Genomic DNA, 72,089 nt, shown 5'->3' on the forward strand with positions numbered 1-72,089 from the left:
GTAGAGTACTTTTGGTGTTATTGATAATCTCCATAGAATTCCCTGCTAGAATAATGTCATCTACATACACAAGCAAAGCAGTGAAAGTGCTAGAAGTTTTATGTATAAAAAGAGAGTAGTCAGAATTAGATTGAGCAAAACCAAGGTTTAAGAGGAAAGAGGAGAGTTTAGCAAACCACTGACGGCTGGCCTATTTGAGGCCATATAGAGACTTAGTTAGACGACAAACTTGTCCTTGTTTGGGAAGTTTCAGCTCTAGTGGAGGTGTCATGTAGACTTCTTCATTCAAATCTCCATGTAAAAAGGCGTTATCAACATCAAGTTGATATATGCACCAGTCCTTAGCAGCTGCTAAGGCTAGAATAATCCTTACAGTTGTGAGTTTAGCCACAAGAGAGAAAGTATCAAAGTAGTCTATTCCCTCTTGTTGGGAATATCCCTTCGTAACCAATCTAGCTTTATGCCTTTCAATACTCCCATCAGAATTATACTTGGTTTTGAAAACCCATTTGCAACCTATGGGCTTCTTTCCATTTGGGAGATTGGTGAGATACCAGGTTTTGTTGTTTTCTAGAGCTTGTATTTCCCTGTTCATAGCATCCCTCCATTCTTTAGTTTTGCTAGCTTCAGTATATGATTGTGGTTCATGGTTGGCAGTGATGGTGAGAGTGTAGTGAAGATGCTCCTTTGATAAACCATCATAAGAAACAACAGAATCAATAGGATAAATAGTTTTATAGTTGGCCTTAATTTGATTAGTAGGTTTAAGCTGACAGGAGTTATTGATAGTTAAGGAACCATTAACCTGGTAGTCCTTTAGATAGTGAGGAAGCTTTCTGTCTCTTCTGGATCTTCTCAAATCCTGAATGTTGTCTTCTGTGTCACTCTGTTCATATGCCGCATTGTCTTGGTTGTCCTGATCTTGGGCAGGTTGGTTCATAATCTATTCAGGTTCAATCTGCTGTAAATTGGAGCTGTCAGTTGTCCTGTCTTCTTCATCATCGTAGTACTGTCATTTTCTTGAATTTCTCCTGTAGAATTATCAAGAGCAATATGGTCCTCCCTGATATTGATATGGGAGTCATTCAAGAAACTAAAATCCTGATTTATGTGATTATTTTCCTCAACAATTGTGGTTTCCGTAGAGCTGCAGGGAAAAATGGTTTCATAGAACAAGGCATTTCTACTTATAAAAATTTCTCTAGATTTTAAGTCAAGCAGGATGTATCCCTTTATTCTATTTTTGAACCCAATAAAAACACATTTTCTTGCCCTAAGATCAAGTTTATTTCTATTTATACCAGGGGTAGAGGCAAAACTTAAACATCCAAAGGTTTTCAAATCAAGATAAGTAGGAGATTTTGAATACAGCATTTCATAGGGGGATTTATTTTTCAAAACAGCAGATGGTATTCTGTTTATTATATGAACAACATGATTAACAGCATAAGACCAATAGCATTTAGGTATATTAGACTGGAAAAGCAAGCTTCTAGTAACATTTAAAATATGTTGATGTTTTCTTTCAACAACAGAGTTCTGCTGAGGAGTATGAACACAACTCCTTTGGTGAATAATACCATATTTATTATAAAGATCATCATACTCAAATTCAGGACCATTGTCAGATCTGATAGTCTTAATATCCTTCTTAAACTGATTTTTAATGTAGATGACAAAATTTAACAGAAGGTTTCTGGTTTCTCCCTTACAATGCATGAGAAAAACCCAAGTATGTCTAGATAAGTCATCTACAACAATAAGAAAATATTTATGCCCATGTATGGAAGGAATAGAGATAGGACCCCATATATCAACATGAATCAAGTCAAAACAATTATCAGAAGTAGTAGTACTATGAGGAAAAGGCAATCTATGTTGCTTTGAATAATGACATATGTCACATATGTTTTTACAAGAATCATGAACATAAGGAAAAGCTCTACAAATTTGTCTTAGAACATTATTACATGGGTGTCCAAGTTTGTAATGCCATACATTTATGTCTTTCTTAGTGTAATTCATAGTAGTATTAAAAAAAATGATCTTATGAAGTAGAGGTGTTTTCATCAAGGTAGTACAGCCCCCTTATCATGCTAGCATGCCCAATCATCTTGTATGAATGATTGTCCTGTATCTGACATTGCTCACAAGAGAAAATTAGTTTACAATTTGAGTCCTTTATGAGAGTTTGAACAGATATTATATTGAAAGAAAATTCAGGAATGTATAGCACATTGAAAATGATGAAACATTCTGAAAAATTCTTAGTTCCAGCAAATTCAGCAATAATAGTAGAATTGTTAGGCAGTTTTACAGTAATAGGTTTAATTTTGTAAAAACTAGAAAATTGACTTATGTCATGGGTCACATGATTTGTGGCCCATGTATCAAGGATCCAGGTTTTACCTTGCTGATTCTTGTGGGTTGAGACATTGTTGCTGAAGGTCTGGATGTGGCTGACCGAGTGCTTTGGCTCATCTTTGTCATCTAAAAGCTTTAGCAGTCTCTGAATCTGTTCAACGCTCAAGGTTGCATTAGCAGCACCTTCCTCTAGAGTGTGATCAGAGGGCTTTTGAGTTTCAGGATTGACATTGAGGTTGCACATCTGTTGAGCATTAGAGTTCTTATTACTATAGGTCCCTTTATCTTGTTCTGTCCTTTGTTTGTACCATGGAGGATATCCATGTTTTGAATAACACTCCTCTGCAGTGTGGTTCATTTTGTGGCAGTAGGTGCATTGCTTTCCTTGGTTAGGATTTCTGCCTCTGCCTCTTCCTTGTGTTCGTGACCCATTGCCTCTTCCTTGTCCTCTCCAAGAAGCTTGTTCTTGGTTTCTATATCCTTTGTCAGCTGCATTCATGAGAACTTTGTTTTCATTAGCCAGATTTCCAGAACCATTGCCCTCTCTTTCTTGCTGCATGACAAGAGAAAAAACTTTGTTTATGCTAGGTAGAGGCTCCATGAGCAATATCTGAGTTCTGACATTGTTGTAGTTGTCATTTAATCCCTTTAGAAAACAGATGGCATGTTCAGTCTCCCTCTGTTTCAAGAAAACTCTGGACAGATCACATTCACAGGGCTTTCCACAGGTACAGTTGGGTATGGGTCTCAAGAACTCCAGTTCTTCCCATAATTTCTTTAATTCTGTAAAAAATTAACTTATGCTTCTATCTCCCTGTCTGATAGAGTGAACTTCTTGTAACAAATCAGAGATTTGAAAGTAGTCCCCTTGAGAGAATCTTTCCCTTAATTCTTCCCATAGTTCTTTAGCAGAATCTATGTACATTACACTCTCTGCAATGTCTGGTGCGAGAGTCCTCATAATCCATGAAAGAATCATCATGTTACATCTTTCCCAGGAATCATAGTTTGGATCAATGGGCAGAGGTGTTTTAATGCTGCCATTAACGAACTTTAGCTTATTCTTGGAGAGCAAGGCACGTTGCATGTTCCTGCTCCAAGAAACGTAGTTATTATCATTTAAAACATTAGAAACTAGGACCAAACCTGGATTTCCTCCAAGGTGCAAGTAGTAGGGACTGGTGGGTATGAGGGATTGATCAAGATCAAAGTTGTTGGCCTTCTGGCTGGTGTATTCTGGCTTTGTTTCAGGATTCCCATCCATGATTCTTCAAAAGGATGCCAAGAATAACGTTCTTGGCAGAAAGAAAGTGAAAAGCGGAAGCACAGCAGATTAGAAACCTAGTCTGGTACCATATAGAAGTACCACAACCACTCCTTTTATTATATCCGCGAGAGAGAAGATAGTGGCCATGGCTGAGAGCGCGAAAGGAGAGGGAATGGAAGAGAATATGGTGGGTGACGAAAGAGAAAGTGGATCTACAGCGAGATGCAGATCCAATGCTCGTGAGAGAAGCAAGAGTAAGGTAAGCAAAGCTTTCTATTACAGTTTTTTGTATTTGTTACATTGAAGCGAAAAACCCAAGCGGGTTTTTATAGAAAAGGGGAAAAGGGGTTTTTTACAAAGGAAACCCTAGATTACTGATTAAATCAGTAATCAGCTATAGAAAAGGGAAAACGAGAAACCCTAAGGGGGTTTAGGGTTTCAATAAAAACATCCACATCGAATGGGTTTAATAAAAATGTTATGATGGGTGAGCATAAAGAAATGGAAGGTGCGAAGGTGCCCCAGTATGTGTTACTGCCTCCTTAGTTTATCCCCTATAGTGAACTAACATGAGTAACTCCCGACGTCCCTCATGTCGATCCCCAAGTCGGTGTATATCCCAGCGTCTCTCTCGGTCCTCGTTTCATGTTCTATTGTCGCAGAATGATTTGATCGTGACGAGGTGGGGCTCTCTATACTGACGCCATATATATGGAAAAAGGGTATATAGGGCCTTAAAATGATCTCGTACTCCCTTGTACTTACGTACAAGGTATAAAATGCAACTTGTTAAGCTTAAATAAAATTAAGTATACTTCAAAGGAAGTTATATAACTTTACGTACAATATTATAACTTTAAATTATACTTTTGTACAAAATTTTATATAGTAATTTTTTTAATATTTGAAGGGTGCATTTTCTATAATGCAAGTGCTTAATTTTTTTCACATGAGTTTTAGATTGAGAGATGAACATTTCGTTAAAGGTAAAACTTAAGGTGTCCATCAATACTCTTGTGCAGAGAGACTTGAAAAAAACTCAACAATTGAGAGAAAACATCCACATCGAATGGGTTTAATAAAAATGTTAATGATGGGTGAGCACAAAGGAATGGAAGGTTGGAAGGTGTCCCAGTATGTGTTATTGTCTCCTTAGTTTATCCCCAATAGTGAACTAACACGAGTAACTCCCGACGTCCCTCATGTCGATCCCCATGTCGTTGTTTGTCCCAGCGTCTCTCCCGGTCCTCGTCTCATGTTCTATTCTCGCAGAATGATTTGATCTGACGAGGTGGGGCTCTCTATACCGACGCCATATATGTGGAAAAAGGGTATATAGGGCCTTGAAATGATCTCGTACTCCCTTGTACTTACGTACAAGGTATAAAATGCAACTTGTTAAGCTTAAATTAAGTATACTTCAGGTGAAGTGATATAACTTTAGGTACAATATTATAACTTTACGTACAATATTATAACATTAAATTATACTTTTGTACAAAATATTATATAGTAATTTTTTTAATATTTGAAGGGTGCATTTTCTATAATACAAATGCATAATTTTTTTAACATGAGTTTTAGATTGAGAGATGAACATTTCGTTAAAGGTAAAACTTAAGGTGTCGATCAATACTCTTGTACGGAGATATTTGAACAAAACTCAATAATTGAGAGAAAACATCCAATAAAAATGTTATGATGGGTGAGGACAAAGGAATGGAAGGTGGGAAGGTGTCCCAGTATGTGTTATTGCCCCCTTAGTTTATCCCTTACAGTGAACTAACACGAGTAGTTCCTGACGTCCCTCATGTCGGTCCCGGTATCGATGTTTGTCCCGACGTCTCTACCGATCCCCGCCTCCTGTTTCGTCGCTACCGAATGATCTGATCGCGACGAGGTGTGAGCTTTCTATACTGACGCCATATATGTGGAAGGATGGTACATAGGTATATAGGCCTTGAAATGATCTCGTACTCCCTTGTACTTATGTACAAAGTATAAAATGCAACTTGGTAAGATTAGATAAAATTAAGTATACTTCAAATGAAGTTATATATTAAAATTTACTTAGCATTATATACTACTTACCCTATGTAGAGGGTTGTCTGGATCAATCAACTTGAACGTTCCCTCATCCAGGTCTCATTAAATAATTCTGAAATTTGCATAAAGAAACTTCTAATCTGAAAAAAAAAATAAAAATGTTAATGCTTATCTATAAAATAAAAAATGTATAAAATTAACAAAACAATTAATTATAATTGTACTACTTTTTTACTTACGTGCACTACCGTCAGGGTGATGGTATGTTGTTCTCTCAAAGTAGTCTCACACTCTGCTAACGAGTACAGGGTGATGGTATGTTATTCTCTCAAAGTAGTAGAGAACGCCTCACACTTTGCTAACGAGTACTGGGATGAGACAATCCCTGATATAGTATTTGTACGTGATGGTTAAATTTACCACCATATCTAGCAAAACACGATAATTTTGAATGAGGGAATTCATCCTTTGTTGAATGAGGGAATTCATCCTTTGGAGGTGGAGGAGGTGGGTTCTGCACATCCATAGCATCATTACCATTAACTTTTGCCATTGTATCCCTCTCTCATGATGGTAAACAACTAAACTCATACTAGGCAAAGGACATGGTAAAAAATTATTTGTTCAGTTGCATCCTACTTCTTGAATATGTCATTCTCAAATGCTTTCAAAGAAAAAAAATCTATTTGCATTGTTTTCTTTGATGTGGATTTTCAAGTGTGTGACACTTAGATCAAATGTTGCTCCACGAAAGAGGAGTTACTGTAGGGAATTGATTTTTCAAGCCCGATGAGAATTTTGTACTAGTCAAGTGCATTGCATCTGAATATAAACTGTGTTGTTTTGTGTCAACACCCAATTTTGTCCAGATAAATGCATTTGTTTTGTTAAAAAAAAATAATAAAATAATATATAAAATAATAATAATAAATAAAAAAATAAAATAAAAAAATATGTTTTTATTGACGGTAGGTTTTTTTAACTATAATTCTACCATGGGAAAAACGAAAAAAAAAAAAGAAAAGAGGAAAAAACCAAGAGAAGGAGAATCTAATTTATTTTATCACATGCTTTTCATGAGCCTAAATGTGTTGTACATATTTTCACCCCACTGTGTGCTATTTACACTTTTCACATAATATGTCAAAAAAGGGCGTTTCATAATTTTTGTTTTTAGAGAAGGGTATAATATCAGGAACAATATTTTTTTATAATAATTTGAATAAATATCTTGCATTTACAGTTATATGATGTGTCTCCTTGCATTGTCAGTCTGGGAAAGTATTATCTTAATTAGAAGCAAATATTCCCGATAATAATGCTTTTAGAGAATGGTACGATTTTAACAGTTTGAAGAAAATATTTCTAGTAATAATTAGAATCAATTATATGACTAATATATTATGATTTGATCACGATCTTTATGTGATGGAAAATATGATTCTAGTAATTACAAGTCATATTTCGTTAATAATTATAATCAATACCGTGCATATTATTCAACGATTTAATTGCTATAATATGTTTCATCAGGACCAATATAATCATATATTTTATTATAATTAAAGATTAAAAGATTAAAGACTAGGATCTTAGTGGTACTCCAATAGATACACAAAACAAAATTCGAAAAACCCCTCTCCTTATTTAATGTGCTCAACCTTTCTCTTTCCCTTTATTTTTATCTTGATAAGTAAAAATGTTTCTTTCGTAGGCTTTAATTCTCTCTAAAAATAAAGGATAATAATAAATAAATAATTATATTTTTCTCTATATTGAATGTCATGTCAAGTCTCGGACTTCCTATATGCTTTGAATTCTTTTTTTTTAAATTAGTAATAATAAAAAGTAAAAATTATAAAATCATCTTAAATATCATGTCAAATCTCATATTTGCTTGATAACTAAATCTTTATCATGTAGAATCTCGGGTTCTCTTGATATTAATAAAATATACACATACATAAAAATATAGAAAAATTAAAAAAACAAATTAATAATATCAAACAACAATTTTTTTACAAAGAAGTACGTTATCCTTGATTTTTCAAATGGAAATACATAGGAGCAAGGTGCAATTCTCGTCAGGCCAAAAAAAAAGATAATTTTGTTTTTAATCTTTATTATTTTATGTGTGCTTTTATTTTTTTTGATTTTTTGGAACAACAAATATTTTAAACATCAAATTTTATTTTGCACACTTAATTAAACAAGGAACCGTCTTAAGACGGGGTCATGGGATGCTAATACCTTCCCCACACGTAACCGACTCTCGAATCCAAATTTGGTTTCGAAGACCATTCTTTTTAAGTTTTTTCTATAGTTTCTCATAAACTATGGTAACTGCTCCTCTATTTTTTTTAAATTGTATTCGCCGTCTCGTCTCGATCTCGATTGGGACAATTTGCTTTCGAAAATTTGATCCAAAATCTGTTCAGGTATCTTCATGCATAAGACTGATTATGAACATGAATCCTGAAGTTTTATAATGGTGTTGCAGTTTTAAGAGTATGCATAGCTGCATGTTTTTGGGTTGGTGCTGTCACAATTAGATTAATTCTCTGCTGTCATATCCTAGAATTCAATGCTGCCACATAAGTTTCTGGGTCTGCATAACATTCTGTTTGGGTGTGACGCTGCTGAAATGCATTAGTTTACTGATGTCATGCACGGCTTTAAAGTGATTTTCTATTCTAAATGTATGTGGTTTGGTTTTAATGTACTAACTGACTTTTGTCATGAACCCAAATTGATCCATATATTAGTTTTACATTGACCCACTCTGCCACTTAGGTTTCATGCTATACTGGTTTGAATTCATGTTGCATAATTCTGGAGCAGCATTCAATTTTCCTTTCCATTTCTCCACTGGGACTTGATTTTCAGCTCTGTATGTGCATCTGCATTTCTGCAATTGTTCATTCTAGTTTCATATTATAATAGAGCTGTCACAATCTAGGTTCTGCTGTCATACTGCCATAGTCATATTCGTTTTTCTGCTGTCACAGACCCAATTCTGCTGCCATAGGGTCTCATGTGCACTGTCATCTAATTTCATGCAGCATTCATTGTGCACATACATGATTCTTCACTCTAAAGTACTTACTCTAGATCACCTCAACACTCATGCATACAGACTGTCCATGCTTACTAAGTTGCATTCCCGTTCTACGCTCAAAATCTGCATTCCATTATGTAGAAATTCATTGCTGTCACAGATTTGTTAAATGCTGCCATTTAGGTTTCATGCAAGTTTTCTGGTTTAAAGCTTATTTTGCATTAAGTTTTAGTATGGTTCATGGCCTATAATCATTCCTGGTTTAAAGCTTATTTTGCATTAAGTTTTAGTATGGTTCATGGCCTATAATCATTCCTAACGTGTGCATTTCATCATTTTTGAATCTGTTCACGCATGCTTCATTCACCTAGTTACCTCTTCATTCCATTTAAAGTTCATTTTACCATTCCCATTAGATTCCCTCTAATATTCTGCATTTAGCATTGCATTCATGCATCTCTTAACAGTAGCTTGAAGAGAATGTTGACATTGGAATAGCAGTATAGGACAAGTCTCTTGACTGTCCAACTCCTCACTGTATATGCTCTTAATCAGTATAAATAAGATGAACATGAGAAGGATCCAAAAAGCCTTCTGAAGATATATTTATCTGGAATTTGGATTTTCTGTTTTTAATCTTAAGTTGGTATAAGCCTTCCAAAAAGTCTTATTCGGTGGCACTGGTCACTGTTGTCCGCATCTGTCTAGCCTTGTTTGCTACTATTCACATCTGTTTGGAGCTATCCAACATGTTAACCACTCTTTTCTGCCAATTCGCCGTCGTCTGCCACCGTCAGCTGCTGTCTGCCGTCGGCCACCTCAGTTTTCGTCGGTGACCACTGAATCTGGAGCATCTCTCCGAGCAACAGCCACCCCGGTGTCGGACCCAGACTCCCAAAACACCACTGGCGGACCATTCAAGGGACATAGGGGTCATGGCACCCCGAAAATTTTTATATTTATATAATTTATTTAATATATAATTTTAAATATATATTTAAAATATAATATTTTTAATATATTTTATAAATTTGATATTTTAAAATTTTTTTATACATCTATATTTATATAAAAAGAAAATTTTCTTTTTTTTTTGTTTTTCACATTTTCAAATTTATCTTTTAAATATTTTTAGAAATAAAAATAATTTTATTAACATTTGTTTGTCACTTGTTTAATTTTATTATTTTTTTATTTAAAACTTAATCATTATAAATAAAAAATAATTATAGTGTAATATTATAAAAAATTATTTGTATTTATTTTATAATTATAATGATAACAATAATTCTAATTTTATTTTTTTTTATTATCATAAAAAAGTAAATACAATGTTTTTATTAGTTTATATAAAAATTTTGAAATTACTCTTTTAATTTCTATTTTTGTTAAAAAATATGAAGTTAGTCCTTCCATTTTTTTGTCCCAATTTGATCTAGGTTTTGAAAAAATAATGCAATTTGGTTCTTTTTTGTTAAATTTTTTGAATTAGATCAATGTTTTTTAATCAAAATTGAATTTGTTAAGAAAGATGATCTGCTTTGTTAATGTTTGTAACTGACATAATTCTAATGTCAGTCTTGATAAAAATTTTTTGCTCCAGTTCAAGAAATTTAACGAAAATGACCAAATTTCATCAATTTTAAAAAAAAATCGGACTAAATTGAGACTAAGAAAATTATAAAACCAACTTGACATTTTTTACGAAAAATGGACCAAAAAGTAATTCAACCAAAATTTTGATACTCCAATATATTAGTATATTAGTCGAAGCTCTCGTTATTCACTCCCTAAAGCCCCTATAACAGAGACACCCTCCCAATTACATTTCTGAACAACTATGCAAACACAACCCTATCAGAATTTCTGTGTCACACTTAGTTACATGGATAAAAATTGGAAGACGAAGATAAAGATTGCAAGTCGAAGCTTTGAACCATGAAGCAGTGTGAGTACTAGTTACCAAATGAAAAAATAAAAGCGACAAAAAAAAAGAAATAACAAGATGATCACCTTCAGGATTTTAGTCACCAGGAAAGATTCACAGCAGCAGTTCGATTCGGAATAACAGAGAAAGCAGGCCGATCAGAAGAACGCGGTGGGAAGAACAAGAGAGAATGATTTTCACACTCTTTAAAACAAACAATGTTGATTCCACTCGCTTTCAAATGATGTTTAAAATCAATAATTTTATTATTAAAGGACTTAATTAAGTTTTCATAAATTTAATTTTTTTAATTGAATTTTTAATAATTGTTTTTTATTTTATTGTGTATTTGAAATTTTTATATTATTTTATTATTTTTATGTCATTTAATTGTTATTTTTACTAGATCATATTGATATAGTTGTTGTTTTAATTACTTACTTGTCTTATATCAATATATATTTAATGAAAAATATATTGCGATTAATATAAAAAAATATACCAATTCTGTCTATCTAACAATTTTCATCAAAGTAATAAAAAAGACTTGTCATTTTATCATAATTACTATTTTATTTCACATTAATCATAAAACTTCATGGATATAGGTAATGGTAATATATCAATCACTTATGATTCATGATTAAGATTTGGTGAAATAACATTGATTACTGATCATGATTACTTAAATGGCATATTGTTTACAATATTTAACAAAATAACATTGTTTATTGCTTATGATTAAAATTTAGTTAGGAACTCAATTATAACCTTCATTCTAATATAGGTTTACTTCATACTTTGATTTCTATATTGAAAATAATATTTAATTATTTTTTTAATATTTGTTTTTTACTTAATTGTGTCTTAGTTTTATTTAAAATTGTGATGTGTCTTAGTTTTATTTAAAATTGTGATCTTTCCGTTAAAATTAAACTTGATGTCATATTTTGTGTATAAGGGAGGAGGAGAAAGAAGATTGCGGGGTGGTTTGGAAGAGTAGGAGGTGGAAAAAAAATCAATTTAAGAAAAAAAATGTTATTAATAAAATTTTATAACGTACATTTTTATTTTTATTATCAAATAAATGTTATTAATTTTAAATAACAAAAATTTATTATACAAGAAAGTAATATTTTTAAAAAATAAAAATTAATTGTTACATGTTATTTTATTACCAACAACATCAGAATTTAATTTAAATAGTATTTCATATGTCATATAATTAACTTAATAAATTTGTTAAATTATTACAATATTTAATAAATTTGTAAAATTTTACGACGAACTATACTAGTCTGATTTATTTTTACCAAACTCTAAGTATAATAATTTATCTGAATAAATATTGTGAATACATGTTATCTAAAATAAATTTATTGAAAAACGAGCAACTTTGAATAAAAGTTTAACTATTATGTCATTTTGGTAATAAAATCAAATCCCTGTTTATTTATTAGTTTTGAATATATGATTATCTTAGAAGGATATCTATTGAAAAAAAAAAAAGACCGAACATAGGATAATCAATATTTTTTAAGCATGTCAAGAGGTAGATGCAACGTGATTGATGTGGGAACTTGGGCAAATCTTACCATAATAAGTTGCTTATTGGGTCAAATTAATCTTAAATATTTTCGTTTTGTTCATTAGTTTTCGATTATTGTGGCAGAAGTTTCGGGGCTGAAGAGGATAAAGAAAAACAACAAACTGAAATCTGCAGCATTAGGTAACATTTGTTCATTCATTGCCACTGTATCGATATCTTTCATGTATGACTCTCGATTAAATTTTGGTATCTTTTGATTTGTTTGTAAGAGCTTCGGATTATGCTTCTGAGATTGTGAAAATATGGTAAAGCAAGTGAGGTTTATGATGAATCTAGTTAGAATGAAATTAGTTTCATATGGCTGGCTGCACATTTTGGTATAAATAGCAGTTTGAATATGTAGATTGATACATTGTATGCATTTTCTTAAACCCTTGTGTTAGAAAAATTAGTTTTGGAGATGAAAAGCTTAGTGAGCTGGCTAAAAATGTTACTTTTATGCTGTCCATATTCTTCCAATTTATCTATATGGAAAAAGTAGTTTATTCTTTAGTCGCATGATGTTTTTCTAGTGTGGTAAACATAAATTATGGACCGTTACCAGAATCCAGAAATTTAAATGGTGTTAATTATGAAAAAAGTAAAACCACATTGCTATATAAAAATTTGAAAAAAAAATAATAAATATATATTTTTTAAATTCATTTTTTTCTTGTTGCAAGAATCCAAGCCTATACATAAAATAAGGTTAAATATATTTTTAATCTCTCAAGGTGAATTTTAGAATTAGTCTCTCATCAAAACTTTATACCAATTTAGTCCTTCATCTTTCAAAATGTGTGAATTTAATCATTTTAACTAAATTTTGTTAAGTTTATCTAATGTTTCAAGCGCATCTGATGATAGTATTTAAATTAACATTAAAGCAAAAATGTGTCAAAGAGTGTAAATAATTTAAATACTATCATGAAATGCGTTTAAAACGTCAAATAAACTTAACAAAATTTAGTATAAAAGATTGAATTCACGCATTTTAAAAAATGAAAGACTAAATTGATCAAAAGTTTTGATAAGGAACTAATTTCAAATTTCGCTGAAACTTGAAGGACAAAAACATATTTAACCTCATACCGTGTTTGTTACATAATAACTCTATGTTTGGTACCTAAAAATTTGAAAAAAATATAATAAATATATATTGTTTAAATTCATTTTTTTTCCAATTCCAGGAGTCCAAGCCTCTACATATTGTAAATATCATTCAATTGTGAACTTACAAAATTCTTCATAACTAATATTGGTAATTAACCACTCATTTATTATAATTTTGAAAAACATATCACATTTGCCACTTTATGTTTGATACTTAATACTTTGAAAAAAATAGTAAACATATATTTTTTTAAATTATTTTTCCCAATTGCGAGAAACCATGCATATCTATTTTGTAACCACTCATTTATTATAATTATGAAAAACGTACCACCTTTGCCACATAATTATATCAAAATAAATATTATTGAAATGAAAATTGATCTCAAGAAAAAATTCAATTATTTTATCCATACAAGAAATTGAAATATAAGATATTTTAGTTACTACTATCCAAACATATTATTTAAAAAATGAAGAGAATTCAATTATAAGAATTTCAAATGCATTTCAATTTTTTAGAATTATTGAAATGCTCCATCCAAACACAAGGTTAGGCAACTATATATCGAAAACAATTAAGGGAGGTTTGTTAGTCAAGTAGGCTACAATAGTAGTAGCTTCAACCCAAATCACCTTTGAAATTCTAGCACTCAACAACAAACATCTAACTCTTTCTAAAATGATCTTATTAAACCTCTCTGCTAGGTCATTCCATTGAGGAATCCCAACTATTGTCTAATGATTTAGTATGTTATTTTTGCATAAAAGAATTGTTGAACAATTTTGAACAAAATGTAAAACCAATATTCATTAAAACCTCTTCATCTTACCAATTCTCCACCTTATGCTTCTAGCTTACAAAGTTCTCAAATGTTTCACCTTTTGGTATGTTGCAATAGACACATAGCTTCCTCAAATAGTCATCTACTATCAACAAAAAGTACTTCACACCAGAGTACAAGGAAGTAGCACACGATACCCACATATCAACATGATATCATTACTGTGTTGTACAACATTGAATTTGACATAACAAACTTTTTCATATAAGTACATTACATTTCAACTTATCAACTTTGTAACTCTAAAACAATCCTTACTTCTACAACTCAACAAAGTCATTCTCACTTACATGACCTAACATAAGTACGCCTAGAACTAGATGGTCTACTCAATAGTAGACATTGAACTACAAACTACAACAGCTTTCAAAGCATACAAGTCATTCCTCCTCACACCGTTTATAAGGACCATGGATCCCCTAGTTACTTTTAACTTCATATAGCAATTTTTCGATTTCATCATTCAACTTGAATTTTAAGGTTCCAAGGAGAACAAATCCTCCTTCAAGTTCTATAAACTCTTGGTACCCCATACCATTAGTAGTCATGAACAATGAACACCAAGTTCAATATCAAATCTACATCATCAATATTACTTACTAAACATCATTAGAAGTACTGATGATTCGTAACTGTCTTCAACCAAAGTTACTTCACCCAAACCTAGATGGTTTATCTAGGTGGTTAACCTTCTTCTACCTATTAGAGGACAAAATCTTCTTAGGTGACCTTCTTTCTACAATGGTAGCACTTAATTTTTGAAACATTATCTCCACCATTCCTCTATCTAGACTAGGACTTTCCCTTGTTCCCATTTTCATCCTTTGATGTTCTTCCACTTGCTAGCAAACCATCTCCATTTTTTCTAGACGACTACACTTCAAACATCCCATTAAATTCTTTTGAATTAAGATAGCCCAAAGTTCTTCAAGAGAGAACATATCTCTTCCATACGACAGTTTTCTTGAAATGATCACGCACCTTAGGTAATTAATAGCACTTGATCCTCATCATTGATATGTACATCAATATTCTCCGAATAAACAATTAACATGTTGAATTCACCCAGATTTTCACTACTCATCTTGTATGAGTACGACGACTACTTTAAATATAGAAAATTCAGCAAAGAATTCATCGAGAACAAGCTTTAAAGCTTCATTCATCCATGGTTCCACAAGAGTCTTTTTCTTTGATACCTACCTCAAAACCTTATCTCCAAGGCTAAGGACAATAACACTGTGAGTACTCTCCAACAGTGTTTCCCTATATTTCTCAATCATGGTGGAAGCAAGCTTGGATTTACTTTCCAAGGCTTTTTATCTAGTGAATTTCACAACTTCATAGTTTGCAAAGAACAGTTGAATTTGAATTTCACACTCACCACACCAGTTTGTTGTAGACTTCCTAAAGGTTTACCAAACACAAAAATGCCACAAACAACAAGCAGCAAATGTACTGGAAAACAATAATAAGGAACTAAGAAGGAAATAATAGATGTAACCATGAGTTAAGGTAGTTTGACTAGAGTATTAAAGAACTCTAATCTACATCCATATGAAATTCACTATTAAACAAGTTCTTGCTCAAAGAGTTACAATCTACATCCACATGAAATTCACTATTAAACAAGTTCTTTCTCAAAGAGTTGCAGAGAGAACTTTAGATATTACATTACAACTCTCAAGAGTTTCTCTCTTTCTCAAATGAACGCTCGTACCCCAATGTTTTTGACAAGGTGCCTATATATGTAAACTGGTTATTAAGAACTCCATGAATCACATCACGTCACTAATACATAACATGAGGCACATGTGTTTCACACTTAAAATAAGTAGTGAACACAAAGATGATGTACAAACAATAGACACTTATTATTCGTACAAGACAGTCTCAGATAGACGCATCAAATGATATTCACCAAGCAATCCATAAGAGCAGAAACTAGGTAAACTCTACATGAATACGAATAAAAGTTGCAAACTTCGCACCATCATGAAATAACAAGGAAAAGACTTGCTAATTAAAATTTATTACAAGCTAGAACAATAGAAATTGCAAGAGCTCTTGAATCAAATAGATTCAAAAGCAAAAATCATAAAGGAGACAACAAATGGCCAAAATCTTTATACAGCGGAACTGCACAGATATATATTTACATAGAAAAAAAAAAAAGAGACAAGATGAAAGCAAAGACTTGCAGAGAAAAAATAAAAGAGAACAAATGAAAAATAAGATGAAAACCTGGATACTGATAATGCTTGCAGTTGCAGATAAGCAATAGGGGCTTGGATGTAACATCTTCAGGATGGTAATTGGAAGAATGGTTGCATTGGAGTAATTTCACTCACCGTAGACTTTTCATCTTCAAAATTTTCCACAGAAAACAGGAATAACATTTTATATATTTTCTGATTTGGACTTAATATAGAAAAAAAAAATGAGATTATTTTCCTAAAATTCAACCAAACATGTTTACATTCATGCTTTCTACTTTTATTGAAAAAGAAAACATAAACAGGCCCTAATATTTGGAGTATAATTTTAAAGATTGGGTTACAACAGTCAATGAAGTAGCTTTGTAAGTTTCCAAGAATCAGATGGATTTTATGAATACATAGTGCTCTTGGATTGCAGTAATTGAACAAGCGGCCACAAGATATCCAATCTGTGTAAGTTTCTGTTGTTTTGGCCCTGTGACAGACAATTCACTTTGCATCAATCACTTGGTAGTTTAACAATGATAAAAAAAGAAAACTGTACTTAAGAACTCTCGAACTCTCACAGACTTGTATTCCATCAACGTTCACATGTAACAACCCAACTATTTACAATTCAGCACAATACTCTTTTACTTCAGAAACATGCATGATCTATGCATGTCTATTCATACAAAACTTCCATGTTACAACAACTTTAATTACCACAATTCTTACATAAAGATTATTATAAATTGGGTGACTTCATATGTATGGTCGTTCCATGTCAGTATCTACGCAGGAAATAATCACTAAGTTTTCATGCATGACTCATCACGATGTGCAATAGTTAAACATTTTAAACAGGAATAGAACATCCATGCTACTTCTTCAGTTCAGTCCTAGATAGTATAAAAATAACGCATTGAGTTTCTTTAATTGAATAACAAATAAAGCTTACTTCTGATCCTGCCTCAACCACAAAACATATACATGTCTTCTCGCCATGAGCTTCTGTTGCACCATTCAATATTGTCAGGCCCATGCTTCTGATGGCTTCTGCTATCTCAAGAAAATGGCTACACTCCTCACACAACATCTGCAGCATAAGTCATAATTAAAATACAAGGGCACGAAGTACAATCTTAGAAGGGCTTCTAGCCACATTTCTCTAAAGGAGATTTTTTTTCTTGTTTATTCTAGAAAAATATATCAAGGTTATAATTTTCAACTCCTAACACACCTCAACAAGCATCTGGCCATTCTTATTAAGATTCTCCACTAATATGGAACGAACTTTCAGATGGCCTCCGACTTCCATTGCCCAACTTGAACCTTGTTGATGACTTGATGATCCGTTAATATCTTTTTCCATGTGATGCAACTGTGCAATTGCAATAGCGTTAAACAATATTGATAGTATAATAAAAATGAAATCACACATTCATAAATTGTTCAAATGAAGCAAACCAAACTTTTGAAATGGGTCATTCAACACTCAACACTGCAAAAACTTGCTCTTTACTAGCAATTGAACAAATACATAAAATTTAAGGGTCCGGCTAAATGTTCTGAAGGGAAAATGCTGAGAATTAATGTCATCATTTTCAGTAAAATTTGTCATTTAAATAATGCCGAGTAAGAAACAAGTGTACTCATTAACTATTTGACTAAAGTATAATCTGTAAACTTCTTTTCAGCCTATGAATCAGAGGTAGACAACTAAAACTCTATCAAACTGTACCTTAGTCTTTGAGTCCGCAAATTTATTTAGCTTGTCAGCATGCATGGTTACATTCTTGAGAAAGAGCATGTGTTTTATGGTGCACTCCAGTAGCGAATCAATACTGCACTGTTGACATGACCATATGAAATATTTAGCTCTGTAAATTGAAACAACCATCAAGAAATCACAACTTATTGAGACCGAATTAGAAAATGGATGTTAAGGATACCTTTGCTCCATTTGGTACCAGTTCCCTCAACTCCTTAATACGATCTTGGATAAGTTGTCTGTCCCTTGGTCTAGGCCTACAACTTTCACCAGGCCTAGCCCTCTTCTTGCTGTTCTTAGTTGGTTCAGAAGACCTCTCAAACTGTTCACTACAGGAACTAGGACATGTAGAAGAAAAACCCTTTGGGGACATTATACCACATATCCCAGATGAACCCAAATTATAATGTTTTTCCTCTCTACCAAGGTGAGGCTGATCTGTTGAACAGCTTTCAGAATTTATGGTGTGGATAGTGTGAGTGGAACCCTCGAGATTGTTTCCTGATGCTATTGCAGCCTGCATTGTTGTAGAAAATGATAACTCGCTATTGACATTATTATTCCTATGGCAGATGTTAGCCACCATAGCTTCTAAGAGATGCTCTGATTCAGAAGTCAATTGGCTACAGCTTAGCTCATCTGACATCTCAGTGGCTTTAACATCTTGATTTGCCTTTACTGCCCAATCAAAATATTTGCTCCCTTTTAGAAAACTTGGACCAAGTGCTTCATGTAACTCATAACCAGCAGGAAACTTCAAAGTGTATGAGGTATCCTTGGAACAAGGTTCAGTCTGAAACTTTGACTTCCCAATATCTTTTCGGGAGTATGCATCTGAAGGTCTGGGCCAGTTCAACACTCCTTTTTGGTTGATATCCACATAATGAAACTTTTCACTCTCAAAGACAGCTGTATCAACAAAGTCTGAAGAGAAGGATACAGAATCAACGCCAACATTTCTAGATGGACATACTAAATCATTTACACCATTATTACCCGTAACCAAATTATGTAAAAAAGATGACAATTTTTTTCCTGATTCCACACTTGTATCATCACAGCCACCACTGTTCCCTTCAAACTTTCTCTCATTTACAGGTCTCATCCCTAAAAATTTCTGCTGCTCCACATTCATCATATTAGACATTGACTGAAGCAAAATGAAATTTCCATCACTGTATAATTCTGGTCCCTCATGCTTGGCCACATCAACAGTCATCTTCTGATTCACAGTATGAGGTAAATAATTGTTCCCAGGACCTTGAAAGGGCATTAAATTATCCAGTGATTCATGCTTCATGGTTTTCTCTGTATTGTGCAAGTAAGCAGGCACACTTTCTGAAGTTTTTGAATCCAGCTGAAAGAGAAAAATGAAACAAATCTTATGATTATGCTCAATGCACAGTGTGTGAAAAGATGTACATGTCAACGGCACACAACCTGTACCCTACTCACACAAGCACATTCATGCAGACTGATGACACATACACAAAAAATGGAGAAAAATTACCACAGGCGAAGAATTCTTCATACTATTTTGTCCTTGATTAGGAGCATGGCAAATTGTGTAATCTTGATTAGACAAAAAGAGACTTCGGATACAGGTTATAAACCCCATATCTTCAGCAACCTGGTATCAGGGATGACATAAAAAGGGCAGATTATTTAATATTTCAATGATAAACGGACTTCTGCATAAATATATATCCCAAAATATTCTAAATTTATCAATAATATCCATCAAAATTTTAATCAAAACATTAAGCACGAGGCCTACAAATTTACTGAACACGGCCTTATCAACGTGTTAGAATAGATCATAGAAGTAATTTCAGGAGTAAAAGGAACAACAACTAAGCACAAGTCTGTGATAAAAAAGCTAGAAAGCTTTCTCTTGATTAAGCAATCAACTTTTCAGCCAATTACCAATTTACATAACAAAGAAAACAGAGACATGCCAAAAGCAAGGGGTTTCATTACCATTTAAACATGCAAGCATGTGATTTTCATAGTAGTAGCATCAGTATTATTATATATGTAGAATTGTATCCATAGAATCAGCACTAAAAAATCCATTTACATATTATGGCCAACATCAACTACTAAAAGTTTACACATATGCAATTAGTGAAAAGGATTACCACTACTCAATCAATGTCCCAATAACCACTCAAGCAGTTACCAAAATTAGATGGAGAAGAAATAAGAGGCAAATCATATTACTTGAATAGTTATATTATGATGGAAAATTACAAAAAAGTGCAAACAAACTTTAGAAGAATAGTATATGTCAACCACATTCACCAACAGCGTGGGATTTAAGCACAAAAATAAAAGAAAGAAGAATATAGTCATCTTACTTTATTCAAGGAACCAAGTTGAACAACTCCAATGGGGACTACGGCTATAACAACAATGGTCTACAATACAAAATAAAGGTATGTCAATGAAAAATCATATTGCAAAAAATGTCATTCTCCAAAAGCGAACCACAGGTTTGCTAACAGAGTACACTAGAAGTCCAGATTCCAGAAACTTAATTTCTCCTCACTTCATTACTATGCAACTACAAACAATCCATCTATCATAACACAAAAATCTCCCATCTCCATTATGTAAAAATAAATATAACTTTAACAAATGAAGAGTCCCATTTAGGATCACGTGAAGAACTTTTAGGCAAACAAATGTTATAAATTCATTGGCACAGTGCAATAAATGTGAATAATCAACATTTGATATAATTCTGAAATATGAATCAGCAAAGCAGACTTCAATGCTCAATAAGGTAAAATGATAACGTGCAGATGTCATTTGTTGATCTGAATCTACTCACTTTTGCAAATGAAGCACTCTAAATAAAAATGTACGGATGGATATGATTGCGGCGAGTGAAATAGGAGCCAGGGTCCTTCTATGGCTAGACAATTTGTCATATCATCAACTCCATTATCTTACTAACTACATTTTTCCAAATTTATAGTTCAAACTAAAATTATGCATTAACCATCATCCTTAGAAACGATAGGCAATTCCAATTTCTGGGTAAATATAGAAATTTCTCTATAGCTGTTTTCATTGAGACTGATTTCTTCACCGTGAGGATTATCTTACCCTAATTCCAGCAGAAAATTGAGATTGCCATCCATCAGCAAACTGAAAACAAATCAAAGAAGAGGAATGGAGAATGATTGGACGATTAGTCATGTACACTAAGCATCTTTGGTGTCAAGTTTCAATTATAGAATTTCAAATCCTACAAGGCTAAGAGAACACTAGTGACTAGCTAGTGACAACATTTAAGAAGAAGATTCCTCACCTCCAAAGATGGGCCAGAGCTTGTAACTTGATTATCTACACATATCCACCGATGTTTTCCTGTAACAGCTACCTGTCCAACAATTCTGTAAAAAAGAAGACATCAAACTAGGAGCTGGAGCTACATAAGAATTACATTAATCTTAAGTATCCAACACATTCATTAGTTAAGTCATACCCTTCCCCTAACGAATATACATGATATGACATCTTTGCCACAGCTAACTCTAGAGGATCATGCGAAAAATCTGCACTGCCATTCCGCTCCCATGTATTCTGGCAGCTCTTATTTCCAGAAGAGTCACAAATATTGGGATTGTCATAGTAAGCGTCCTCCCAAGTCAGGATCCTGAAAGCAAACATCACACCCAGCAAATAATTAAAATAAATACGTCGAGTTTGAATATTTAGCCTTGAGTACGCAAGACCAACAAATCAATAATAAAAACAATAAATGCAAATCCGGTCCAAATGCAGACACACTACACCAACACTAACACATACTTCTGAATAGACAGAATGGTACCAAACTATGAAATGAGGTGCTTTCAGGACACACTAGTGTTAGACTTATCATCAATCCAAAGGACCAAAACAGAGGGCATCCAAGAATAAACCCCTCCCGTTTGCTCCTTCCAAAAATATTATGCATACATGGATTCTGCATACTCAAGGTAGATCATTCCAGCAAGTATCATACATATGCTCATACAAGAACAACCAAACTAGAATGAAGAAGACAGACTAGGCAGGAACTAACATTTTCATACTAAAAAGAAGCAGCGACTAAATAAAACTAAAAAACAAGGCCAAGTTAAACTGAGAACATAAACCATACATCCGAGCCCGGTGTTTGAGCTTCCAAAAGATGGCATACTTCCAATCAGTACCCAAACAGAAGCTTCTGAGCAGTCGGTGCAAGTTGCTACCCATGTTCTCCTCCTTCGAAAAATCAAAACTTTTTGACACCCGAAAGAGGGGTTGTTAATCACACCTCCAAAAAACAAAAACCACCACCACAAAACCAAAACCAACAACAAATAACAACAAAACCCCTCCAAATCCCACTACACCACCCTTGCCTTAGCTTCCTCTATAAGACCCTCTTCCAGCCTGTTTCCTCCGCAGCCTTGCTCGCCGTTTTAATGGCGGTCCAATCGTCCCGGATAGCAGCCGATCCCTACCCATTACTACTCAGTCCACCAAGCTTCTAACTTTGCTGCTTTAGAAGCTTCTAGAAGGACTCACACTGTCACTTGTTGCCGCAAGAAATTCAACCAAACCCAACACACACACACCAGCATTGCAAGCTTCCATGGCTGAATGCAGATTCCAAAGAGGTGAATGAAGAATCAAACTTAGCTTATATCCGAAGACATGGATGAAGCCAAAAAGAGAGAGAGAGAGAGAGAGAGAGAGAAAGCGTGAACTGAAGCCAGAAAATGTCAACTTAGAAAAGAAGGTTGTGGTGAGGATGGAAAAGAAACCATAAAGTTCAAGGCTTTATGGAAACTCAAAACATGAACTTCTACACTTTGAGCTTCAATCTTGGAAACAAGAATGCTGATTGTTTTACTTTCTTTCTCTAAAGAGATAAACGGTTTCCCTCGTAGCTAGAAATGCAGGAATGGAAGTGGTGGAAGAGAGTTTTTATATTGGAGTTAACATGCGCACTTTGTTTCTTTCTAGCTTCTCAGTGGGGGGAACGTGAGCACGCGGTGCATTTTAGCAAAGAGCAGAGGCATAATGGGCAACACATGCTTAACGAGCAACGCTACTGCTAATGAAGGGTTACATTAGAGGCTATAAAAACTTGAGGAGTAACACTGTAACTATGAGGCAAAAGGTGAAGGAAAGAGAGAAAATAATGAAGAGGTGGAAAAACCCAATTGGGTTATGAGTACGGCTTATGGTGTCAATTGATGTGGCCAACAACATCATACCAAATTGAGGAAATGCATCCTTATCTTTTTCCATCAAATTTTCCAATCCATTTTTTTAAACCCTCATGAAGTTACTCCCTCTTGAGCCTTAACGTCCTTTTCAACAACGATCTTATAGCAGCAATGATCTTATTGGCCTAAAGTTGACACATTTTTCATCACTTGTTGTAACCTTTTCCCACTTTATGCCTCATTATAATTTATATTCCTTAAGGATTCCGGGTCTTAATAATTCATTTTTATCCCTTGAGGGTTCTCTTTGGGCCTACCCACATTCCATTTGTAGCGCTAGCAGCCATGCCTTGTGATCATGTCATGCACAGGTTTAACCGGGCAACCTCAATTTGATCCCGGTTCAAATGGGATAAGTCAAGCATGTTCGTGATTTCATTGAACAGCCTTTATTATAACATGTTTTTCTCCTACCACCACCTTAAAATATGTACGTTTCCTTGCCCCTCACCAACTCAACATCATTTCTGGAATCCCATTATTTGTTTTAACACTGCTTATTCAAGAGGGATTATGGCATTGATCTTCAATCATTACATTTTTTTTATCACGTTGATATTATAGAATTTGTATGTGTTTTGAATGTATTATGTATGTAATGTTTATATGTATTTATATTACTGAATATAATCAATTACAATAAAGACATATAATAATTAGAAATCAAGAATCCTAATTTTTTATATTATATAAAAGTTAATTTTGTAGAAATTGATAATAGCTGATTTTATTCTAACACTTTCCCTCAAGGTGGAACACATATGTCATGTACATCAAGCTTTGCAACCAGGCCCTCCTTGGCTGGTTTTCCTCTACCCTTTCATATTCAAGCCAAAACTAAAATAGCCAAAAATAAAGTTTAATTTGGAGGCTTGAACCCATAACCACACCCATGCCACATCAATGCTAAACCATCATGCCAATTCATGTTTCTTGCTAACTAATATAATTCACGTATTATATCATTTCAACATGCTCAAACATATTATTAAAACAATAATAATCAAATTCAAGTCCTTTCACACAATAAAGTACTCTCAACCACTTGAGCTAATACTTTTTCACATCATACTAATCAGAATTTAATGTCATAAATGCTCTCTCTGTACCCGCATTTATTAATTAATTAATTAATTATTTAATTAATTAAATTCTACGGGTCTTACAACACTTGGAAGAAGAGGAATGAAAGGAGAAGATTGAATGATCAACCTCACACCTCATCATGCCAAACTGTATGAAGATAGAATTGAAACGACCAACCTAAGCTAAAAGAGATTGTTTCAAACCATAGAGAGACCATTGAAGCTTACAAACAATATGAGAATTGCCAAAAGCAAAAGAACTAAGAGGTTGATCCATGTAAACTTCTTCTTGCAATTCACCATGTAAGAATGCATTTTTATTATCTAATTGGTGAAGAGGCCAATGACGAATAACAGCCATAGCTAGAAAGAAATAAATATAAGTAATTTTGGCCATGGGGGAAAGGTGTCCCCATAATCTAGACAAAAAATCTATATGTATCATTTGGAAACCAAGCGAGCTTTTAATCGGTCTATATGACCATCAGGTCCAATTTTTACTGTATAAACTCAACAACAACAGATAGTTTTCTTGCCATGAGGTAAAGTAACAAGTTCCCAGGTGCCATTGGAATGTAAGGTTGTCATCTCCTCTACCATTGCCTGACGTCAGTCGAGATTAGCCATGGCTTCACTTGTAGTCTTAGGAATAGACAAAAAAATTCAAAGAAGAAATAAAAGAGAAATAGGATGGAAACAAACACGATCATAATTAATGGTAAAAGTATAGAGAGGGTTAGGATTACGAGAGGAACAAATACCTTTCCATATTGCAATAGGAGGTTTAGGTGTAGGATGTTTGGGTAAAAGGGCGGTTGGAGCAAAAGATTATGCTTGAGGATTAGTAGAGTGAGTCAAAATTGGAGTTTGAACCCATTTGAGGTATTGAAGCAAAGGAAATTAAGGAGAAGCAATTACCTAAGTCGGAATAGGCGAGACTTTTAAAGATTCTACTGTAAGATTGACATCCAATATAGTGGAAGTGTAGAATGGGGTAGTCTTGAAAAAGGTGACATCGGCATAAACTATATAACATTGAAGTTAAGGACAGAAACAACGATGAACCTTTTAAAGACGTTAATAATAAAGGGAAATACATTAGAAAGACTTGGCAGAAAGTTTATCTTTACCTGGAGTAAGGTCATGGACAAAGCATGTGCAACAAAAAACACGAAGAGTAATGAATTAAAGATTTTGTTTTGGATATAAGAGAGAGTGAGGAACGAAGGAAGCATGCGTTTGATCAAATAACATGTTGTTAGAATGGCATCTCCCCATAATCGAAGAGGAATATTATGGTGAAGAAGAAGGGTACTAGCAACTTCAACCAAGTGTCAATTCTTTCTTTTAGCGACACCATTTTGTTGAGGTATGTGAGAACAAGATGTTTGACGGAGGATATCCTAAGAACTAAGAAAAGACTAAAATTGGGAAGACATATATTCACAAACATTGTTAGTGCGTAAAATTTTAATAGAAGTGCCAAATTGGTTTTGAATTTCAATCAAGAAACCTTAGAATATAGAAAAAACATCAGAACGATTTTTCATTAAGAATAACCAACTACATCAAGAAAAATCGCCAATAAAAGTAACGAAGTAATAAAAACTAAAAGTAGAATAAACACGACTAGGACCCCCAAATATCATAGTGAACTAAAGCAAAAGGTGACTAAACATTTTTATTAACTTGAGTACCATAAGTATGACGAGTGTGTTTTCCTAACTGAAAAGACTCACAGAGAAAAGACAGAGTGTAAGAAAGATTGGGAAGCATGAGACGCATTTTGGTAGGAGTAGGATGACCTAAGCGTTGATGCTCAAAAGCTTGAAACATAGTGGAGATATAAGCAACCAATTGTGATAGATAGTATAATCCTCGAAACTCATTTCCTGCTCCAATTGTCTGTTTGGTATGTTGGTCTTGATTATGAATATAATTATTAACAAAAAGACATAGTAATTTTGGGTGCGAGTGAGCATGTTTATGGAGATTAAATTAAAGGGACACCCAGCAATATAAAGCACAAAATATAGGGTAAGATTAGAAGAAGGTTGTGTTTGACCAATACCATGAACTTTTATTTGAGAGCTATTTGTCATGGTAACAAAAGGTAAAGAATCCAAATAAGTCGGTTGAGAGAAAAGGGACTTGTTGTCAAACATATGGCTAGAGGCACTAGAGTCAAGAATCCAAGGTCTAAGGGAGGAGGACTGAGAAATATAGGCTACAAGATTACCAGATTGAGCAATAATGGTGACAAGTTATGTAAGCTTCATGGCTGCCTTGTATTGGAGAAACTCACTATAGGCCTCAATGGAAATTGAAACATTATCTAATTATTTTAGAGAGATGACATGGGCAATATTAATTGTCTTGTGTTGTTGTGGTGCCTTTGTACGAAATTATGCTTTAGTATGACCATTGTAAGACCCAAGAAATTAAATAATTAAATAAAAATTATTTAATACATGCGAGTAGCGAAAGCCCTTATGGCCTTTAATGTTGGCTTTTATGACATGAAAAAATATTAGCTTAAGTGGTTGAGAGTACTTGGTTATGTTGAAAGGACTTGAGTTCAAGTCTTATGTATGCCAATTACGTGTTAGTTTAATTGTTATCACGAAACATGAATTGGTTGTGCACTTGCATTGATATTGGAGGGTTATGGGTTCGAACCTTGGCTTACCTTAAATAAGTTCCTTTTTGGCCAAATTTCTTTTTGGCATGACTGTCAAGGAGCATAAACCCTAGCCGTCTTAAGAGGGCAAATTTCTTTTTGGCATGATTGTGAAAGAGCATAAACCCTAGTCGTCTTAAGAGGCAGATGTAAGGGTTGGAAAAACCATCTAGTAATGGTTTTGTATGTCAATTAAAACCATTTTCAATGCAGTCCCGTTTTCTAGTCATTAAGCCTAATTAAAGTGTAGTTAAGATCAATTTTGTTGAAGGATAGTAGGTTTTTTAGACTACCATATCGTGAGGGTTGTGGAGAGTGAGTTCTAGACACTAATTAGACAAAGTATCAAGAGCTTAAAGCAATTTTAGAGAGGAGACAAAGGCTAGATAAATTGTGGTGCAAGAAGGACTATAACAACTACAAATTTGAGCAACGATTATTTAGGATAAATTGTTTTATGATGTTTGCGTAGTATAATGTGTGCTTGTGGTGCCTTGGTATGATCAAAACCTTCTCTGTTTTCACGTTTTTGGAATTTTTCCAGAAACCGTCTGGTGGCATTGAAGGTCCGCCAGACGATGCATGAATTATGTGTTGTTTTCTAGGTTTTTGTGATGAACCGCCTGGCAGCAAGGGTGACTCTGCCAGGCAACGCGAACACTGTGCAAAAACGTTACTTTTCGTACTTTTCACGTAGTAGGAACCACCAGATGCTAATTTTATATCACCAGGCGTCACCGATTTTTCTAGTCTACGTAGTTTTTGTAAAACATTGTTTCTCGGTTTGTTAACCATCCAATTTATGTTAAATTTTGACAGGTGATCCATAACATGTTGTTCTTTACTTTGAACGGTGAAGATTTGAATTAGAGGTCTGTAGCTAGAGATATATGTTACTCATGATTGTTGGTTTGAATTTCCTAAGAGTATGTTTTTGGTAGTATGCAATTGTATCAATTTGAATATATGTGAGTTAAATGACTAAGTGTTGATATTAATCTTAATTTGACATAAGGAATTGATAAAAAAGGAGTTCCTATAGTTACTAATTGAGGTAAGTATAACATCTCGTCCGGATATTACGAATTTAGTTAATAAAATAGAATATTAATATTAAAACCTCATTTATTAAGCTCCATTTTCCAAAACACGAGAAATATAACAACTTTCATAACAAAAACCAACTCATAGCCGATTACTATAAAATTCAATATATTATCAAAAATCATCTCATAATAAAATTGCTTTCTATAATTCAATTGATTACAAAAGAAACTTTAAAATTCATAAAATAAACTCTTTGTAGAAATGTTCCCATGATAGCCCACACTTTGGTTCTATGCCTCACCAGATCCACCTGCAATAACATCTGCTCCCGTGTACCGTGTAAGACTCGTAGAATTTAATTAATTAAATAATTAATTAATTAATAAATATGGGAGGAGAAATAATTATAACATTTAATTATGGTTGGTATGATGTGGAAAAGTGCTAGCTCATGTGGCTGAGAGCACTTTGATTGTGCAAGAGGACTTGGGTTCGAGTCCTATGTATGCTAACTTTTGATGTTATGGTTTTATTATTTAAATCTATGAAAACAGACTCTTCTATATTATGATAATTGAATTGTGATTTCTAGCATGAAATATGAATTGGCATGATGGTTTGATATTGATTTGGCAATTGCATGGTTATGGGCTCAAGCCTTGGAGAGCTCACATTAATTTTATATTTTTTTGGGCATTTTGGATTTGACTTGAATATGAAAGGGTTGGGAAGAAAACCCTAGTGGTAAGGCAGCCGAGAGGTGGTTGGAAAGGAGCCTTAATGGGTTGGTAAATGATAATAAACTCCATTCAATAAGTAATTTTCGTTTTAAAGCATTGGCATAGTTTTAGGACACCTTTAAAAGACTATAGTGAGGTAGAGAGAAGGGTTTGGCAATCTGGAAATTTGACTTACAGAGAGAGCACGAAAATTCTGGTATTTGGTGAGGTTTGGGAGAGGTTGAGAGACTAAAAAGAGAGGAACAAAGGAGGACTAGTGTGCAAAGGGGAACTATCCAAAGTTTCAAGGGTTAAAGCTTAAAAGGATCCAGGTTAGGGGAGCTTTCTACGTTACTTCTGTTGTTTGGTATGAATTGTGTGATAATACTATGTAATTTAAGCATGTTCTGTGTCTGTATCATTGTTTTGCTGAATTCTGGAATTCTTCCAGAAACCGCCTGGCGGGCTATACTTAGCCACCAGGCGGCTCATCCATTTGAACGTGTTTTGTGGGGTTTCTGGGTGCAGCGCCTGGCGATGAATCCCTGTACCGCTAGACGGCTCAAGGTTCGTGAGCATTCTGGGTTTTTACTGATAAACTGCCTGGCAGTGATGAATTTCCGCCAAGCGACGCGGGTCTGAGTTTTGGTTTTTGTCGTTCTGGGAGTTCTAACGTGATTCTGATCGGAGGGAAATCATGGGGTGGTGAGTTAGGGATGATGTAACGTCGTATTTTATTGAGATTCAGTATAATTAGTAGATGATATTGATGAAACAGAGTGAATATGATTTTAGGGTTATGGTTGAGAACTTTTAGATGAATCAGTGTTGATAGCGAATTGGTGTAACCACATTGTGAATTATTAGAGTTAAGGTTAGAGGGCGGTGTTACGATTAAGTATTCGAGGGTGGAGGTAATTCTAGAATACAGAGAGCGGTGATGGAGAATGAAAGATGGATCGCATAGCTGTTGTGAAATTCTGGGAATCAGCCACATTTTCTTGGACCGCTTGGCGTCACGGGCTTTGTCGCCAGGCGCCATCTCAGAAGTTGGTGTTTTTACATGTCGTGGGTGTTACTGACTATAATGGGTGGAGGGAGCCATTTTCATACTACTGAAACAGTGGAAAGGGGTAATAGGATGTACGAAAGAATGATAATAAACAAGAGATAGTGTTGATAATTAAGTGTGGAGAGAGAAAGAGAATTTTGGTAGTTGAGGGAGGATTCTAACGTGAGGGTGGAACCTGTGTTCTAGACCAATACAGAGGTAATGGATGTATACGATGATGAGAGACAAGTTATATTTTATGAATTTCAGGAATTGCCAAATAGTAGAAAGTGTGTGAATCCTAAATAAGGAGGTTGTATAGTAATGTTGTAAGTAGGGGGAAATCGGGACTTGAAAGGAAGTAAATGATAGAGTTCTTAGATGGTAGTAGCTGCAGAGGCACATTGAGTAATGGGTTAGTTGAACTTGCGTATGCCTAATTCGATAAACCAGTTAACGCTTGTACACACGATGTGAGGGGGCTTCATCTGTATGAGAACGTAATTGCGCAAAACCTTTATGGAACTTGAACTAAAAATCACGAAAAAACCAGTAAAGTTATATTACTGGTACGGCGCCTGGCGGTGGGGTTGCAACCGCTAGGCGATAGTGAGGAAACAGTGGGGTAATGGTGCAGGAGGCGCCCGGCGATAGGAAGTTTATGCCAGGCGACACCGAGAAAGTACGTGACATATGAATCAGCGTCCGCCCGGCGGCAAAAGGAGTCCCGCCGGGCGGTAGTGGCAAAAGTTGATGGTTCTTGAGGCACTTAGCGCCTGGCGGCACGTGTCCCCCGCCAGGCGGTCTGGAAGCTGGCAGCGCCTGGCGGTACGTGTCCCCCGCCAGGCGATTTATACTGCTGCAACTTTGGGTTTTGATTATGAATTTGTGATCTACAGTGCGTCTAGTGATGCTTTAAGGGTGAGATTGCTGGTGTTCCTTGAGTTGTGGCTCGGAACGTATCCCTTGAGTTGTGGCTCGGGATAAGGGTTAAGCACGTGGTATTCCTTGAGTTGTGGCTCGGAATAACATCTCTTGAGTTGTGGCTCGGGATGGCGGATGAACACGAGGAGCCCTTGAGTTGTGGCTCGGGTTGGCGAGTGTTGCCGGTGTGAGTGTGCTGGTTGTGGCCAGTACGGATGGGTCCAGATGGATTGCCCTCCTCAGTTATTGGCTGACGAGTTTGGTAGTCTTGGGACGATACGGACTTTGTTCGTATATGGGAACTCTACCTGGCGTTGCGGTGTATGATCCGTAGCATGTTTCCCGCACGTGTTCTATCGGTTGCTGTCGATAGGTATGGCAGCAAGTCACCTTGAAGTAATCCTTAGACGTTGTAGAACACAAATAATCTGATTGGGGGTCAGATGGTAGGAATTAAAGAACTGGGCAATGTGATATGTTTATGTTATGTACGATATCTTGTGTTTATATGCTTATGTTTCTGTAACTCTATACATGTGATTTAATTGTTAAGCTCACCCTATCTATGTGTGTGTGGCGATGATCGTGTACGCGGTACACGGGAGCAAATTTTGTTGATGCAGGTGGCTCAGGTGACGCTTAGCAGTGGAGAGGGGTTAGATGTGGGGAAAATGCTTATGTTTCTTTATTGCCTTTGAAAACAGTTGTAAACTCTGATGGGTATTTTTATGACATTATTGTTTTGGTATTTATAGACTTTATTTGATGGTTTAATAAAGTTTTTAAATTTCCCCGCCGTTTTGGGAAAATGAGGTATTATTAAAAGCTCGTCGTTTTAATTTATTTCTTTTATTTATTTACAAATCAGTAATATCCTGGCGGGATGTTACATACCGCGTACACGATCATCGCCAAAACACAAGCACATAGGGTGAACTAACAGTTTAAACCATGCACATAATATGAAACAATTATAGAACCACAAACACATCAAAGGAATTTCCATCCTTGGATTCCATAACACATGGCCACTACCATGTTACCCGTGCTTTACCTCTTCTAATGAATACCTCAAGATGTCTTACTGCCACACCTACCAACCATAACTAGCAAAACACATGCAGAAAACCATGCTATGGACCACACTCCGTAACGCCAGGTGGAGTTCCCAATACGAATATCATTCGTAACGTCCCAAGACTACTAAACCCGTTGGTCTCACACCAAGAAGGGCAATCTATCTGAACCCACCGTACAAGCCACAACTCGCACACTCACACCGACAATACTCGCCAACCCGAGCCACAACTTATGAGTTCCTCGTGTTCATCCGCATCCCGAGCCATAACTTGAGGGATGTCATTCCGAGCCACAACTCAAGGAATGCCACGTGCTTAACCCTTATCCCGAGCCACAACTCAAGGGATACGTTCTGAGTAACAACTCAAGGAACACCAGCAAGCCGATCTATAAGGTATCATTGAAGCATTGTAGACCACACGCATCCACACCACACAAGCAATTACTTTGACCATGGACCCAAGATATACGATGCTCCCACGAACCTGTTCTCTTGTGGTCCTGCCTCTACAAACCTTCTTGCTCGTAGTCCAACTCTACGGACCTCCCCGCCCGTAGTCCAACACACGTGATCCACCAGCTACAAACCTCCCCGCTCGCAACATCTCTCAAGTGTGAGCATAGAACATACAAACCTCCCCGCTCGTATCCCTACACGAGAGTATCAGCATATGAACCTCCCGGCTCATATCATCACGTGTTCACCACCAGCCATGAACCTCCTCGCTCATGACCCAAGCATCTCCTAGTCCAAGTCCCACAATACAACATACAAAACGTAAGCCACACGAACACATTACACTCTACGCTCTCGCCTAGCGTTGCCTAAGTGCTGCCGGGCGACGTTCTAGCGTAGACCGCCTAGCGGAGCGTTCTCGCCGCCAGGCGCCAAACACAAGCAAAGCCTCTAACAAAGGGCTATCACTTGGCGGGTCACTCCTCACCGCCAGGCGCCACGTGTTCCAAGGTCTTCCCTGGTACTCTTATCGCCTGGTGACCATACCTGTGCCGCCAGGCGCTATACGAGTAATGTGCCAGCTACTGGTTTAGCACTCTACCACGGGGTTTTAGCACCCCCAATACTTCAAGTTCTAAATTTAATTGTATATAAATTACCTATACTTGCACGACTGTAATTTCAACAAACATAACACTTCACTTATTGAACAATCATATCACTCATCCAATCATAGTCCTTATAAATGAATAACAATGCACACATCCATTTACCAGCATTTCATACTTAACATATGCATTTTTACCATACACTTAATCTTTTCCAACATGCAAGTTACTACTATTGTATTTCTGCACACATCACTAATACACATAACCAAAGTAACTAAAATAATCACCTCATCACATCCCAATCAAATAAACCTTTACTTTTTCATGCAATTGATACCAATCATCACACCTACGCATATAAATTATAGGTCTTACTTATACACACTCCCTTCATACCACATTTGTCATTTTCCTAGTTTACGCATATCACCACCTGATGACCCCAAATCACGCCAATTCACAGAATCAGCTCAGAACACCCACTGTCCTTATGTGCCGCCTGGCGGCAGTTCATGCATCGTCAAGCGGTGCATACAAAATTTGGGTTCTTGCCCAGATTTCTACACCTTCGCATACCCCAACCATGCAATTCCTCTCATTTTTTTTATAGATTGTTAACACATTTAGATAATTACATGCCATTAGGAGAGTTCATGTTGGTTTCAGTACCATTAATATCATGAAAACAACACATAAATTATCAAATCTCAGATCATGTTCATTCATCCCCCAATCCCAAAATGAACCCTAATTTCCCAATCATAAAAGATTCATAGAATTATAGTGAAGACATTATTGGCAGACATTTTCAACCTATGAATAACGCATGCTCAAATCAAATATAAAGCAACAACCCTCTAACAACCTAAGTACATGGTTCTATGCACCAATGCAAATTAATATAGCACTTCACACCTCCTATGCAATAATTTAATTTATATTGATACACATGCATTCACCAATAAGCTAATTCTCAATATGTGACTAACCCAAAGGAACATTTAAATTCATAGAGACTTACAACATAACCCAATCATGCTTGCAACTCATGCCACATTAGTAGTTACTTGAAATTATAAAGAGTTTATTCATGTATTTTAAAGACTTCCAAACTAGCAATCATGAGTAACATATATCTCTAGCTACTGACCTCTAAATCAAATCTCCACAGTTCCAACTGAAGAACTACATGTTATGGACCACCTGTCCAAATTTCACCTAAATCGAACGGTTAACGAATAAGGAAATGTAGTTTTAAGAAAACTGCACAAACTAGAAAAATGGTGGCGCCTAGCGCCCAGAAGTCAAGAACCTAGCGCCTGGCGGTACAAAACCAACGCCCAACGATACTTGCTCCGCGAAAAATACGAAAAACAGCGCTTTTCGTGAACAGAACACCACACATATCGCCTGGTGGCAGCTCTTCACCGCTAGGCGATTCTTAATAGAAAACCCATAAGACTGGGTCTGGATCATGCGTCGCCTGGCGGGTCGCACATGACCGCCAGGCAGTTTCTGGAAAATTCCAGAAACACAAACAATATACGCAAAAATTGAACCACAGGCATACATATTACACAAAATCATTCATCAAAATTGAAAACACAAGATACAGCTCCCCTAACATGAATTTCCCGCTCCAAAAGTGCTTTTAGAGTCCTTCTATGTTTGACAATTGATCTACCCTTTGATCTCCGTCCTTGAGCACTCATTTCAACCTTCTGATGCTCTCCTCATTGTTGTTTTAAGGTTCTCCAACTCCCTTTTGGTAGCTACACGAAAATGCCTTCACCAAGACCCTACTCTCACCCCTCTCCCCATTACTTGGTGGTTTCTCAACCTCTCTACCTTCTTTGCAGACATCTAGGGTTTCTGACCCTTCTCATCCATGGCAAAAATAATTTTAGCAAAAAGAAAACTTAATTCATGTCTACCAAGGTTCGAACAAACAATCATGCTAATGTCAAGTCAATGCGTAACCATTCAACCAATTCATGTTTCTTGACATTTCATGTGCACCATGCCTTATAACCTCTTATCCCACAACCATGCTTTTATGCAAAATAATTAAATAATAAAAATAACCCACAAATGGCATTCATAAGACTCAAACCCAAGTCCTCCCCACACTGTCAACATCCTCTACCACTTGAGCTACCATTGTTCCTTGTTTTCTCTCTCCACATTAAATAACTTAGGGATTCTTGTTGTCTCATTTCTTAAATAAATACTTATTTATTTATTTAATTTTCCCGGGTCTTACAGTAAGACATATGCTTTGTATTAATAAATTAGTTATGTGTCTGCTGTCTTATTATTTCATAATTTCATAATTTCATATGAGCATTGTTTACTCTTGAGTTTAAATTGAATGTTGGCATTGATTTAAGATGTTAGTATATATGAATTATAAAAGAGAGGAATGTGTGCTTATACTTGAATGATGCATATGTGTTGTGATGTTGTAATTTGGAGTATATGAATGTGTATGTTGATTTCTGGATGTTTGAGAATGGAATGGTTGAATGCTAGAAACTGAATTAGAGTACCTAAAACCAATAGTGTCACATTATTGGTGTAGCGCCTGGGGATGTAGAGTGGACCGCTAGGCGATAGTAGGAAACAGGGATATCTTATGTATTGTGGCGGCCAGCGGTGATGTGGAACTGCCAGGCGGCCTGCACTGTCATTTTGCCTGGCGACACTTAGGCTATGCCAGGCGATAGTGTAGTGGCAAGGTGCGTTTGTGATACATTTTGCATGGCTTGTTGTGTTGATCCTGGTTTGGGATATGCTTGCTATTGTCATGAGCGGGTAGGTTCATGTCTAGTGATGAACACGTGATAATATGAACGGGGAGGTTCATATTATGATGCTCTCGTGTAAGGATACGAGCGGGGAGGTTCGTATGTTCCGTGCTCACACTTGAGGGCTGCTGCGAGCGGGGAGGTTCGTAGTTGTTGGATCATGTGTGTTGGACTACAGACGGGGAGGTCCGTAGAGTTGGACTACGAGCGGGGAGGTTCGTAGAGTTGGACCACGAGCGGACAGGTTCGTGAAAGCATTGGAATCCCTAAGACCAGCTTGAGTATGTACCTTGTACAATGCGATGTGCTTTTCTTAATTTCATATTGATGTTGTGATGTTAGACTTGGACCAGGAGATGCTGATTGTGTCATGAGCGGGTAGGTTCATGGCTAGTGGTGAACACATGATGATATGAGCGGGGAGGTTCATATCCTGATGCTCTCGTGTGGGGATACGAGCAGGGAGGTTCATATGTTCCGTGTTCACACTTAAGAGCTGCTGCGAGCGGAGAGATTCATAGTTGGTGGATCACGTGTGTTAGACTACAAGCGGGAAGGTCCGTAGAGTTGGACTATGAGCGGGGAGGTTCGTAGAGGCAGGACCACGAGCAGGCAGGTTCATGGAAGCATCATATATCCTGAGTCCATGGTCAATTATTTGTGTGACTTGCAGGTTGAAAACCTTGGGGTAATAAGGTCTTGGCCAAGAATTAACTAGGATAAAATAGTTAGGTGTATCTTGATTTTATTAACTTACATGTTAATTGTTTATGAGCTCACCCTTTTTGTGTGTGTTCGGCGATGATCGTGTGACTTGTCACACGGGAACAAATGACATTTTAGGTGATGCTGGTGAGGCATAGAGCTGGAGAGGGGATAGCGTGGGAAAGCTTTTTATGGAAGTTTACTATCATTTTATTTTTAGATTTTTGTAAATCGTATTTTTATTGGATTATGAACTAGTATGGATTATTGGAACACTGTGGTTTAATTTGATGAGTTTAATAAATGTTTTTAATTTCCTGTGTTTTGGGAAAGACATTTAAATAAATGTGACTTTATTATTTCTTATTTTATATTATTTAAAATTAGTAATATCCGACCAGGATGTTACAATCATATTGTTGAAAAAAATTACAATGAGAGCGTTGACCAAAATATCCAACACGATTTTCACTTCGTCCATCTCAGTAGGAAGATTGGGAGTAAAAAACAGGAATCAGTTGGAGGTATAGGAGAATGACCAAACAAACGAGGAATTGAGAGGCAGAGTAATTGTTCATTAACAGTGTCATAAGATGGAACAACCGTGCAAGATAAGATTTGATTGCGGATATAGTCAAACTAGGTAGTAAGTCCAACAAGTGCAAGAACCATAAAAAAATTTGCCATGTTCACCATGTTTGTTTGCATCATTAGTGAAAGGCATGAGTGGCTCAAAATCAACAATTAAGCGATCGATTTAACCAAGATATGTCTGTATATAATTATTTTCCAGCTCCACAATGATAAGGTTGGAGACAACATTGAAAAGGCGATGAACATCGTTGTAGTATACTATCTCCGCTTTGTTTCATTCATCATAACAAGCAGTAAAAGTGTGGTATTAAGACTGCAATTTGACATCAATTGAAAACCAGAGAACGCTACACAAGGAGGCATCAATTTGTATCCATTGAGCTTGATCATTGTGGCGAATTTCTTTGGCTTGTTTAGTCAAGTGGTCAACATGTCCTTCACCCTACCTAGAACCATAGTTGGACAACAACAACCCAAGAGCTATAATTGCTCGTCCCGATCCGTTTTTCACATGGAATCAGTAGAACATTGGTAAAAGTAACTGTAGAGGGGGTACTTGATTGTGAGCATTCAAAAGCATAGGAAAAGTACCTTAAATGGACTAAAAAGGGGGGTTTGGGTGTGAGGAAGGAGGCAGAAGGCGTGCTGGCAAGTGGTTCATGTTGAAGCGGTAGCTACCGAAGGAGGACAATCTTGATTGTAGTGGGCACTATAGGAAAAAAAAGCTGGTGATAGAGCAAAGGAACACACAATGGCCGCAAGTATTGTTCATCTGAAAAAAAAAATTAAGATCAAAATTTAAACTACTAATACCATATAAAATTTGTATATGTTCTGAATGTATTGTGTGTCTAATGCAGACTGCACAATATGTATTTATACTATTAAATATAATCAATCACAATAAAGACATCTAATAATTAGGAATCAATCATTCTAATTTTTTAAATTATTAATGGTTGACATGAATTATGTCTAATTATGTCCTCAACCAATTATATTTTGATATCCATGTTAGCTCATTTTTTTAAGGAGAAGTTTCTAGGGTAGTACTTATACTAGTAAACTGTAAGGCCCCCTTTTTATTTCTGCCCTAACGTTAGTGGGCCGCCCTTGTAAGTGGGCCTAAGGGTTGGCCCAACGTATATAAACCCTGCTATGTTGCCCTAATCCCATCTCATACTCACTCTTTCAGAAATCAGCCGTCAACCCTCTCACCAAAAAAGAGCTCTGCTAGGGTTCGTTTCTTCATCTCGAACAAGTCCGCTCAAGCTCCGTTTTTATTTTCTGCTCCTTGTAAGTGATCCCCAATCTCATGCCTTTTCCACGTAAGAGCTATTTTCTGTATTCCTTCACTTAAGGTTCCATAATAACGTTGTTCTGCTACTGTTCAGTCGTTCCGCCAGTTTTTCCAGCCCGTCTCTCGAACTGCCGTGCTCCAAGGTCCCGCGTCGAAGTTCTGTTAAGCCGCTTTCCAGGTACGGGAAGTTAGGGTTTTAGTTTCGAGTCATTATTCCGAACCGTGTATGAGTTGGTTGCTGATTTTATGGTGTGATATTTCGTTCTGATATGTAAGAGTGTATTGCATGAGTTGTTTGGATGAAGAACATGGCTGTGCAGTGAAGAACAGTGGCGAGACCTGTTAATCTCGCCCAAGCGAGTCCATCTCGCCTAGGCGAGATGAAACAGGGAGCTCGCCTAGGTTTATTGCGCGAAAAGTCGCCCAGGCGGCTCGCTCAACTTTTGAGCGAGCAGGCAACTCGCCCAAGCGAGAGGGATCTCGCTTAAGCGAGATCCCGTGTTGCTCATGCCTTGTTTTTGTACTCTCGCCCAAGCGAGGGGGAGGCTCGCCTGAGCGAGCACGTCTCGCCTGAGCGAGACCCCTCAGCCTGAGCGAGATGCCGGGCGAGACAGTGCTGTGATTTGGATGTTTGATGTTTCCCGAGTGATCCATTTTGGTTGAGTATGATTGTGTGATGATGGACATGTATATAATGGGGCATGAAGTATATTTTTGGCATGATTCATGAATTGTGGATGAATGGGTTGGTATGAGGCTTAGCATAAGAAATGAATGTGTGGTTTGAAATTGAAGGAACATGACATTGACATGAGACTAGGCCCCAGACTCATTGGGGTGGTGATGATCAGAGGTATGGATTTGAGATGTGATTGATATGAGGATTAAACTTCAAGGGTTGATATGGAATTGAAAAATATAATTCAATAATCTCTTATTGCTGATTTATGAACGTTGGTCCGTGTCAGCGTGTAATTCCTTGGGGCCTCTAGGTGAGACCTCCGGGGTCGCGCTTCAGTGGTCGGGACGTAATTCCATGGCCCCTGCTAGTGGGTGTTCATGGTGGTGCCCCATTTGTATAACTAGGTAAGGATTCAAGGTAAGGTTGCATCCTGACGCTCCGAGGAGCTAGTTAGTCTCACTTAGAGCGGACTGACTCTAGTGGTGGGAGTAGCAGGAGGCCTGAAACTCATTAAGGGCTAACCTTGTGGTGGGAGAGATTTTGATTCATCGTAACACTGGTAACACATAGCTCAGGATCGAGCAGCTCAGGGTCGAGCAGGGGTATCCACCACAAGTGCAAGCATCCGCTGAATCCGACCGAGTTATACGTATCCGGATGAGTCGAGTCGAGTCGTAGTGTATTGAATGAAGAGTCATAACATGTTTGGTTGCTATGTGGATATGAGATGACGAAAATATATTTGATTGCATGATGAATATGTTGATGGCTCTAGCTTACCCGTTTTGTTTCATGGTTGTGATGTATGTGGCTGTTCTCTCTTGCGATGATCATCAACTTGGTTGATGGGAGCAGATGGGCGAGGTTCTCATGGGCAACAAGGGAATGGCGACTCCGCTACTTAGCCATCTGGGCTGGATCTCACACTTCTTTCTTTCGTGTTTTCTTTAGGGCTATGACCCCTGTATTCGAGGTTTTTAGATTGTAACTCTTAGTCAAACTTTTATCCTGCTTTGTTGGCATCGTGGTGTGCCTGGTTTTGTAGGGGTGATGTTGAAAACCCCAGGACTGCGCGTTTTTACTATCTTATGTGTGACGTTTCCTTTAATTATGTTTATAAATTAAATGGGACGTTACATAAACTGCTGAATTTAATGTACAACGTACAAAGTACAAAATGAATTGTACTCAGGGGTCTTTCTTCACCATTCTTTCGTTCTCCTACAACTTGAATCACAGGTGAAAGATATATAATTAATTTCTTTGATCCTTTAAAGTTTAAAATTATCAAATATATTATGAAGTAAACAACATGATGTTTTGGTTTAGTATGTTGTCTTGAATTTAAGTTTTGAACATACTGTATAATTTTGTTGAATATTTGGTTAGAACGAGAAGATACATGTAAAAGTTTGTGGGAGGAAAAAACTATCATATGATGTTGATTTAGTTAATGTAAAGATTCAATCTGTCGGGAGTAGTTAACACCTGGTTTCCTAGCAGAGTATTAAGGCACAATCACGCAACCTTGTATTTTGTTGCTTAAACACCTCACTGGACCCTAGGTTTCTTCAATTATCTATCACCATTCATGATAATGGCCCAGCATCTATCATCCCAAATTTGACTGCGAGAGAATTTTGCTGGAAATCAAATGGGTGTCTAGATATTGCTTGAAAATCTTATCTTGGTCAAAACCCACAAACAAAATAATTATACCAGTCTATAAAATATATAAACAAGCACAAAGGAAAAAAAATCGTTACCATTATTGACCGTAGCTGAATGAAAAAAAAGAAAGAAAAAAAACAACTCTGAACAGCTGTTATTATTGTTGTTATTATTACTTTACAACAAATTTAATGTCAGTGTGATCAAAAGCTAGCTAGAGGGTTGTGGTGATTTTGGATAAAGTCAACTAGGTTACATGCATGAATACGCTAAGTTAGTGATAAGAAATGACTGTGGTTATGATGAATGCAAAGAGACAAAACAACAATGATTTCTCCTTTGTTGTTTTCACCTAGAAAATAGAGTTTTCTCTGCTTTTTCACTTTCCCTTTTTCATTTAATTACCATGGGAAGGTAATGCAGTGGCACTAAGATTTGAAGGCTTTTTATGATATCTAAGGTTCTCTACCCTTTTCTTTTGCTTTTCCCTTTTGCTCTTGACATGGTTGGCAACCCAAATCATGGAAGTAGATCTTGTACTTGATCTTTTAACTAACACGTAATTTAAGGATGAGTCCTTAGCCTACAAAGTCATGAGTAGTACTTTGATCTTCCTCGTCTCTCTCTCCTAGTCAATATAGATGGGCGTGAAAATGAACACCCATATCAAACTCAACCTTAAATATGATGAAACAAGTGACATTAGTGGCCACTACCTCAATGAATAATCTTTTAGCAAGAAGTTAAGCAACCAACATTTACACTTTTAATGTCCAAAAAATATTTTTTCTTCACCCTAACTTGCTTCTTCCAAGCCACATATCTTTAATACAATATTTCATTTTAACTTTTGCTTCTTTCCTTTCCAAGGATATATGCTCATTAAGCCAGTCCAAACAAAGTGACAAAATGGGATATAAGGAATCCAAAGACGATCATCACCCTTAAAAATAGTATAACCCTTTCTTCAACTAACTATGTTTTTTCAAGTTTTGAGTGTAAAAGAAGATAGAAAAAGAAACTGAAATTCTTCTAGGTTTTTGATTTATTACTTGAAAAAAGAAGAAGCTAAGTTTGATTAAAATTAAAAAAAAAAAAGTGATTCTGATACGTAACAGTCTACTATAACTTATGTTTGTTTACCAATTACAAATATATATTTTTTTTTAAAAAGAAACAATTAATTATGGACACGGATCCTTGAGCTTAATGAATGATCACATCCAATGTTTTGTACTGGAAGATAATCTTTTCACATTAATTTTAAAGAAGCTATTTAAACAACTTATTTGAATCAAAATTTTTGTATTGAAGAAAATACTCGAAAAATTAAAAGAAATATTATTTTAAGAAAATTACAAATGAAATTGTGAGAGTACAAGCATTTAATTTGAATGTTAGCTATTGAGAAATGTTATTAAGAAACCGTTTTGTGTCCTGTTTTAAAGTCGTTCTCTGTTATTAGTAAAAGTTTGTTAAAAATAAAAAATATGAGTAATATTTAATAAATTTTAACAAAAATATCAAACATTTATTTTTAGCATTCCTAAAATATATTATATGTGTAACACTATTTATTATAACTAATAGGGTTAAATATGTTTTTGTTCCCTCAAGTTTCAACGAAATTTGAAATTAGTCTCTCATCACAATTTTTGACCAATTTAATCATTCATCTCTCAAAATGCATGACTTTAGTCTTTTTAACCAAATTTTGTTAAGTTGATCTGACGTTTCAAGCGTATTTCATGATAGTATTTAAATTATTTACACTGTTTAACACATTTTTACTTCAATATTAACTTAAATACTATTATGAAATGTGCTTGAAACGTCAGATAAACTTAACATTAGTTATAATAATATTACCTTGTTTAATGAAAATGTTGTTTGATGCGTTGTTCAAAATATTATATGTGATAAAATATGTTGTATTACTTAAAATTAAACTGTAGGTAATGATTTTATTTAATTCAACAAGGATTATCATAATTATATTCGCAAAATGTTGTAGTCCATTCATCGACCACTAATAATAGTGTTTGATGATAACTACGACAGTTAATATTGTCCAAAATCGAGTTGTCACTTTCAACAAGGTATATTTCCAATAGAATAATGAAGTTACTATTGATTTTTATTAGATCGTGCACAAAGTAAAAATTGTCCATATCCAACCATGTAATCTTAAATGATACAGTTGCAAGGAAAGTCAAGCATTATGTTTTTTTTTTTAAAATTGATCAACTTTGGGCTAAAAGTGCTTATTCCTACCACCATGAAAGCTACAAATCCTTTTGTAACCAAACGTGATTTCGGCAAGATAAAGTGCTTAATAATCCAATACATATCATAGAAGACAAGTTAGGTTTAGTGGAATTTGTAATTTGTTAGATAGTGTCACCGATATTGTATACATCAAATGCTCTCTTCTTTGTTTTATGTGAGCTATTATATCTAATGCTTATCCACTTTCTTCTATGTTTCACTTTAATAACTACTTATTTGAGTAAAGTAAAAATATTAGAATTATTTAACTTTTTTTTTCAAATATTTTAAATGATTATGCATAAAACTTGAACTTTAAACTATTAACTAAATTAGAAAAATCTCACATCGTATAGTTGATTTTTTTTTCTTGGTTATAATTCTTACTCATCTCTCACCCTAATTTCTCTATTTTCACAACAATTTATATCATACAAGGATGATAAGATTGATCTTTACCCACACAACTCTAGATTTCTGGTAACTATATATGATTTAAATATTACTTAATAATTTTTTCATAAACAAAGAAAAAAAATACATTTTTATAAATAAAAAATTACCTCATATAAAATTAATTTCTTTTATAAAAAATGAATTATTTATCATTTCTAAGAAATATTTTAATTTACATATAAAACATTCTTTTGTCCGAATAAGTTTTTGTTTTTTATCCTTCAAATTTAAAATTTATCACTTTTAGATCTTATAATTGATAAATTTCGTCTTCCAGTCACTTTATCTTAAACACACTACAAAACAAATTGTATTTTACGGGTTTATTTAGCAAAGGTTAATATAACCTTAGCAATGGATTAACTTAACTGAGGTTTTTAAAATCTCTGTTAAATTCCAAAGGTTTAGTGTTAAACTTCTATAAAATAGTGTAGGTTTTCAAAATCTTCGTTAAATTACAAAGGTTTAATTTTAAACCTCTAAAAATTAGTATAAGTTTTTAAAACCTCCCTTAAATTACAAAAGTTTAGTGTTAAACCTCTAAAAAGTAGTATAGGTTTTTAAAATCTTTACTAAATTACAAAGATTTAGTTTTAAACTGTAATCTTCTTCACTTGTCAACCACCACTTCTACTCTCACCCACTACAAGAAAATTAGAGATTATCTACGAAATTTTTTTTCATAGATTATTTTATTTTATCTACGAAAATTGATTGTAGATAAAATACAAGTTCGTGGGTAAAAAAAATATAAATTTTTTATGAAAATTTCATAAATAAACATGATCAACTTTGACGAAAATTTTTTCTACGAAACATTACATACGAAGTGTTCGGTATAAATAACAAATATCATAAAAAAATATTTAAAAAATATTTAAAATAAACCGTTAATAATATTTTTATTTCTGTTACTTAATTTTAACCATCACAATTTTTGTATTCTTTTAAATTTAATTACTTTCATTTCTAAGATATAACTTTTACCTTTCAACTTTCGTTCCCGGTTCATGGTATCCACGATTGTTTTTCTCACTTTTCTTCTCCTTCTTCTAGTTCATCAACTCCTTTTACACTGCCCTAAACGTCGACCACCATTATCAATGTCGCCAGCGAGATCAAGATTTTCGCTATAGTAGTAACACAACTCTCCGCTTAGTCTCCTTCATCTCTGCATCTTCCAGTTCGACTTCCTAAACCATTCACCGATGTATCTCCTTGTTTCGTCTCTGTGATAAGTTGAGCTTCTCACTTCATCGTTTCTCTCATTCTAGGTTTTTTTTTAGTTCCTTTCATCTTTGATGCCTACTCTCTTTGAGGTTGACAATTCTTATATGATCATGGTTAGTAAGAGGTTTAGTTTCTGTTTCAATTAATTTCTTTAAATTTGGTATAACTGTATAAGACCACAATCAATTGATTTTGTTACTACAATTGATTTCGTTACTTTGTTCTCCTATTCCACCCTTTCGTTTTCATTTATCCATGTTTTTTTCTTTTCCATGCTCTTCTATCTGCACATTTTATAGGAGGTTTAGATACTATTATACATCGTGTATTATACATTGTGGTGGATTTCGAGAATTATTTCCTAGAACCATAAGAGTAAAATGCATGAGTGATGTTGAATTGTTCCTCGACTAGTAAATATCATCCAACGAACTTTCAATTCAAATGTTATTTATTGGATCTGGTCATAAATCTTAGTTCTAATTAGTTCAATGTACTTAAGTTATTGTTGCAGTATTGATGCTTTTAGTTGTCGCAGCTTAAGGAATGTATATGCTAGTCGCCGAAGTTGCAATCTTCGCTTTATTGCCTTCTTTGGCTAGTCGCTAAGGTGGTGGCCCTTTCCTTGATTCATTTCATACTTGAATTTCCTGCCATTCAAATTCATTGTTTTTATATTAAGCATAATTTGACATCATTTTAATATTTCATCTTCTTGATTCTAACCTTGGTCTACTGAGAATTATGGAATGCTTGGTCTAGTTTACTATAGCTGATGAAATGGTTCTTGGTAAGGATTATTAATCTCTATTTGGAATTGCTATCACTGGGTTGGCTTTCTGAATCATGTGTCCGCCTTTAGATGTTAAAAGCAGCGATATCAAGTTACTAAAACGTCAAGGAATTTGTACCAATCTCATCAACAACACATATCAAGTTACTAAAACGTCAAGGAATTTGTACTAATCTCATCAACAACAACTATGGATCAAGTTATTGAAGAAGGGTGATTTTGCATATGAGAACTCTGCCATGACAGGGTCAAACATTGAAGAGACCTTGAAGAGGCTTGTGACTCAACTGAAGAAGACCCCCCAAGAAGTCTTTGATGCTCTCATGAACCAAACTGTGGATTTGGTCCTAATTGCTAATCCTACTCAGTCTATTCACAAATCTTTGCTGCAAAAGCATGGAAGGTATATTTGTTACATTACATTAACTAATATCTGTTATATTATGAAGGATGGCACTGAATATGCTGAGAAGAATGGTATGTTTTTCATAGAGACATCTACAAAGACAGCAGATAATATAAATGAACTGTTTGAGGTACGCTTGGTGTTTGCTTTCTTCCTGTATTAGATTATAAAATTAATCATTTCATTTTATATTTGTCAAGAATGAGAATGTATGAACAGTAGAAACTAGTTAGCTGTTTAATTGGTTTGGAAATTAGGATTTCACATCTTACTTGGGTATTCCTGCAATTACTTTTGAGAATGAAGGTCTGTTTGGATTGAGTATAAGGTGCCAAAATAATATATGTGATCTTGTTTTGGTGCTGGTCATCTGATTTGAAGTCTAACCTGTTTAATTTAGTTGTAGGGGCAACAATGCTTAAGTAATAATCAAGTGTTAGGAATTATAGAAATACTGTTTGATATTGACTTGCAGATCTTTAGGATTTTCCAAAGGCTATGCTAGTAGTGAATTTTCGGTTTTAACTTTGATCTTTGGTCTCTTAGGACATTGTTGACTATGCCACTAGCAAGCTCCCCTTGATGTTCTTGCTGCCTGAAGATAGTTGTACTTGTAGCAAACTCATATAGACCTATTGGAGGGGCTAAAGATGATCTTGAAATAGGAATTCCGTTCTACAAAAATCCAAGATTGCATCTTTTCCATCAAAGGTAATATCTTGGTCTGGAATACATAAGGGAGTTAAGTTAACAACTAAAAAATATTTTAGGTTAGAGAAACCATGATAAAATGGCCAGGGTTATATTTTGAGGTTACACAAGATTGGTACTTGTAGAGAAGTTCAACAATCTTTCCAGAAAGCACTAACTTCTAGGTAGCCTCCTATATGAAAAGGATTACAGCCTCTGCTAACTATAAACTGAAGATATTAAGAAAAGATAAAAAGTTCAGTTTGCATTGAAATGAAAATAACAATGTTTGGCATCATTTGTTTGGCATTTGGATTAGTTTGGAATTTGATTGTGGTTTTAATGGAAAACAAAATATGTGATTCTAGAGAACATGCTTTTGCAATTAGGAAGATGTCATGCATTCTTTTTATTGTTTACGGTAATGATGCCACTCGGGCAGCCTTAGACCTCATGAGGATGAGTTTTCTTATTAATGAAGTTATATATGATATTAAAGTCACTTCAACATCACAGTAACAGATTATATGGTGTTTCCTCAAAGAATATCTGGTAAGAAAGTTAGACTCGAATAATTATTGGTTTCTTCAAACATTAGTATTAGTTCTTAACGAAGAGATACTCTTGTTAATAAAGTGTTTCCTTTTTATATACACAAGAATAGTAGATATCTTTGAAAGGAGATAACTCAGTTCCAACCAAATATTATGGCATCTTCTTCTAAATACTTAACTCTGCTACGAATCAGAAAATGAACTAAAATCTTTTAATTAAACTCTGATAAAAATTTATTCACTTTTTCCTTTTGTTTCCTGGACTATATTTATTTAACTAGACTCTTAATGTGTTGATACTCTTGCCTTCATCTTAATGTGCTAGCAATATTATATGTGAAAAGTTGTTCTCATTCTTGCATGATGCAAGCTCTAATAGAAATAGTAATTTTACCTAACAAAGTTATGTGTTCAATATATGACGGCTTGACTGTGCTGATGTAGTAAACTTGAATATAATATTCAATTCATTAGTTGTGTCATTTAATTTTTATTATAACCCTTGACATCAAAAGGTACTCAAGAGACTGAAGGTTGTCATAGAGTTTATATGATCTCTAAAGTTAAAACCAATGGTTGCCATCATGTTTTGCTGTTTTCACCTGGTGTCATTTGTAACTTTTTTCCCTAACAAATGTTTATGTAGATACCATTTGTAAGGGTAATGCCGCATGGATTCTGCCTCAGTTTAGGAAATCAAAGCATTAATGTCACTAATTGTATAATCACTAAAGTAAAATTTCAACATTGCAAATGCCATTTTGGGATTTTATTTGTTTTGAAGATGCTTCCAGGATAAGTAAAAATAGTATTTATCAATCTAATATCATGCATCTTCTTTATTGGTAGCATCTCGTCCTCCAACTCATGGAGTTCTTAGTCAAGGAATTGGTTTGGAGGGTCTTTCTAGTGTCTTGGTTGGTCTTTGGGGAACTCGAACAGGGTATCTACCACCTTAATTGAAAATGTGCATACCATTGTCGTAACTAAAATGTGAAGCCGCAGAGCAGTTCAATTGGGTGCATGCTTCCTCATACTGTTGTCATTTGAGGGTAAGTATATAGTGTCTTTCTTTTCTTGCATCCTAATTTATCAGTCTACTTGTGAATAGCTGCACTGATCAAAAAGTAGATTTAGTACGAGAACTTTTAGATGAAATGTCATTTGTAATATATCTTATAATAAAAAAGTCATCATAAGGATTGTTTCTAAGTACTTGAGAGTTTGCAAATCATTTAGACTTAATTTACATGTCTGTTGAATTCTTACAGTAAAGTTAAATCATTTTTAATTATATTTGTGTTTGATTTGATAAAAATGAATAAATAATCTTGGCCATCTTGATCATATTTCCATTCAGGCTTATTATTATTTGTTGTTTTCATCAGGAGGTTAGACTAATACTTGACCTTCATTATTTAGCATGACAATCTAGATACTGCTGCCGACATTCTATCTTGTTTGGATGGCCTTCCATCTCTTAAGTTTCTTTATTTTGCATATAACAGGTTCAATACATCTTCATTAAACCACGGTGAGACTTGCTGCTTCTTATTTATTTTATGAAATTACAACAATATTACTTTTGATTATCGGGAAGATCTTCTAATTTTTTATACTATTTTTTTTCACATTTGTTGGCTTCTTTCATAACTTTTTAGTGCATATATGTAAGCTTTTGAGACTTTCTCACCAAAATTGTGTAATCTAGAGGTCCTTGACATAACTATTAACTATTTAACCAATGATATGTTGCCGTCCTTGGAGCGATTCACATGTTTAAAGGAACTGTATTAGGGTTATAATCAATTGGACTCAGATCTTCACTTGTTTATTTAAGTAGATATGACTTCTTTCCAATATGCACATGCTCCTTATTTAAGTAAAAAAAATACACTTCATTACTCACCTAAATTTGGGGCTTGTGCAGGACAAGCATGGATAGTAATCAATTATGTTCTTCCAGAGAAGAGTTTCAGTTTTACAATGGTAAGAAGGTTGAAAGAATTTTCTGTTTTATATCTTGCTCTATTAGTACAATTGATTCAGTTCTGAAGGTGGAAACATTTTTTGTGAAAATAATTTGAATGTTTATATCTTGCATTGTTTTATCGCAGCAAAAACTTAGCATGTTCGTTTATCATTCTGTTCGTGAGTATCTGACTTGTATTTTCTCCTATTCTTTTTCTTCGTAGTCCTATTCTTGATATTGGAAAGCCTATATTTTTATTATATATAAACTTAAAAGCATTACTTGTCAAAACTTACTCTAGTAATTTAGAGAAGTATGTATACTACATGGTTATTTGACAAGCAGAATGTAGTTCATGGTTTTCTCTTTTTCATATTTGTTTTGCATGTATGCTGATATGCCAGATGGATGCAGATATATGTGAATGATTTCTGTATTGTCATTAAGCTAGGATAAACTTTTGGTGTAAATTTTTTTTATTATTGTTTTCATTAACTATTGTCAGTCAGATATCAAGTACTCCTCCTGTATTGGTGAAGAGGTTGATGGTTTAAGAGGAAGGTATATCCTTAGATTAACTACAGTTATAGTCCATCATATACCAGCATTCTAGAAGGTTGCTCTCTTTATTTTCAGTGGAAAATTTGCTAAGGTATTGTTATTTGGGGAAGACTTGTGCTTGATTATTTATTAAATTTTATTTTCATTCTGAATTACATGATATATGAAATATTTTAGTTATTCTATGCTTCTTTCGGGTTTTTAATTTCTCTTTGTTGATAATAGAGTCTAGGATCCATTACTTCTGGAAATGCAGTTATGATGTTTTTTTGTATTTTACCATTCTATATATTTTATTGTAGTTTTGTTTATTTTCTTAATCTTATCACCCATAATTACATCTGCCATAATTTTATTGTAGTTTTGCCATATATTTACTTTGTAGTTTCTTTATACTACACATGGAAAATATATCTTCTATTTTTGTCTCTGCAGTATTGTAAATTATTTTAATAGCATATTTTGTGGTTCTCAAACTTTAAATCTCTAATTGTCCTATATATATATATATATATATATATATATATAGATCTCATGACAAATACTTCAGTTATAAAATTAGGCAATGGTTTTTGTTGTGATTAAGATATTTTTATGTGTATGCATATAGGGAAGACTTCACAACGTATGCAGATGTGTTCTTTCGAGAATTTGGTGACAAAGTTAAGCACTAGACTACAGCGAATAAGGCCGATGCATGTGTAGTTTTTGGCTATGATTTAGGTTTCTGATCAAGGAAGTGTGCCAACTAATACAACAAGTTATGTACATGAGGAAAATCATATGTGATAGTTGAAGAATATAATATAATGTGGAAGTTAATTGAATCATTTTATGTTTTGAGAACCATTGCAGTACTTCATGATAGTTTTTGCTGACTAATATTGTACTTGAATTTGAATTTGAATTCGTATATTTGTTATACTTTGATATACATTTAGTCATCTATAAATAATTTGTCAATTTGATGAGTTTATATCTATTTATGTATAATTTCATTAAATATAGATTAAAAAATAGAATAAATGTAAATAATTGTGATTGAAAAAATATATATGAATACATAAATGATAAATGAGTAAAAAACTATAATAATAATTTAAAAATCTATGGTACTTTACGGAGGTTTTGAAACCTATAGTATTTTACGGAGGTTTTGAAGTCCATGGTATTTTAGGGGGTTTTAAAACCCATGGTATTTTATGGAGGTTTTAAAACCTATGTTATTTTATGGAGGTTCTAAAACCCATAGTATTTTATGGAGATTTCAAATTCCACGATATTTTACGGAGGTTTCAAAATTCATGGTAATTAACCGGAGATTTTAAACGCACAAAACTTAACTGAGGTTTTAAAACCTATGTTAAATACAAGAGGATAAAAAACCTCCGTTATTGATTGGTGCTTCCCGGGGTTCGTAAAAACCCCAGCTAACCCATTCTCCAGGGATGGTTTAGCGGGGAAAATCGAAATCCCGGGTAAAGAACTTAGTAGAGGTTTTAACCCTGGGTAATGTAAAAATAAAGCTCCGTTAAAAATATTTTTTCTTGTAGTGACATAGTTAAAGATTTTGATGTATATGATAAAAAAAAATTTGAAAATTGCTTATTTAACAATTCACTTTTATTTGTATTTCTATCCCTAAATGTACAATAAAATATTTATTTTATTTTAAAATATTCACCTTGGGAAGTATATATAAAACATTTTGGCTAAGGGAGTAAACCAATTTCTTTTCAAATTATAAGAACTAAAAATATTATTTTAATTTTAAAAGAGAAAAAAAAACTTAACTCAAATATCAAGATTAAAAACATAATTAACTTATATAATTTAATTTTAAATTTAAATATATTTTAAAATTTTCATATATAAGGATATTCTTAAATGTCTTTTTTTAGTCTTTCAAAAAATGTAATGGTTTTTTCAATCTCTACATGATGTGTTGATGTATAATTAACTTTACAAAATTAACTTAACATGATGTTTACTCCTCAATTTTATATAATATATACACATATAGAGAAAGAGGAGAGAGATGATTTGGTCATATCTCTGGTGAAATATTTGTGGGATTATAGATTTGTGGATGATCCAAGAGGAGACCAATATACCAGATGACACAAGGATTCAATGGATTGATATCGGTTTTGATACAATAGTTTATAAGGTTAAATAACATTAAATAGGTTGTGACTAACAAAATTCATGTTATTACTGATAATTTGTATCTATAAAATTTTCTGAGTGCATTATTCTCAAATTAATTTATTATTAACTTGCACATCTATTATGAATTTCATTAGTTAACTAATTAGATGTTACTTTCTTTATATTAAAAAACTACTTATTATACACTACAAAAATATAAAATCTAGTAGGGGTTTATTAACAAAAGTTATAATACCTTCTAGAAAGAAATGGATATAGGAGAGGTTTTGAAAACCCTTGTTAAATACCAGGGGTTTTATTAAGAACCCCAATAAAATTTAAATTCCCAATGTTTATTTAATTTTTTTGTTTTCATAATTTTTAAAATTTGCACTTTGTCTCTGAATAGGGCCATGTGATCTGGAACATCATTCCTAAACAACATTCCATAACCTTATCAACCTAAAAACACTTTGTCTCTGTTTTCATGCTCCATGTGTTTTAGAAGCTCTCTTCGTTCTCCTTCATCACTCTTCCGTTCATCAAATTTCAAGTCCCGGGTAACAACCTTTTCATTCTCCATGCTTCCTCTTTCTATTTCATCACTATTTCTCTTTCAATTTCATAATTATTTCTCATTCTGATTGTATCTCATGTTTTCATCTTCCTCATACTACGTTGTATCCTTGATTTCAAGTTCGATTTTGCATCCCTTGCTTTTTCGTTTTCAAGTTTCATTTTATCTTTTTGATTTCATCTCACTACCCTAAATCACTGTTTATTTTCCCTGTTCTAACTCAGTGTTTTCAAGTAGCAGTGGTGACCGCAAACACCGCAACCGAATGTGATCTCGTATATCAAAATAGGTATAATTTTCAATTTAGAAACCTATTTAGCTTCTCACAATATCCAGTTCGCACTAATCCCTAATTTTTCTTCATTATTTTTCAAATAATCTACGTTTTTGCTTTCGCAAAAGGTAAAAGGGGTATGAGTTTGTGTTTGATGTGTGGGCCGCCAATTAGAAAATTCCTACTCCATTTGATAATCCATATTTTTGAAATTTAATTTCACCGAACCTATTTCCATTTAAGCAATTCTGTGAACCTGTTTCTGTACACGTGCGTGGGTGTGGCCGGCATGGCGCGCGTGCGCGGGGGATCGTGGTCGTAGTGCGAAACTATGAGGATGTGTTGATGAATTTGGTGGTGGCGGAGGAGACACAGGGGGATCCATTGTTGGTGGGGGCGAAGAGAGTAGGGGATTACTAGACGCGAGGAACGAGGTGGAGGAAGAGGTAAGGGTGGGGTTGAGTAGTAGGAAAGGGGAGCATAGGAAGAGAAGAGGATGGTGCATTGGGGAGTTTCATAGGGTCTTGGGGAGAATGCCTTTGAGGTATAGCTATGGCAAGTTCGTTGATGATATTGGGGAACATGGCTTGTGTTACAAAGGTGGCAAGATTGTCTTTTGTGATCAATCATAAAATGTGATTTTTTCACTTCAGTCTCTATGATTTTAAATCTAATGTATTTGGTTGTACACTTCTCAAGATTTTATTTGGCTGAATTCCAAGCTCGTGAAGGAAGGGTTCTTTTTCTTTGAAGTTCGAGGAGACATTAACTCCTGAGTGAACATGGCATGAAATTCAATTCCAAAGACATAAAGGAGATGGTGAAGTTTGAGTGCAATGATGTTTTGCTGTTAGGGGTTGGGGGCTGTCATTACAGGTTGCCAACATGTGAGAAAACTTCTAATGGAACTTTGAAGTCTTTATTTACCATGATATCGATCTGGTTGAAGGAAAAAAGTTTCAAGGTGGAGTTAAGAGATCTTATAAAGTTTCATCTAATCAATTAGGCATAAAGTTATTGTGAAAGACAAATTTTCTTACAATCAACAAGTTTGATTTATGCAGTGCTAGTACAATACATGCAAATGGTAATTCAATAAGATCACAACATCCCTTTTATTGTTTTGTATAATAGATGGTTAAAAGTGGTTCTTATCGGGTGACAGTTGTACTTACAATTTCAGATTCCTAATCAACCTTCAATATTAAAGTTTTGAAATTTCATCTTATGGTGAAGTCAATCTTAGTTTTTCATGTTGTTAGATGAAGCTTACAAATGGCTATTTTTTTGGTTGTTTTATGCAAGATCTAACATATATTTCTGGACAGTTATCCTTCATGTATTTGTAAGTTACTTCGTTATGTCCTTCATTTTCGTTTTAAATATCCTAATTGCATCAAATGATAGTGTGGTGGATAAACTAAAATTTTAAACTTTTGTTCCAGAACTATTTAGATGAATGGCATATGGTTAATTCTTTGTGAAACAATATTGATAATTTTTGTCTTCTCATATTCTTTCAAATTTTAAAGTATACCATTAATTATTTAATGTTTTTTTAGAAAATAAAATATTTAATTAATGTTATATTTATCACTTACCAGTAACTTTTTTAAAGTAGAATATTCTATACATTTCTTAATTACCTCATGTGTTTGATGCGACTTTTGAAGATTCACATGAATAATTGAACTTTTTCCTTTTTTATCTTTGGAAAGGTTTTTATAGATTTATGTATGTAGGGTCAGTATGATATAGAAATATAAGGAATGAATTCACATACAAAAGGCAATTTTGGTTTGTGATAATTGTTTTGGGGACATTGTCAACCATGAAAGTGGGATAACAATTGATTGGTGTGTGAACCATGTGCAATCAATTTATTATCAGATAGGTTGCAACACATGATGTTGAACCTTGATGGTTACCACACACGTGCTCTATTTTAAGAAAGATTAATTTTAACAAATATCCTACACACCAACAATCCTTTTTTCTTTTAATTTCTGCTCCTCCACTCACCATGCTCAAATAGATAACATGTACTCTAGTTAAGGTTTTCCTGCTTTAGTTTCAACCCTTCCAGTTATATATATATATATATATATATATATATATATATATATATATATATATATATATATATATATATATATATATATATATATACTCACATAATGTTTCACATTAATTTTGGTGCAAACGTGAAAACTTAGTAATTTGTTTTATAAGCTAAAATTACAACTTTTGGAGAAATAAGAGTTCTAGTCTTTATATAATTTATATTTGTTTTCAATCTTTGAATTTTAAAGTGTTCAGTACATTTGGGACATAGATTTATTCAAGTAGCAATGATAATCAAATGAGGTTTGGAGGTGTGCCATATTATAGTCGATTAATAGACATAATTGAGATAAATTACCATGGACATTTCTCAGTTGTTTTATTCAAATGTATGTGGGCTAATACAACTTCTTCTAGAGGGATTAGGACTGATGACTTTGGATTTACATTAGTAAGTTTTGCACGATTGATCCACACTAGTGATAACGATGATGATAAGTTATACATTCAAGCATCAGAAGCTCAAATGATGTATTATGTAGAAGATGAGTTGCATAAAAATTGGTGCATACCTGTACATTTAAAGCCTAAAGACATGTACAAAATGGGTAAAGATGATGTTGACGATTTTCATCAATTCGAACCATTTGAACAACAAGACTTAGAATTACTATTTCCATATGAGGATGGAAATATACAACTAGCAAGGTAATTGTCGTAGGACATTCTTTTTCCTAGTCCATAAATAAAGGCTTGTGAAACTTTCACTCTGTGAATTAATATCTTGTCTTTTTCAATCTATTCCACATAATATTTTCAGTATATCAAACTTCTCTCTAGAAATATACTTTCAGTATATCTAAATATAGGTAATTTTTTGGTAACCTTTACTGAATCAATATAGCTTAAGTAGTGGTTGATTATATTCTTGTTTAATGGTATAGTCAGTATCTCCTTTGTTTGAACATGCTACCCTTTCATCTCTAATGAATGTGTAAGTTACAAAATGACTAAATGGAAAAGAACTCATTACATGTGTAAGTTACTTTCATTTGAAAACTGTTTTCAAATATACACAACTCAAACAATAAATACTAATGAATGGTTCATATCATGACATCTCAGTTAGCCACATTACATATAATTAAATTATCAAGGTCATTCTTAACATAAACATATAGTTCATTAATGAGAAATTAATAAAAATTGCTAGACATAGATATTTTATTATTCAAGTTTAGGCTTGTCTATGATAAAATCGAGGCTTGTTACAAAAGATGTGAATGTGAGAGAAGGAAGTAGAAATATATTGTTTGTTGATTTTACTTTGAATGGAATCATGAAACCCAATCCCAATGAAGCTTTTACCCTATAATTTCTTAAATCAAGTTGATTGTTTCCGTTGCATGAATTTATGTTATATCTTTATTTATGAATTTATTTTTATTTTTATACACCAAAATGCTTCGTTACTTTTCTCCTTTGTTAGTAAACAACTAATTATTTTAAATCACATTAGTCTTTGTGGGAAACGATATCTGGAATTGTTCACTACTGATGAAGGCTTGATCCTTACCAAGGATGATCACCCAAGGCACATGCTTAGAAGAAAGGGAGTTCCTTAATCCCTTCCATTGCTTCTATTTCCTTAGTTTGAATTCTCTAAAGTTGGCTTAGTTAAATTTTCTTAGTGGACTTGTTGACCTTTGTCTAAAGTTGATTTGTTGACTCAAGATTAACTTAAGCCAACATGCTAATCCATATTTACTTGTTTTTTTAGGTAATTAAAATCTAGATGAGGTGGCGCAAATGGAGGCATAGGTGGCGCATTTTGGAGGCATAGGTGGCATAATTTGTAGAGCACATGTGGAAGAGAGAGAAGGAGCAAAGCATTCTAGAAGCATCTAGTTTGAGGGACCACATGAATTGGTCAAGAATCTACCTTAGAGATATCTAGAACATGTGAGCACTTGTCTTGACTAAGAAGCCACTCTACGAGACCATCTTGTGGCACCATTTTAACCTACCTTCTAGAATGTAGGGTTTACTATTTGTTATGTAATCCTTTAAGACTTATGTGCTTTTGCTTAGAGACCCCTAAACACTTCTATATAAGGGTTCCTCTAATACTTGTAAAAGGTTGATAATTTTGGAAATATAGACACCTTTGTGTTGAACCTTGTGAGAGTTTCCTACTTTATGAGTGAATACTTTTGAGCCTTATCTCGAGCCTAGACTCAAGTGGCAGCACCATCCACTCATCTTCAAAGGATCCATGGATTTGGCATTGTCTTTCCACTTTTATGTTTTCTTTCTTCTTCTTTTAGTTTCAGCTTTTTATGTTTCCATGTGTTTCTATATCTTTTGTTTCGAATCAATCCATTCTTTCCTCCTCTAAAGATTTGTGAAATGAACCTTTACATCTAGATAACTTGCTATCTTAATGTCCAATGAGAATGTTCACTTGGTTTTCTTAATCAACTCTCACCATATTCACTAATCTTAAAAGGAATTAAGATAATCCTACATCAACTATATTACTTGTGCGATTTGGTACACTTGTCAATTTTGTAAAAAAAACAATTTGCACCGTTGTTGAGGACTAAAGTTGGTTTAGTTTAATTGTGTGTTATTTACCGATTTAATATTTTTTTATTTCAAAAAGGAAAAAATTGTCTTATTGTTTTACACTGTTTAACATGTCCTTTCTAGTTTTCTTTAAGACGCATGATTCCAACAAATCAATTACTCTACGATTCAAAAATTGAAAGAACAATGATAAGTGTTATAATTACCTATTATTTACACTTATTAGAACCTCTTAATTGTCTTTTATTCATGTGTTTTGTGTTAATTCCATGAAAGAATTTAGGACTTTGTAATTATTCTTCAAAGACAGGTTTACTTTGTCATTTGTGAACTTTTATAGGAAAAATGGAAGATTAAGAAGAATCGCTAGCAACTGTTGGGAGTCACTCGCCCAACGATGAAGACGTACTCCCCTAGTGAGGAAGACTTACTAGCCTAGTGAGGAAGACTTATTAGCCCAACGAGAAGGTCTTCTGGACTAACGAGTAATCACTTTTTGCACAAACATTAAAAGTGTCGAGACTCGAAGAAAAACACAATTTTGGTAGGGGGAACACTGTTAGAACTCAAGACAGAGGGCCAAGGCACTTCTAGGGCTCAAAGGATTCATCTTTCTTCATTCATTCACCATTTTAACTCTCTTTGTCCTTTAGATGTATAGGAGTAGCTAAACTCCATTTCATTGGGGTTTGATGTAATGTACCTAAACTCATTGTAGTTTCATCTTTGCAATAGCATCTCTTTCACTACTTTTGTGTTCTATCTACATTATTCACGTGCATGATGGAATATCTATGGGATTTGTGGTATCTAATCATAGGGAAGTGTTTTAGAACCTTAGAAATGGATAGAACAACTTAGAGGTTTGGTTCTAGACATAGACCAAAGCTCTTGGTCATTCTAGACATCTTCTTTTGATATGCCTTTTGTGTTTAAATACCTAAGGGATTATTATTTTTTACATAAAAGCTCAAAATTTACCCCTAAGGGATTAGAGATTGAATCCCTTTGATGTCAATGCTTGAGTAGATTAGAGATATATATTGTTCAGATGATTACTTAGAGTTTCAGTCATGAAATCCAACCCTAATGAGTCGTTGCGTTGATTATTTTATCACTTTCAAGTTTAGAAATATCTTATGTTTTCACTTGTTTCAAATCAATCTATGTTTACATTCATTGCCTAAATTATTAAGTATGCATAGTTAACTAACAAACGCAATTCTCGTGGAAAACCAATACTTTGACTTACCATTTTTGTTACTTGCACGACTTGGTATACTTGCCAAAGTCTTAACAAGTTTTAAGCGTTGTTGCTGGTGAATTGTTTGTTGTTTAGGCAAATTGTGTGCTATTTACCGGTTTAGGCTTATTTTATTCATTTATTAATTCATTTTTCATTTTTGACTGTGTATATTCCAACTGTATATGACCTTTTTGCATAACTTGGCCTTTCTATTTGTCATAACCGAAATTGCGACCGAACGACGAATCAAAAAAAGAAATGAGTTTCAAAAAGAGATTTTGGAGTCGCCACCATAGTTATTTCTAGAAAACTATGGAAAACCATAAAGATAAAACAAGCCTGTGAAAAAACCAGATTTTTTGGTTCGGGAATCAGTTACGTGTAGAGTAGGTGTTAGCATCCTACAACGCCTGCCCAATGAGAGTACCTTTAATTAAACATGCAAAGTTGATGTGGTTTTCAAAATGATAATTTTCCCCAAAAATAATAAGACAAATAATACTGAAAAGAAACAATATATTTTTTTGTTTTTGGGCCCGACAAGGATTGACCTTGTCTTACGTATTCTCATTTAAAGTGAGAAATCAAAGTTACCTAGTTGTTTAAGAGAAACAATTTGGAAAACTATTTGGAAAAATATTTAATTTTTTGGAAGTGCACCTGGCAAGGACTGGCCTTGCTCATACGTATCTCATAAAGGAGAATCAAGGATCATATAGTTCTTAAGGACTGTTTGTTTGAAAATTGTAATATTTTTATATTTTTGAAAATTTGTATATTTTTTTATTTTAGAATTATTTGAAAATAGGTGTCACATGACGCGAACAATCGGACAAATACCAAAAATATAAAGAGAAAACTATTTTCGATATTTTAAAAACGAGTGTCACACGATGCAGACGACCAAACAGACACAATAAAGTAAAAGAGAACAATTTTCATTTTTTAGATTTTTTATATTTTTATAACTTTTATAATTTTCAAATATTTATTTTTTAGAAAAAATTAAGAAGGTTCAATTTAATTAAGAAGGATAAAAGTAGAAAACAAAATATGAGGGTGCATGAGTAATTAGTGGGAGGTGCATGAAGTAAATGAGCTATGTAAAATAAAAGTGGGACTGCGGCAAGTAAAACAAGTCCAAAATAGAAGTAAAACATAAATGAGGTGTAGAGTCAGTAAACATGGTGGTGTAAGAAGTAGTCACTGAAAGTGTGTAGTGAAAAATGTGTAGTGAAGCATGGGTTGCAATTAGAAACAACAAACAAGTCCAAAACAGGTCTAAAACAACAAGAGACGTAGGGGTGTGGGGTTAGCAAACATAGGGAGTACACAAAGAAAATAAAACAGCACAGCCTTAAATAAAGGAGGTGTATGAATGATGAAAACCAGGGATGCACGAAGAAATGGCCAGCCTCAAGCCTAGAGCTCTTACATTACCATCTTTAGGGTTCCATTCTCAAACTGAAGAGAAAAGCCAAGACAACCCTCTTCTTCTCTCACGTAAGGGCAGCCTCCATTTCAATCACCGTGGTGCCATGCACCACCACCCCGAACATCGCACCCCTGCCACCACGCACTATCATTGCCGCTTGCCGTGGTTGGGAGCACAATCGGAACTTCTCTTCCTCTTCTTCACAAATACAAGGATTTCTTCGATCATCTTCATCCTCCATTACACAAGAGCAATAAAGGTGTCATGGCAGTCCACCTCGAGTCCGACCAAGGCCATTGTTTGTCACCACACTCTTGTTTAGAGACGCCTCCTGCACCATCGATAACATTCTCTTCTCCAATTTCCTTCTTCGTTCTTCATAATGAGGCCTCTTCATCCTCTTCCTTGTGTGACCATGGCTACCTTTGTAAAACAATTAATGATCTTTAGGATTTAGGATTCTCACACAATAAAACATAATAGAGCACTAACCTTGATCCATAAGAAATCTTGTGAATATGCATTCTTCAATTTGTATTCTTTCGTGTGCTCTTCAACCATCGTTTCCCAATCTATCTCTTTGCCTCTCTTTTCTCGTCTCACACGTTCTTGATGGGATACTGTGAAAAGAACCTTATGGCCAGAGACAGAACCTCAATCCCTTTTATAAACCAACGTCCATCTAGTTGGTTTTTATTTTTCTTTATTTTATTTTATTATCACTTCCCATAATAATAACCAATAGGTCTTTAAATTTTATTAAATAACAATTGGGTCCATCATAATATTTCAAATGAGTCACTAATAGAATTAATTCGTCAAGTGATATCTAGTGTCGAGGATTAATCGATAAGTCTCAATCGCTTCCACTGGAACTTTCTCTTTATTGCCCATGAAGACAAACTTCTCATTTGGGTTTATGGTCCGGGTTGTAAGAAATTCCTGCATCACATTAGAAACATGAGTCGTACATCCAGAATCAATCCACCATGTATTATGGGGAATTTCAGTTAAGTTTAATTCAAAACATACGTAAGCATTATGCTCACCTTTCTTTTCAAACCAAGCTCTATGCTTTATGCAATCCTTTTGGAAATGTCCAGACTTCCCACAGAAACGACATTTGTCATTTTTCTTCTGGATTCTGGTTAAGGACTCGTTAATCTTCAGTGGTCTTTTACCCTTTCCATGTTTTTTAGCAACTTTCTTTCCAATAGCTCCTTGATTCTTCACATACTGAATAAAGTGGCTTCCTAAGTTCTTCACTCGGGTCTCCTCTTGAACTGGCATATTGTGCAATTCATGCACATTCCACTTGTCTTTCATAGTGTTGTAGTTCATCTGGAACGAACCATACTCAAACGGTAATGAATTTAGAATGAATTGCACAAGAAAACCATCATCCACTTCCATTCCTAGAGACTTAAGTCTTGGTGTGATATTTGTCATCTCAATCACATGCTCGTGCATAGTAACGAATAGTCAAACTTCATGGTGGTCAACGTACTCATTAGTGTCCCAACGAGAGATTTATCAACAGTTTGGGAGTGCTCTTCCACAAATTTCATAAATTCTTTTGCATTATTGTTTTTTGGGAAAGCTGACTTAATATTGTTTGTTATGCTCATTCTCATAAACATTAAGCTAAGTTTGTTTGACCTTTTCCTAGTTTTGTAATAGACTTTCTCTTCATTGCTACTAACATCCATGATAGCAGCCGACTTTTTAACTTGAAAAGCTAGATCAAGATCCAACACACCTAAGTGAAATTGGACTTGTTCACTCCAGTCAGGGAAATTCAACCCATTAAAAACTGGAACAGACGTAGCGTGCGAGTGTAAAGATACCAGAGCAGAGACTGTAATTAACACATGCCTAAAATTAATGCTTTGAGTCACAAAACTAAACATAAATACATATCCAGACATAAACAATTATTCTATGCATACTAATGTTCTCCTTTGGGAGATCCACTAATACACAAACATAAACATAATGATGCTAATCATATTATAAAATTATTGATAATTAAAATATGCATAAACTAGAATCACGTACTACCTTTGGGTAGATAAATAAAACTAGTGATAGATACTGAATTATCTACAATCATGCTCATTAATTATGAGAAAAATTAATCAACCTTTGGACGATCTTGAAATGCTTTATAATTAATAAACTTCAATTAACCCATAAATCACAACCTTTCGCGCCAAGCGCTCACGTTGTCGTCTAGGTGGAAGCTGGCGGCAGGGCTTGCTTAATCGTATATATGGAATCGGGACTCGCCCTGGATCTCTGAATAGCCTCACCTGAAACTGGGAGACACACTGAGCCACCACGTACCCCTCTCGCCCGTCGTATGCTATGGCCAATCCAATCAATCAGTAAAGGGGCGAAGCGGTGTGAACATGGCCTCATTCTATGACGAGTTGGAAGAGATAGCAGGCTACGACGAGGAGCCGCCCTACGAGGAAGACAAAAAGGACACTGAGGTCTGAGGACTGGAGGCCCACTGTGAGAACAACTCTTCTTCAGCCACCCAAACTTGAAGGTGTATAGCTTTTGAATTTGGGTTCCTACCGGATGAGTGGTACGTCTTTTATGTCCTCATCAATGACTTCTCCCTAGCCTTACCTGACTATAAAATTTAGCTAATCCACTGACTGCATTAAACAACAAACAAAGGCTTTTAGCAGCTTTTCTACGAGAAAATTTGGGAATTAATTCCTTGTTCTGACTTCTTTTTGTTTTCCTGGTTTCCAGGTAAGTCCGGGTTTAGTTGGTTTCCTTGGGATTTCTTTTTCGGTTGGTAAAGCCACTCACAACACACTTGAAATAGATATATGTGTGATGCCGACACCTGACGAGTACGTTTTCTTAATGAATAAGAGAGCTAGGAAAGATCCTTAAAAAGGAGACTGACACAGGGAACATAGACAAGTGAGCGTCGATGGATGCTTAATTCCCCTTATTTATTAAGGCGCGAACGTCGCTTTTAGTTGTTTTCTTTGTTGCTGCCATTGACCCCTATGCTGCATTCGATCCATCTGTCCCATCACCAGAGGTGGATATATGCCTAGTCATTTGATGCCTTTAGGACCGATAAGGGAAATCAGTCATAGGTAGGCCCCATAGCCATCTCCATTCATCAGAAACTATCAATTACGAGTCCGGGGCAGGCTAACCACCAGCATTTTATCTCTTTTCATCCTTTCTGGTGGCACTAATAGAAAGGAAGTACTTGTCGCTAGTCCGTCTAGCGCCTTTCTTTCAGTTGGGGTCTGTCCCGAGGCTTAGACCGCTTGGGTTCTATTTTTCTCGAAGGCAGTCAACGTGTCAGCCATTCCTCTCCCCCCTGGACACCATTCTACCCAGAATTCGTGTATGGATCAAGAGCTTAGAATGCAGTTAGAGAAAAGGTGTCATGAGTGGAAACACTCAGATGTGAGGTTAGTTACCTGAGTCTGTGGAGGTCCTTCAGACCCACGGGCGTGGGTGAAGGTTACACTGTAAAAGGTGTATATTTTCGCTCATATCCTGAGCGGGTATTTGATTGAAGTGTCAAATACGCCGTCCTGGTCCTACTAAGATCAACGCCAACCATTGGCAGCACAAGATCGCTACAAGGAGAGTGCCCGACCTATTTGTCTTTCTCGCACCGATGATTAAATAAACGTTTTTAATACATTCACGAAACATGAGACGAGATGCCCTTTAATTCATAACAAAATGGGATGCATTTATTCAATTTACCAAAATTAACCAACTCACTCACGTAAATGTTTGTGCGTCATTTTTCAAAAACACATTCACCTCCACTTTTCCTGTTTTGCGTTGATGGATATTTGATTTCCATTCAATTTTAATATACTTGATCATTAATATTCATGTATACGTAGTTGCAATTGCACGACATTCATAAAATTGCATAACAAAACATTCAATACCAATTTGCAATTAAAATTAATACACACAGCGGATGCAATTTTTTAATGGCAACAACATCATACATACACAACTTGAAAACATTCATAAAGGCATTGTGATTATAAACCCTTGATTAATAATTAGGGTTCATGAAAAAATGGGGATAAACTTAAATTAAGGTTTATAACAATAAAGGAAAACATCATAAAGAAGAAACATCACATAATAGGAGAATCATAAATCCTACAACACTGGCTCTGATACCACATGTAAAACAATTAAGGATCTTTAGGATTTATGATTCTCAAACAATAAAACATAATAGAGCACTAACCTTGATCCATAAGAAATCCTGTGAATATGCATTCTTCAATTTGTATTCTTTCGTGTGCTCTTCAACCACTATTTCCCAATCTATCCATTTTACCTCTCTTTTCTCTTCTCACACGTTCTTGATGGGTTACTATGAAAAGAATCTTATGGCCAGAGACAGAACCCAATCCCTTTTATAAACCAACACCCATCAAGTTGATTTTTATTTTATCTTTATTTTATTTTATTATCACTTCCCATAATAATAACCAATAGGTCTTTAAATTTTATTAAATCATAATTGGGTCAATCATAATATTTCAAATGAGTCAGTAATAGAATTATTTCGTCAATTAATTCTAATAACCTTCTCCTTGCAACTACAGATAATGCCACCGACGTCACTATTTTCCTTTTTAGTTCTTGTTTGTTGTGTGTTCTCTGTTTGTAGGTGAAGAGGTGAAAATGTGCATTTTGATATGGGATTGAATGGATCTGTTTAGAGGAGAAAGAGGTGTTTTCTGTGTGTGATTATGTGTTGGTGGGTTCATGAGTTTCGAAGGTGGTGATGGCCATGATGAATGGTGATGTGTTATCATGAGGGGAAGGGTTTGATTTACGGTCCAAAGGAAAGGTAGATGTGGGTTTTGTTATCTGGTTTTTGTTATGCAGAAGGTGATGAAGATGAATCATGGTGTAATGAAGAGTGTGTGATATGGGAGTTGGAAAATGATGGAGGTGTCGAGAATATTGGTGATGAGGGCGTTGTGAGGAGGATGATGAAGTTACGTGGGTATGCTTGGCTCAAGGATGGATGGGTTGATGATTAGAGGAAGAGATGGAATGGTCGTTTAAGGTGGAGTGGATGAGGTTTAGAGGAAGAAACGAAGTAGTCGTGTAAGGTGGAGTGGATGAGGTTGGTGATGGTACTGGAGGATTCTCTGCTGGTGGTGTGGTGATGAATGTGAGGATAAAGGTCAGTGAAGGGTGAGTGCTTTTTTTAGAAGTAGGAAGATGAGGTTCTTCTGGTTTCCATTTTTTTTAAAGTGCCCCCTCCTTGGTAAAAAACGAATTTTTTGTGTGATTAAATTGGCGATGGCGTGATAAGACCCCAACAAGGCTCATAGCTTGGGCAATTGGTTAGGCCCATTTAGTTTATCTTTGTTTTAAATAAATACATTTTATTTTGAATGTTTTACTTTCAGCCTAATCATTGGGCTTTATTGTGCATCCCATTACCAAGCCTGCTCCATGACTAATCCATGGGCACCCAATTGGAATCCTACGTTATGGGCCTTTGAAGTCAACCAGCCCAAAGTCACCAACGAAAGTCTAGGTTTTGCATTCTTCACGTGCGCCTATATGAATTCTTTATGAGCCTACAACCTCCCTTTCCACGCGTGATAAGTATAGCCCAACAACACATCTAAAAGCATTCCTTTCTTCCACGCATCAGCATTGCTGGTTGGGCTTAAAACAACAACTACAACACGCTCTATCTTCTTTCACACATACAACTTTCAAATTGGGTCTGCAAACTAGCAACCAATAACCTTCAGCATATCACCAAACTATCAACATAGCTAAGAGTGATTCCAACGCCTCTTGCCTCATGCGTTCCACCCTATTAGTTATGATTTTCGTTTCACGCCTGGTTCACGCCCCCAATCGTAGTTGTTAGGGTTTCAACGTTTCTTCCCCAACTCTTAGTCTTTATGACATCTTGTTAGAACAACATTTCCCTTTCTTCTTTTCTGTTTTCTAGCTGCCTTCACTTATATATAGGCAGGCCATCCTTATGTAAAGAAGCTTTGACGAATGTGAGATTGGTTGAAATTACTCCCCCCTCCATTCATTATCTCACCCTTCACCTTAGATGAGGATTTCGCTTCCTAGGGTTTTAAACACAACGAGTGTGTGCATTTTCGTGAGAGACGAGAGTGAACGAACCCTACCAGGGTATTCCGCTGCGTTTCAATCGGTAGCACACCGATTGGAGAGGCTTTCCGGTGAATCCTGCGACGGAGCAGCCTCATCAAGTGGTATTCAGAGCCACTCAATTCTCAGAGGTCTTTAAAGATAAGTGTTATTCATCTTATCTCTGTTGTTCTTTAATTTTCTTGTTTGAATCTGTCTTGTTCATGCTCTGCTTGAGTCTGATTTTTTTTCTATTGAATTTGTGCTATTGTGTTAAATCCTTTGCTGAAATTGATTCAAGTTTGCTTGTTCTGATGTTTTTTGAATCAATACTGTGATGATATTAATGTTTAGATCTTTGATTCTGCCATTCAATGCATGTTTCTAGGTTTCTTTCAAATTTTTTTACCTAGCTTTGAATTTTATAATCTCGTGTTTTGTCTTAGGTACTATTTAGTTGGTTTATATGTCATTGAATTCTATAGACGTTGTGCCTAATTTATGTATTGTTCACTGTTTCACTTTTGTTCAGTCTATGTTCTGTTCTATTTTTAATTGATTAGTTCCTATGAGTGTATGAGTTTTGAATTTTTTATTAGATCATTGGCAAATTGTTTGCAGTGCCAACTAATATTGTTCTTGTTCAATTATGCTTAAATTGCCTCTGTTTTCAATATGTGTTGTTTGAAAATCCATTGTTGGCCACTGATTGTAATGACTGAACTCTACTTCTTCCACTTAATTCATGATACATCTGATTATGTTCAGATTGTTTACGTGGAAGTCTAGTTGGTTTTGGTCAACATATAGGTTGAGTCTTTGCTATTTTGTTTGCATCAGTTGTTTTTACGCTCCACTCTAACTTTTATGCTATGTGAAAACTACTTCAGTTTTGTTGGTCATTGTGCTTTGAATTCGAACCATATCCATATGTTTGTAGTAAATTCATGTTGATCCTTGAAGCTGAATTCAAAACTGCATTCATATATTTTCTTTGAAAGCTATATCACCAATTCTTGTTTTTTGTGATTATTCTATGGTGTGGTGCCTTTATGCTTGATTCCAGTGTTGTTTGGACCATTAGCTCTATGTCAAAGTCATTCTTTCTGCTCTAGATTTTGTGCATGTGCTCCAAGTATATTGAAAATTGTTTTTTCTGTTGTACAGTTTCTTGACTGTGTTTATTGGTTCACACACCAGCCATTAGCTTTCCACTCTTTTCGATGTTGGTTTAATTATTTTTCAATGTTTTCAAATCATGTTAATGATCAGTTGGTCAAACCTATGCTGATATGATGCATTCTACATTGACTGTTATAGTAGCTATATTCTATATCTGCAGATTTGTTATAGCACATTACTTTTGTTGCATCCTATTTGGCCTTTGTTGTTGAGTGTAGTCGTTTTGGCCATTTCTGTTTCAAATTACTCAGCTGATATGTGTTTGATAAAGTATTTCAGTTTGTTAATTGGAAAAATCCTGGCTCATTTGGTATGTGCTATTACTATTTGACCAAATTCCAGTTTATTCATGCTTATATTTGTTTTGGTCAATTCTATTTGCTATATCACTATTATTGTGTTTGTGATTAGCCTAGTGTCTGGTGTTTTTGAGATTTCATTTACTCTTGAGTGCTTCTATTGTGGCCTGATTCATTGCTTGCCTCCACAATTCTGGTGCTTTTGCTTTGATTGCCTGCTGCTAGTTTCTTTGTTCACACATGTCCAGATTTTGAGATTGCCAAATGATGTACAATGCTGCAAATTTTGTGCTTTGTGTTGAGGTTTGATTCAAGTCTGTTGCATATTGATATTTGTTCTGCACTAGCTGAACCTCTTCTGTTTGTCCTGTATGTGTTTTCATCATTGTTTTTTAGTTTGATCGTTGTAATCTATCATATGCAATTGATAGTTTGAATGGAATTGCTAAACTGCAATTGATGTGAATTGTGCTTTAAAAGAAAACATGCATATGTGAACTATGTGAGTGATAACGCTGTCGTTGACGCGATCAAATTAATACTACTTATCTATAACAACTTCAGTATTGTTAACAAAGTAGTCAACAAAATAGTATTGGGTAAAGTAACCCAAAGTCGTCTCCCAACGAACACGGAATTGATTTTTAACAAGTTCGTTCTTATAAAACTATACAAAAGTTAGTCAAATAAAATTATAAAATATGAGGGATAAAGATAAAAAGCTAAAATAAGATATAAACAATAGTAAAGAAAAATAGATTGATCCCATTGCTTTTTCAAAATAGATTCATCATCGGTTATCTAAAGATTATTGCTCAATTAATTATTGTTGTAGATTTACAAATTAATCAATGTAAAGTCTCAATTAAAAAGTGAGAACTTTTAGATTATCTACAGTAAATTCAACCAAAGTACAGTCTCAATCAAATTTTACTATGCCTAATCATGTCTATTCTTTTATCTCTTAACCAAATAAAAAGCTTAATTAATCAAAGTAAAGTCTCGATTAATTTTCGTTAGAGTAAATACCTTTAACCAAAGTAAAGTCTCAATTATTGGTAAAAAATCATTCAATCACATGAAAGTTTCTAAATAAAATCAAAGTAAAGTCTCAATTAGATTTAAAAACCCTTGAACTCATATGATCATCATGCATATAGATCTAAAATCATTACTTTTTACGTGATTCAAAGATAAAAGACATAGATGAATTAAAACCTCAATAATAATGAAAAGAACAAAGAAATTAATTGATCTAACCTCAGAATCCAATTAAGAAATTACAATGGAATCAACCCAAGAAGTTTAGAACTCCATGAATGCAAAATAAAGAGAGAAAAATAGAGAAAAGAAAAGAGAGAGAAAGAAATTAGGTCCCCCTAAGGGTTCCTCAATTCCGACGTGCCGAGCTTGTTTTTTCTCCTTCTCCCTTGGTCTCTTTATTTAGGAATTGAACTGGGCTTTTCTGTTGCTAAAATCTCTCAAATATCTTTTAAAATAAAGATAAAGATAAGTATTTAAAAATATTTGGAGATATACAAACTATTTGACAAATATAATTGGTTGATAATATCAATATCTAATATAATTAAATTAATTAATTAATTAAAGATATATGATAAATTATCACCAATTAGTATTTGTATTAATTTTCCAAATCAACCATTTGCAATCTCTTTAAATTATCTTCTAAATAATCCAATATCTTCAAGATATATTTGTTTGTTGTGGAACTAAAAAGATTCAAGAAGATCTTGTCATATTTAAAAAGATTTGGTAGTTATTATCTTTTAATATTTTATGATATAATTAAATAAGATAGTTATTTAAAAATATCAAATAAAATATCTAAAGATATATTTTCCCAAATAATCTTCTATCATAAAGATAAAGAAAACCGCAAGGTCCAATTTTTCTTTCCTCTCTTGGTTTAGCCAAACTTCTTTACTTTTTCAAGCTTTTCTTACCGTCTTCATGCAATGCTTGGCTTAGATTTTTGTGCTTTTGATAATTTCTTATTCTTGGATTTATCTTTAAGGTTTCATGAAGCTTTAATCAATTTTTTTCCACACCTCCATGAGCTCAACTTAGCTGCAACTGCACTAACACACCTCAAAATATCCAAAAAACATTTATGCAACTAAAAAGCTATTTTTAACATGTTTTTGTATCTCATTCTCAATAAACCCAATAATAGGAAATCCCAATTAAATCAATCTTTAAGCACACAAATTCAATTAAATACCCAGAATTAAACACTGAATGAGGGCAAAAATACGCACTCATCAGTGAGTTGAAAAGAAAATTTGTGGAAAAGAATATATGATGCGAAAATCTGCCATAACAGATAATGTTTGAATGCTTTGAGTAAACAAAAGGAGTGCACCATAGTCACAGATTTGCTATTGTCCTCTTCAATTTCAAATTGCATATGCTCTTGATTCAACTTGTTTTGAGTCTTGTTTGATTTTGGTTTTGTGTAATCAAATTCTAGATACATTCTTTAGGTTCTCTTTTGTGTGCCATCCTTTGTTGCTTTTCCTTTTTCTTGCTTGTCTTTGTTGGCTACTCTTTGAGTTTGTCCGTATAATCCATCACTTGATGTAGTCCAGATTCATATTTGAGCTTTTATTGTTATGCTAATTTTTACTCTCAAGTGGCTAACTGTTCATTTGCTCTTGTTCGTTTTTGGACACTGCACACTCACAATTTTTAGCAGTCCTTATAGGTGGAGCCTCTTCTTGGAGAAGGATTGGTGAGTGAATCTGTTGTGGGAGCGCTATCCGAGAGGAATTGTGGAGTGAGCTGGGACTCCAAAGAAGACAATAATTGACAGAATATTATTTTGGGGGGCTGGACCGAGAGTGAGCATAGCACAGGACACTACAGCTTGAGACACTAAATAGTTCATATTCTTTTATTATGTTATTTCTGTTTTGTATGACGGATTTTGGGGTTGTATTTTTTTCAGTTTGTTGTTTGTGTTTGCTTCATTTGGCTTAGGTGGGAAAATGCTTTGTAGCAATCCCATCCTTAGCATTGAATTGTAATAGTTTAATCGTGTTTAGCGTGAAGCATCAAGGGGTTCCAAAGGCCATTTGCATCTTCACTTAGGATTTAATTTCTCGTCTAGTTTATGTTTTAAGTTTTTATGTGTTTTGTCTTTATGTTTTTTGTCTTTATGTTTTAAATGTCCAGGTTCTGTTGTGTGTGATTTGTATGTTTGCCTTTCTATTTTAGGTCATCGTGATATCTAGGTGTCAGTTCTTTTACCACCTAGTTGACCTTTCTTTGGTCATAAGTTCATATGCACAATGTTTTCACAAAATCTGTTTTGGTGTGAATTTTTATTGAGAATTTTTGTGAAAGAAATTTAGAGATCTCTGGCTAGGAGAGGCTTGGTTTCTGAGCTTGTCCATGAGACTCACCTCCCTTTCCTGGGAGTATCTCTAGAAATCTTTTCCACTATTTTCTCTTTAGAAATTCTTCAAGTCTCTTTGTGAAAATTGTTTTCATAAAAGTGGTTCCAAAAATTGTTTTAAAATGATTTTTCCTTACAATAGTGTGCATTTAGGTAGGCATAGTAGTCATGAGTTGCATCATACCATTCATAGTGACATTCCATTCTTTGGGGAAGATATAGGACCAATATCATTTAGAGATTGGATATAGGATACAGAGAAATTGGTGCAACCAATGTTTAGTAAATATAGTCAATTTGATATTCTTAGGCATGTTACTTCTAGGTTCTTAGGGTGTGCATCTAAGTGGTAGCAAAAGAGACAGTCAAGAGTGCAAAAGGGAAGAGAATCATGCATTAATAGATTTTATGAATTAAAAACATGCATGTGGAAATATTCCATTCTCCCTTCATTTAGGATCACTAGAGAGCAACAAGCTAGTATAGAAAACTTCATTGACATAGGTAATGCATTCATCCAAAATCTTGCTAAGTTTTCTAGACTAGAAAAAGATTTTAAGCACAATTTGGATTTACTCTAGAGTGAACAAAGAAAGAGAGAAAAACATAAGAGAGATCAAGCAAAACTTAAAAAGCTTCGAGAGTATGAAAAGAAGAGAGAAAAAGAAGAGCTTGAGAAGCTTCGTGCTAAAAGAGAACAAGAGGAAAAAGAGATAAAATACAGGAAGAAAAGAGATGAAGAAGAAAAGGCAGAGAAGAGAATGTGAGAAAAGAATTTGAAGCAAGAGAGAAAATAAAACAAGAGAGTGCGTTTGAAAGAAAATCAAAAGTGGTAGAGTTAAAGAGTAATTCCTCAAGGGAAATCATTGTTAGGGATTTGGTGTGCAATCTTTCAC

The 72,089-nt window shown here is 34.6% G+C and overlaps 2 protein-coding genes and 1 pseudogene across 20 annotated transcripts; 1 reads left to right on the plus strand and 2 right to left on the minus strand.

Annotated features, from left to right (window-relative positions):
- Positions 1-2,047: 2,047 nt before the first annotated feature.
- Positions 2,048-3,343, minus strand: LOC146884696 (uncharacterized; annotated as a pseudogene).
- A 13,293-nt stretch (positions 3,344-16,636) lies between these two features.
- LOC114191615 (transcription factor bHLH155) lies at positions 16,637-23,260 on the minus strand. Of its 2 annotated transcripts, XM_028080905.2 has the most exons (11): positions 22,337-23,258; positions 21,677-21,847; positions 21,500-21,584; positions 21,295-21,336; positions 20,541-20,600; positions 19,691-19,810; positions 18,362-19,537; positions 18,151-18,258; positions 17,650-17,790; positions 17,368-17,505; positions 16,637-16,902 (listed from the first exon to the last, which is right to left on the minus strand). In XM_028080905.2, exons 1-11 carry the CDS (start codon positions 22,429-22,431, stop codon positions 16,816-16,818), a joined length of 2,223 nt encoding a protein of 740 aa, XP_027936706.1. In that variant the 5' UTR covers positions 22,432-23,258; the 3' UTR covers positions 16,637-16,815. The 2 variants fall into 2 exon arrangements, with proteins under 2 accessions (XP_027936706.1, XP_027936707.1); XM_028080906.2 differs by lacking the exon at positions 19,691-19,810 and having other exon boundaries at positions 22,337-23,260.
- A 21,323-nt stretch (positions 23,261-44,583) lies between these two features.
- LOC114191092 (uncharacterized) lies at positions 44,584-50,645 on the plus strand. Of its 18 annotated transcripts, none has more exons than XR_014996784.1 (9): positions 44,585-44,828; positions 45,359-45,430; positions 45,683-46,149; positions 46,566-46,730; positions 48,113-48,315; positions 48,772-48,797; positions 49,194-49,252; positions 49,741-49,887; positions 50,407-50,645. XR_014996784.1 is itself a non-coding variant. In XM_085676200.1 (8 exons), exons 1-3 carry the CDS (start codon positions 45,853-45,855, stop codon positions 46,647-46,649), a joined length of 276 nt encoding a protein of 91 aa, XP_085532326.1. In that variant the 5' UTR covers positions 44,584-45,852; the 3' UTR covers positions 46,650-46,730; positions 48,113-48,315; positions 48,772-48,797; positions 49,194-49,252; positions 49,741-49,887; positions 50,407-50,645. The 18 variants fall into 18 exon arrangements, 2 of the variants coding, with proteins under 2 accessions (XP_085532326.1, XP_085532325.1); XR_014996786.1 differs by having other exon boundaries at positions 45,696-46,149; XM_085676200.1 differs by having other exon boundaries at positions 44,584-45,957; positions 46,063-46,149.
- The last annotated feature ends 21,444 nt before the right edge of the window (positions 50,646-72,089 follow it).

The sequence above is a fragment of the Vigna unguiculata genome, chromosome 7, assembly GCF_037176805.1.
Source record: "Vigna unguiculata cultivar grain cowpea cultivar isolate G323 ecotype 2 chromosome 7, ASM3717680v1, whole genome shotgun sequence".
NCBI lineage: Eukaryota > Viridiplantae > Streptophyta > Magnoliopsida > Fabales > Fabaceae > Vigna > Vigna unguiculata.

Bases quoted from the DNA above. Each gene is read 5' to 3' on its own strand.
- LOC114191615 (XM_028080905.2), bottom strand. From the start codon at position 22,431: ATGGGTAGCAACTTGCACCGACTGCTCAGAAGCTTCTGTTTGGGTACT. The intron at 21,337-21,499 runs GTGAGGAATCTT...ATTTGTTTTCAG, and splicing joins GCTCTGGCCCATCTTTGGAG to TTTGCTGATGGATGGCAATC. The intron at 19,538-19,690 runs GTAATTTTTCTC...TTTCTCTTTCAG, and splicing joins TGAAGAATTCTTCGCCTGTG to CTGGATTCAAAAACTTCAGA.
- LOC114191092 (XM_085676199.1), top strand. From the start codon at position 45,853: ATGACAGGGTCAAACATTGAAGAGACCTTGAAGAGGCTTGTGACTCAA. The intron at 45,958-46,062 runs GTCCTAATTGCT...TATATTATGAAG, and splicing joins TGAACCAAACTGTGGATTTG to GATGGCACTGAATATGCTGA. The intron at 46,150-48,112 runs GTACGCTTGGTG...CTTTATTGGTAG, and splicing joins ATATAAATGAACTGTTTGAG to CATCTCGTCCTCCAACTCAT.